The sequence below is a fragment of the Pan paniscus genome, chromosome 12 (genome assembly GCF_029289425.2).
Source record: "Pan paniscus chromosome 12, NHGRI_mPanPan1-v2.0_pri, whole genome shotgun sequence".
Taxonomy (NCBI): Eukaryota; Metazoa; Chordata; class Mammalia; order Primates; family Hominidae; genus Pan; species Pan paniscus.
This window is the reverse complement of record NC_073261.2, coordinates 76536360-76608448: the sequence shown is the minus strand read 5'-3', so window position 1 is coordinate 76608448 and position 72089 is coordinate 76536360.

The window sequence follows — 72089 nt, the reverse complement described above, 5'->3', positions numbered from 1 at the left end:
AGAAGCAGCTGATCAAAAAAGAAGAAAATATAAAAGAGGAGAATTAACATGCTAATATGTTTGAATGAGAGAGCAACTGATTTTAAAATAAATATATTTTAAATGATTTGCTGCTCTAAAGAAGGAGTCTAAATGTTAAGCCAAATTTGAAAATTAAAGGAAACTTGGAGAAATACATAAGGTTTAAAAGTCATTAAAGGAATTAAGCAGCAGATTAATAATAGAGTCCATTTTTGAACCAAAGCCAGATCAAAAAGAAAAACAAATTAGAACATATAAGATATAGAGATTTTAAAACATTTAAAGAAATATTAATAGATGTGGAAGTTGAGAGACATAGAAGATAGAATGAGGAGAGGTATCAGTCAAACAGGAATTCTGGAAGTAAAGAAAAACAGAAAATGGGAGAAAGGTACGATTTGACTAATTAAATGAAGTGATTTTGGCCAGGCCCGGTGGCTCACGCCTGTAATCCCAGCACTTTGGGAGGCCGAGGTGGCCAGATCACAATGTCAGGAAATTGAGACCATCCTGGCTAACATGGTGAAACCCCATCTCTACTAAAAAAAAAAATACAAAAAATTAGTTGGATGTGGTAGCACACGCCTATAGCCCCAGCTACTTGGGAGGCCGAGGCAGGAGAATCACTTGAACCCAGGAGGTGGAGGTAAGCCAAGGTCGCGCCACTGCACTCCAGCCTGGGCAACAGAGTGAGACTTAGTCTCAAAAAAAAAGAAAAAAAAAAGAATTTTAACAAGTGCTTCTTACTAGAAGTATTCAAAAAAAAATGCTAATTCCCTGCTCCTCTTTCCCGCTATTTCTTGCTTTCTAATTAAAAACTGAAATTAAAATTTAAGATTGTTTCGATACCTTCTCCTACAGGCTTGTTTCCTAGTTTATGCCCAGGACTTTACATATGCTATTTGTTCATTCTAGTAAGAATGCTACAGTATTGCTTTATTACTTCCATTCATCAGAAGAAGAAACTGAAATTCAGAGAGGATAATAACTTGCATCAAATCACAGTGCTGGGATTCAAACCTCATATATTTCACTCCAAAGCATTGTGTTTTACCTCTCTGTTATGATGCTTTCATCTGCAATTTTCTAATATTAATTATATTAAATAGCAAGAAGATTACTTCATCAAAAGATGCGCATGGGATAAAGACTTTTACGTAAAACAGAGCAAAGCTCTTTATTGAAAGTAGAAATATGGAATAGAAAGCATGGACATATACATCAAATGTTGAATTTATAAAATTTTTCAAAATTACTATACCATTAATTGGAAAAAATTCATTTCTTTTCCAGATAATATCTTATAAGAAACAATACAGCCTTAAGCAATTTTTCCCTCTTCTTTATGGAAGGTAAGCTGAGTTTCTAATGGATTTGCTGGCAGCCCTGTAAGCCACTCAGCAAATGCTAGAATAGACAATTTGTGTTCTGGCTTGCTATAATCACATCAAAATTTCTGTTGTGTTTGCTCAGTAAGGGGATGCTTGCTTTCCAGTTTAACTCAAAACAAAAGGCTTGCACACAATCTTATATATGCTTAGTCTCCCATTTCTTTTGTGATGTGTATCTGTGTACACATTCCATTTATTCATTTTTTTCAATATTGTGCAACTGCTATGTGCTAAGCATTGTGTTTATTCCTGAGGATTAATTACAGTGAATATAAAAGCTTTTGACCTCACGGAGCTTACCATCTAATGGAATGGCAAGAAACAATGAAGAAATTAAACAAAATAACTATAAATTTTGATTAAATGCTATGAAAGATACAAACTTAAGGTGTTGACCTATTTTTGATAAGATGATTAAAAGATGCCTTTCTAAGTAATGATTCTAAGTACGTGAGGACCATATTTTTTAAAAACTTTTTTACATCAATGGATATTGCTCTGCCAGCCCTGATAAGAATCGCTTAATAGCTGCATTATAGGAATGGGGCAGCTTCATCACATAGCCACTAAATGCCTCTAGGCAGGCTGGCATGTTAAATATGGGACAATCAGAATTGAGAATTCAACAATAGGCAACATATCCAGCTTTCATCTTCTCTCTCCTTCCTTGTCCCATTTACCTTACTCACCATATTTTACTCCCACCCCAAATATTATCTTTACTATGTTCTGCTCCTTCAACCACTGTCAGTCCTAGGACCCACCTCACCACCGTGTATACATGAATGGCAAGTGCTTCTTCCTATCTCCAAGTCTTTGCTCATGCTTCACCTTCTGAAGGCTCTTCTCCATTTAGCCCAGTTCAATTTTCCTTCAAAGGCAAATTTACTGTGCAGTTCACCCAACAAAACATGGAAGGCAAAACTTAAAATTTATTCATTCTTTCATTCCTTTATTCAACACACTCCTTTTAACACTAGGCAATGTGCTAGATTCTGAGAAAATATGAAGTGAAAAAATATATACCATGAACATCATTTGTAAGAGATATCATGAGAAACTCTGAAATAGGTGCTTAATGAATTCAAAGTATGAAGAACAAATTTTGCATATCTTAAACAACTTGTCACAGGAAAGAATTAGGATTATTTACAATCACTTGTGCAACCTTACACAGATTACAAGAAAATGATAACATTTTAATAAATCATTATAAAAATACACACATAGAAACTGCCATATTTACTTTTTCATGTACAGGAATATATTTATCTCCTTTTTAGTCACTGAATTAATACTCACTGGTGGGTTGTGAAATATATGTACTGGGTTGCAACCAACATTATTTAAAAAATAAAATGGAAAAAGATAGAAGGTATTTAATCATATTGTATGTGCTAAGTGTGAATTTTTCATGGATATTTTGTTCCAATAATATGCATGTGTGGTACCTGGTTGTGACAGAAATTTATTTTTTTTAGTGTGCATCACAGTCAGTACAACTTTAAAGCCTCATGATTAGGCTGCTTATGAAGTCCTCCTAACTGGAGGTTAAACTTTACGCAGCAATAACTGAAGGATCAGTCATTCAACACTTTTGTTCATCAACTTTTCAATCTATAAAAGAAAGACTGCAGATCCTATTCTCTGCCAAACAGTTACTATTAACACAAGATTCCCCCATTCAAATTAACCGAAATAAAAATGTTAGTTGGCTGGAAGTTTCACTTTAAGAATAGTTTTTTTGTTGGTGGTGGTGTGTTAAGGCTGATTCTACAAAATGACTGTCATCGATTGGCAACCTTCTGCTCACCACCTTATTGATTAGCTAAAGCAAATTTTAGTTTTTCCACAAGGACAGGGCCTTGTCTTTCTTCTAAAATAATAATGCCTACTGTAGTGCCTACCATTTATTAAGTAAATAATTGCTGAATGAAAAACTCATTCAATCGGTCCATTAATTATAAACAGTGCTTTTTACAATGCTAAAACAATTCTGAACTACTTATTTTCTTTATAATCTATTTTATATGTCATTTCTATTTCAGTTCAAAATTAGTATGGCAGAGTCTAAGCTAATAAGGTTGCAATGTACATGTTGTACATCAAACAAGCAGAGACAATGTGCAATACAAAAATTACATGGCTGCCTAATATAGAGCTCCCAGCTAACATATGGGACACGGCAAGCAACTGATCCATGCCTGTTGATTTGATTTTTGATTTGACAGGTGAGTTGGAGAGCAAAGGCACTTAAGCATTCCAATCTGATTTTTCTATTTACATCATTTCCACCAGGGAGAACATGTCTCTGGTCTCACTATGTATCTAAATTTGTGGGCTTATATATCTGTATATGGTTGAAATTTTTACCTGGTTTAATGAGCAAAGTTATGTGCAACTATACCTAATAACTATTACAAACATTACCTTAAAATTAAAAACAAAAACAGTATATCATCAAGATGCTCAACCTGGTTCCTAAATAAGCTCCTTGATCATGGTTATTTTGTTTAAGCCTGATAATTAACTCTCTCTAGCCACCCAGAGAAAATAAGTAGAAGTAGCAAATTCTACCTTCTGTGCTTTCCAGTGGGCAAGAAACTATTTTCTCTGCCACTTTATCTGAAGTTAAAAGCAGTGGTTCAAACCCTGACCCCTAACTGGAGACGAATATGACTGACCTAGTTTATGCAAAAGCTGCTTTACCGTGTGGCTTTAGTGCAGACTGGAAGAAACACAGTATTAAACAGTAATCATGAGCAATATTTGATGTTAAGGATAAAGGCGGGAGTTTTTTATTTGCTAACAGAAAAAATACATGCAAAAAGGCCATTTTCTGACATAAAATATATTCTTCAGGCAAAAATATACATGTTGCTCTCTAATTGTTGCTGGTATTCTTAAACGTTGAAAGAAGCAATTTTAAATAGTGCAGTTTTATGTGAATTTTTTAAATGACAGGAATTTGATAAAAGGAAATTAAAATGATTGAAAGGTACATGTTAAAGTTTCGAGAAACATAAGAGCTGGTCAATAGGACCACAGTTTACCTATACAGCTGTATATAAAATCTCACTTCTAAAGACTGAATGTTTATGTCCCCCTCAAAATTTGTATGTTAAAACCCTAAACCTCAATGTGATGCTATTAGAGATGGGGCCTTTGGCGGGGTGGCGGGGAGGGAGGGAAGGGATTAGATTATGAGAGTGGACCCCTCATAAATAGGATTTGTGCTCTTATAAAGAAGATCTCACAGAGCTGTCTTCCCCATTTTACCATGTGAAGACACAGGGAAAAGTCACCATATATGAACCAGGAAGCAGGCCCTCACAAGGCCTTCATCTTGGATTTCCCAGACATCAGAACTGTGAGAAATATATTTCTGTTTTTTATAAGCCACTTGGTCTCTCATATTCTGTTATAGCCACCAAAATAGACTAAGACACTCACCAACCCAAATGTTTGTATTGGGTTCATATACCAGACTTGTGCAGAAGATAATGACAAAGAAAGAAGTCATATAAAGACAGACGTCTCTCTCGAATCTTGTTCTATTTGGAAAAACATGTTCATATTGGGCTCTGCTCCCTATCCAAACCCCTGATATCCAGAAAAGGGAAATACTGAGAATTAAGTCAAGGAAAGACCAAATTCAATGACATTGTTAGAGTAAACATCACCATCACTATATTTAGGGTTTCTCTGTCTTTTAGACTTATACCTTTCTGGCTAACATGAGGAGGATAAGAAGGAAAGTGTTTGATCCTATTTAGAAGGATGGCCATAGAAAATCTTGGATCTTCTGGCTTCTGTGAGTTCCTTTCAGGGCTTAAGAAGCAGCAAGTTTCTTTCCTTCACATGGTTTTTCTTAGACCTGGTTTTGGGGCATGAAATAAATCTTAGCATCCTCAACCCAAGAAACTCACAGGGTTTGGGACATGAGCATATTGGCAATAAAGAGAAAAGGCTTTGTGTTGGTCTATCCTTTGGCTCTGCCTATTGCTCTAAGTAGCTTTCAGAGATGACTGTGAGAGGACAGGATGTGTGCACTTAGGCTCTGGGTTCTTGGCCATATATTATCTCCATCCCAGCAGAGAGCCAGCCATTCTCTCTGTACCTTTCCCACAATACTGCTAAATACTGCTAACAGTTTCAATAATCTCCCTTCCCCCTGAGACTACACTCTAAACTTTACGCCCAGCACGAAAACATTTACAGTATTGTCATGTGGGGGCTGGTAACTATATGTAAACTGCCTTAAATAATAGCATATGTTCTTTAAAGTGTGTGTCTGAATGAAACCAGTTGTTTTGAAATATAACTTCTTTTGTTACCTTTAAACCACTTATAAGTGGTAAAAGTGAAGAAATGTATTTGGGAAATATTTAATCTTAAAAACTTGCTTCAAATAATTTCATTGTTCCTTTAACATAAGTACCTTATGTTTGCAAGTTTTCTAAAACTTTCATCCTATAGTCCCCATGAAGGAGAAGAGTCATAGAAAGTATATTAAAATAGATGTTTCCTCAGTGACCAATGTACAAAAATATCTCTGAATAGTTATTTGTTTCTGTTTGTATGACTTGTCTACCCAGTCTGCTTAACTCTACACACACCCACGCACACAGTTTAAACGAATCAGATATATATGTGTGTGTGTATGTATATGAAATAAGCAAGCAAAGAGGAAGTTTAACATTCAGAATATTCTAGTTTATATTTTGATACATTAGAGGAAAACATTTTTGGAAAATCTAAAAATATTATATTGTTTTCTAAGGAAAAATTATTCTTACAGTAAGCTAGATTGTCTCTGATCCAATGTTTTGGTATAAAGAACACAATATAGATATCTGCTAATTATTAACATGTGAGACCTTTCTAAGTGTCAGCTAGTGTGCCAAATGGTTCATGTACATTGTTTTCTTTAAATCTTCCAACAGCTCCCTGAGGTAGGTAACATAATTATTTCCTTTTAGAGTTAAGGAAACGAGGCTTAGAAAAAATAACTTGCTCTAGGACACATCGGTAGTAAGTAGTGGGTCCAAGACGGGTGTAGAGTCCCTAAAACATGGATTTTAACCCAGAATGCTCTGCTTAGCATTCTTGAAGGTCAAGGACTTCTTGACCTTCAAGAAGTCACTGTTTTTACTGAATCACATATTTCTTTCTCAGAAAATATCATGAGATTCTATTAAGAGATATAGACAAGCACGGCAAATTTCTCAACTACATCGTTGGAAACTAAAATATCTGAGCTGTTTCTATTTCCACACTGTAATATCATGATCTCTTTTTCTGAATATTATTCTTTTTGAGTTTCTCATGGCTGCCTTTTCTAAAAATTCAAATTTATTGTATGCCTTCCAATGTCAGCAGACAAATTACATAGAGCAATAGGTTTTTGACTAGTGTACATGGCTGGCCTGTTTGTTTCCCATATGCAAGGACAGGATGGAGAGGGGAGGAAAGCATTTGGTAGTGGGGAACGGCTCTAGCTGTGCTATAGATACCCTCACCCGCTATACTCCAATACCATTTCCCCTCCACTTTCAATGATACCCATTTACACTGAATTAAGACTATTCTGGGATTCTACCAGGCAGGTAGATTCACTTATTCTGGAAATAACTTTATTTAATCTGGTAACAGACTGCATATTTTCTATCTGCAAATGGTATATTAAAATATATTTTCCTTTTGTAGTGCCTTCTCTATTATGTTTGTTCCTATAGAATTATTTATATGCTCTCATTGTATTGGGGTCTTATGAGGGAGGTGGGCTCTAGCCACAACTTGAAATAGAAGCTCCTTACTTATTTTTAGAAACAGGAATATATTGATTTTAGAATACAGAATATTGATAGGATCAACCAAATTTTGTGGCATACGAGTGTTCTGTTGCACGTGGTTTGGAAATACATTCCATCCTAGAGCTCTGTTTTTTTGTAAGCACATCATCTTGTCAACATGTAAAACCCTCAATGTCAGGTAACATGTCTTTTATTTTTCATTTGGCCCTCAAAAATGTATACGTTGAAAGATTTAAATCTTTTGGTTAAAAGGATGAAACTAAAAGAATAACAGACAAGTTTTGTAAATCATAGAGAAACTTAGCATCTTCCCATTGTACTTCTGCAAGTACCCATCATTTATTTCCTCAGCTGTGACCTTTTCTGTGATACAAAATAGAAAGGTTAAGAACTTTTAAATATTATGTAATTTGTTACCTTTAAGAAAGGATATTTGGGGTGTATGTCTACAGTAATTAACACCTGCTTGTGTTTTATAAACATTTCTAAGTATTGAAATATACATATTCTTCAATCCAACCGCAAAACAACCTCAAGAAGTAGGACAAGTATTTTTAACTGCAACTCATAAATGTAAAGGTTAGTGACTCTGCCAAGATTTTCAGTTGGTGGTAAATCTGAAATTGAAATGAAGTCTTTTGACTCCTGGGAGATAGGTTTTTACATTAATCTACATTTTTGTTCAACAATTAAACTTCATCTATCTCTCGTAGGTAATTTTTCTAGACTTTAGGACAGGTAAGAGTATGCATATGGAAATAGAAGGATGGCAAAAGTAAAGTATGGAAAAATATTCAAATGATAAATCATAGAGGAAGTTAGAGGAAAAACAATCCAGGTTAGTAGCTGCAGGGAAATTTCAGGCTCAGCTGGTCCTTTCATAATCAGGGAGAGGAAGTCATACTCATAAGAACTGTAAGATATACCACTGCCCAATTTCAGGCCAACACACAAAAGGATGAGACTTCTCTCTTCAACCTAAATGTGGCCCATGTGTTCAGGCCAGCTCCTCTGCCTAACGTGAATATCATCCTCCTCTGTTTTCTCATAGTAAGAACTCCGGGAAAAGCTATCAGATCAACCATGTGGTGAATCCCTACTTCTTTTTTCTTATGCCTATCCCAGCTGTTACGTGACAAATTAACTGAAAAAGAAAAAACACAGATGTCCCTGTCTCTGCAGCATGGAGTCAGACAGGCCTATAAGCTGAGCACTGATCAGCACAAAAACTATGATGCAATTGCTCAGACTTTTCTTTAATTATTATAGAATTATGAGATTTTGGAGTTGGCCTAAAGACAGGAAGGGCAGGAGAAAACAGAAAAGTATTTCAGTAGTTGAGGTATCTAAAGAGAGATGTTTTTAGAGAAAAGATCATCTTTCTCTTGCCCTTTACTGGTAAGACAGAAAGGAGGGGAAGAGAGAGAAAGCACAACTTTTATGTCTTTAAGAAGTTTTCTATATTTCAGTAGACAAGAAAACTGAAAATGATAAAGAAGACACTTTATGGTTTCTAGATTATATTAATTCAGGACCCAAAGAAAAGATACTTTCTATTATTTCAAGAACTGTAACAGAGAAGTGAGAAGGTGGACAAAGACTTTTAAAAAAAAACTTTTATACACATAAGGAGTCATGCCTCCGTATGTGATGTTGTTATATTCATTACATTCAGTAGAGATAAAGAATTATCCTCCTAGTAGTTAATAGAAAATACCAGAGGAGAAGTTTTCTGGGGGTGGTAGTGTTCTAGCCAGTACATTTATTTATATCACAGTTTAATAAAACATTTCAACTTTAACAAACCAATTTTAGAAATGAAATTATGAATCATATAATTTCTGTTAGTGAAATAACTTTTGCATTAGACATTATGGGCCTAGTAAGTTGTCAGATACATGGTAGGATTAGAGGATAAAAGGAGGAAACAAAATTATTGATACCTAATATGTATACATCTATATTATTAAACACTTTGTTACTGCCTTTAGAAGAGAAGAAATAAAGGTCTCTGTAGTCTTGGTGAGGAACCTAGAGACATTGCCAAATGAATATTGAACATATGAAGAAACATACACTTTCTAACTTAGGGTAGTCTTCTCGCGTTCTCCGTCTATATTTTATCCACGTTTTAAGATCAAACTCAAATTCTGTCTCCTTCGTAAAACGTCTCTTCTTATCCAGTCTCAACTGCTCTCTGCCCTTCATCATCCAAACGGGTCTGTCTAGTTAGTGTTTGTCTGGATCCTTCATTTGGCAATCATATCCTACATTACGACGTGACTTGCTTTTTCTTGAAAATGTTTTAAACCTCCCCTTTCCAGGGAGACCATAGCTTTTTAAGAGTAGAAATAATTTCTTCTATTTTTTTTTTTCAATAAACACTCATTGATTTTTTTATTTGGGAAAAAAACAGAAAATGAGATCTAGCATATCAACAATGTAGTCAATTATTCACTGACAGCTCAGAGAGGAGAAAAATTGGTATAGACAGAAGCATTTGGGAAATCTTCAAGTAACAGATAGAACTTGAACTGGGCCCTGAAAGGTAGAATAACTGGGCAGAAAGTGCATGTTAGCTGAGGCATTTGAAGTAAACTACCTACCATGCAATTTCAACGTAGCAGGGACTTATATACTACTGCCTAAACAAAGAGTCTGTCTCCCAAGATGAACCTATGAATTACTGTTAGATGGTTCAGTATGACTTTACAGATGAGATTTTGGGGCTGCAATGAGTTGCTAGTGAGGTCATGAATATTATCATGAGCACTAATTCTAAGATATAGAATTAATAAAATGTAATAAGTTCCACTTTCCCTTTTCCCCATCTTTTTTTTTTTTTTTTTTTTTTTTGGCCCTTCTGGATACTTGTAATTGTGGTTGAAACAAAACCACATTTTTTCCATAAAAAAAGAAATAAAAATATGAAGAGATAGAAACAGCAACAGTGAAGCTAAATTGAACCAAGATTGGTCAGAGTGCTAAACACCATCTTTTTTTTTTGGGTGGTGGGTGTGGGGGGAGGAGATGGAGTCTCACTCTGTCGCCAGGCTGGAGTGTGCAGTGATGCAGGGGTGCAATCTCGGCTCACTGCAGCCTCTGCCTCCTGGGTTCAAGTGATTATCCTGCCTCAGCCTCCCAAGTGGCTGGAACTACAGGCACGCCCCACCATGCCCAGATAACTTTTTTTGTATTTTTAGTAGAGGCATGGTTTCACCCTATTGGCCAGGATGGTCTCGATCTCTTGACCTCATATCCACCCACCTTGGCCTCCCAAAGTGCTGGGATAACCGGCATGAGCCACTGCACCCGGCCTAAATACCATCTTTAATTCACAGTGCAGGGTTGTACTACATTAAAGATTTGGGATTTTTGATTGAAAATATATGTATCTTTAAGCATAAGTGATTAATAATGAAATATGATTTTAAAAGAATCCTATGTTAAATTGTAGCAAGATCCTAGCAAGAAATGCATGGCACCCTCAGCTGGGATTTTTGAGACACTCTGAATACATTCCTTTTTCTATCATCTTTGCCCTAAAGTACACCTCCCTCCCTTTGTCCAATGCCTGATATTAGCAGGTAAAAAAGATACTGTAGTCTAACAGGCCTAGTCAATTCTCTAAACTGCCTAAGCTCAGGACCCATTTAGGCAAGAAAAGGCGTTTAGCTTTCTCAGGAGTTTGTAATACCCCCAGCACATCCCATTTATGAGAGAATTGAAATCTAGGCCTATACTATAAGAGTTCCCACAGGTTCTTTTTTCCTTTATTCAAGAAGTATTATCTGGGGGAATGGAAAAAAATTATATTGATATTATTTTTAATGACAAATTATAATAGGCTGTATTTTTCATGAAAGTACCATCCAGAGGTGAGACAAATGTTAATAGGTAGGATTAAGGGAATCAAAAAGCAACGTAGAAGATCTAGGGACTAGCAACTGTGGGAAGCTCTGCACCTCTATAAAGGGTCTAGCTTTCTAGGACAGTCTTTTCCCTTATTCAATCCCGATTTCATCCAGCCCCATCTTCCTCCACAGTGCCTGAAACTAAGGTCAGTGTAGAGCCGGTATTGAGATGCAGCCTTTTTCTCCCCATTTCTAACTCCTCCTCTCTTAGCTCTTAGTTGATGCATCTTTTTTCAAACTAGTTTGATTCCCCCAATAATAAGGTTTAACAGAATTTTCTACCTCTCATATTGCAAAATTACTGCATTATACTATTGACTGTTTTCACACCCAGATGGTAGTATTAATTAATCAATACTTATAATAGGAAGATGAGGTATACAGAAACCGCTCAAGGGCACCCAGCTAATATATAATAGAAAAGGTGTTCAGTGACTACCTTTTATCTATAAAGGAAAGCCCTAACTCTTTTCATTAAAAAAGTCTTCACAACCCATCCCATCCCCTATCATGTTTCCCCTTGACCTCTAGCCACTTTCTTTATAAATTGCTATAGACTGAATTGTGTTCCCCAAAATTCATATGTTGAAGCCCTAAGTCCCAATGTAATGGTATTTGGACATGGGGGCTTTGAGAGGTAATGAGGGTTAGATGAGGCCAAGAGGCTGGGGCCCTCATGATGGTGTCACAGGATCCTTGAGGTGTCACATTTCCAGCTGGAAACCTCTGTGGCCAGTGTGCCTTTGCCTGAGTTATGGTCAGCATGCTGGACTTGTTCTACCCACTTAGCCCAGCAGGCTGCACTCAGCTCACACTACTGGCTCAAATCCCACTCCTGCCAAGGGTGAGCCAGGCACAGAGCAGTGAGGGGTGTGTGAGCAAGTGCAGGGTCTGGCCACTGTGCACAGCCAGGTACGCCAGCTGCAGCAGGGTGGGCAGCTCCAGGCACCAACTCCATCCAAGGCTGTGGCTGGACCAGGGATGCTGCAAGCAGCTTCAGCTGCAGGCACTAGGGAACACGATGGTGCCCAGAAGCCTGGAAACACCAGGAAACACAGAGCCCCAAAGAGGGCATAACAGCCCTGGCTCAGGGAGCCCCTAAGTCTGGACTCCCCAAAGAGCAACAGCTCTCTCCTTCTTATAGCTCACAAGGTGGCAAGCAGGGGACATGTTTCAGCACTATTTGTGTTACAGCTCTTTCAGTATCACCATTCGGTGGGTTTGGGATCTTGTCCCACATCCAGGAAGAATGATGTACATGGACAACTGGAGGGTAGCAAGGTGGAGAGTTTTGTTGACCAACAGAACAGCTCTCAGGAGACCTAAAGTGGGTAGATCCTTTCCACAGGTACGTTGTCCCAGTGAGAATCCAGCACTCAGCAGAGAGGAGACCTGTGGTGGGTAGCTCCTTTCTGCTGGCAGGTCATCCCGATGAGTTGAGGAAACCCTATGTGGGTGGCTCCTTTCCATAGCTGGTAGCCCTGACATCTGTGTAAGTCTGGCTGAGTCCAGGGGTTTTTGTTTGTTTGTTTTGAGATGGAGTCTCACTCTGTCACCCAAGCTGGAGCACAGTGGTGCATTCTTGGCTCACTGCAACTTCTGCCTCCCGGGTTCAAGCAATTCTCCCTGCCTCAGTCTCCCAAGTAGCTGGGATCACAGGCACCCAGCACTGCACCTGGCTAATTTTTGTATTTTCAGTAGAGACAGGTTTTTGCCATTTGGCCAGGCTAATCTGAAACTCCAGACCTCAGGTGATCTGCCCACCTTGGCCTCCCAAAGTACTGAGATTACAGGCATGAGCCACCACACAGGCCTGAGTCCAGGGATTTTATGGGCTCAGAAGGGAAGAAGTGCATGCTGATTGGTTCATGGGCAGCCATGGGCAGGCCTGGAAAAAGCATCATCCGATAGGCTGAATGGTCATCAAGGAAGTCCTCGCTGAATGAGAGGGTCAACCAGAAGTGGCACCCAGGTCCCCAGGCTTCAGGCCATTTCTGACCAAAGTGGAGTTTCAACAGGGACCGTACCTTCCCGTCCTGTCTGCCTCCCACCATAGAGGGTTGCCTGCAGGCCCATGCCAAGCCTCCCTCAGTGCCTCCCCACCAACACAACAACCCGCCTCCCAAAGTCTGGCCAAAGTCCAGAGAGGACCAAGGCGGCAGGGGACTGGCGTGTCAGTGCCATCCTGAGTGCATGCACACCCAGCTGGGTTTCGACAGCATCCAGGGTCAGCTGCAAGTTTGCTCTGCACCAGAGAGGACACAGGGTGTTGGGAGGAGGCCTGGGAGCAGGAGCAAGCACTTCCGAGCCTGAGGGAGGAAGGGGGTGCTTCCCACCCAGATAGCATGCAGAGATGCCTGGGTCTGGAGCCTCAGTTGGGCAGCTGCAGCTGTGCCCACAAGTACAGGCCTCCTGCCCCACCAACTCCCTAGGGGGCATGGCTCCCACCTGTGCCGAACCCTGCAAACTCCAGGGAGCCTGCTGCCCCAGCAGGACCTCGCCTGCTGAAGCTGGCATCCCTGCAGGCTGCTCCAGATGGGCTGCTGCAACCATCATTGGGATTAATGGCTTTACAAAAGGAAGAAAAGAGAGATTGCTAGCTCCAGCATGCAAGGACATTGCAAAAGGTGCCACCTGCAAGCCAGGAAGACCCTCACTAAAAGGGGAATCAGCTGGCACATGGATCTTTGACTTCCTAGCCTCCATAAAATAAATTTTTGTTGCTCATGTTCTCAGCATATGGTGTTTCGTTATAACAATGTGACCTAAGACCAATGTGGTATGCCTTGCTACAAAAAAAAACTATCGACCTTTCTCTGAATGTGAAAGTGATTAAAACATCATACCTTTGCTTAGTTTTCCTCTGCTTTCAGTGTTCTTTAACCACCTGCGCTTCTTCCGTGCAACCTCCCCACATTCGCCCTGAACAAGCAGGCACACCTTTTATGCCTGGTAATACTCTAAATTGCTTTTCAAAATTCAGCTCTCTACTCCCTATAAGCCCTTCCTCAAATATTTTAGGTAGAAGAAATCCTTTCCTTAGCACTATTCAAGGAGCTTTATTAGGGAGATAGATACTCTATTTCTCCAGGGATTTAGACTGATTCATCTTGGCTTATCAGCATCTAGCATGTTTTTTGCAATCTAGAAAGTTTCCAACATTTATTACATTAATGAGATAATGAATGAAAGAAGGAAAGAATGTAAATGTTTAAGTCAACCAGAAACTGAACAAAGAAACTTGTATTTCTGGAGTATATTATTTGAAATAGTCAATATTTGATGAATAAATTTCTGTTTAAGACTGAAATTGGACCTTATATTCCATTTGTGTTAGCCTGCTACTATTTAATGGCACTGTGTATATAAGATATCAGATTTTAAAAACAATGAAATATTTCAAAATATTTCCCAATTTTTACTTTTGTGTGCATTACAATGTGTTTATTTTTCTAAGAATGCTTTCAGAAATGTGATATCTCAAATAACCATGAAACTCTTCTGCAATAACATGTCCACAAAATCAAGAATTTCGCTATGTCACACCTAATCAGTGCTTCACAAATGAGGACTTTCTACATTAGAATCTCTTGTGATTAGTAATAAAATTTAGATAACTGGAATTCACCCCAGACCCCCTACATCAGATCTTTGGGGAATGAGCCCAGAAATTTTCACTTTAATATGTTCATTAGTGAATTTCCAAAAACACTTATGTTTTCTTGGATGTCAGCATAGATTGCTTTCTTATCTCCTTTAGGTTTTTATTGACAGCAAATACGTCTCAAAGATATCTTCTCTGATCACTCTGTTTGAAACTGTAACCTCCCTATCTCAATATTTTATGTTCTTTATCCCCCTTCATTACCTTATTTTTGTCCCTAAAATTGATCACTCTCTGAAACTCTCTGTATATTGCTCATTTATTGCTTTGTCTGCCCTCTTCCAACCCACTTCTTGGCAACTAGAATATAAACTATGAGAACAGGTATTTTTAAAGACTATGTTTTGCTCACTGTTGTATGTCCATTACCTAGTAAAGTCCTTGACCATTATAGTGTTCCATAAATATTGTTAAATAAATGAATCACTCCATCAAGTGTTTTTGAGTTCACATACTACAATATTAACATTCGTTTACCTCCTTTCTCCCATCAGACAGAGATCTCAACTCTACCTCTCCCAGAAAAAGAAAAAAAAGCAGTGTATAATTTGGATCTGTAGATGAATGTTTCTTTGAAATATGTCTTGTGTTCTTCACACTACAACCTAGCAGAAAGCTTTTACTCTCTCTCTTCATCATCACCATCTTTGTGTATTTCTTTGATGTCAAACTCTAAGGTCAAAGATGAGGTGAGGATGAAATTAAAAGAGAAAAATCAAGAAGTGTCAACCTTAATGGTAGCAATAAATAATGTTTGAAAAGCTTCCTAAGAATAGATGACACAGTCTGTGTAGGAGTATGTAAATGATATGCAAATCAGAAACTAATTTTAATGCAAATGCATATGTGGTCCTCCTAACTATTTCATGCACCTGGATAGAACCCCTAGGAAAACTCTAGTTGAGAGAAATATGCTCTCAGCAATGTTTTAATGACTGGGTGGATTGGAGAGCAGAGAGTACCACACCTGGCATGCATTAGAGGACCTCCTAGTTAGCTGCTAAAAACAAGCTTTTATATATGTAATATTGCTTTGCAGCTTGGGTGAGCTACTAATTTGAATTGCACACACCTTAGCATACCTGTGCTACAAATGGGTATAACATTGCTTTGCCTCAACCTAGTAGACAGTGTTTATCAGCTAACACATTGTTTAAAGCAGACATGTAGAGACATTTTTGGAGCAAAGGTACTGCTAAATATAAATTATCCCAACTCAGTGCTATGGTCATATTTCATTATGAAATATTTCACTATGTCTCACTGGGTAATTTGCATCCTATGAGTAATATGAATTTTATAAAATGGAGAAAAACTGTTGTAAAAATAACATTTAAGGTAAAATAAGTTTGCCACTGTTGTTTTGAGAGCTTAAATATCATCAAAATTGACAGGAGAAGAAAAAAAGGCCAAAAGGAAATGTCTCAGTTCAAAGACCATATATGGGAAACAGAGAGACCAAGTACTATTTTGTCTTATGACAGCACTGCATAATTTGTCTGTTCATTATGGAGAATGAAAGAGAATTGTATTAGGTCACAGTTGGTTTGTTTTTTTTTTTTTGAGACAAAGTTTCACTCTTTCTCCTCTGCCCTCTGGGTTCAAGTGATTCTCCTGCCTCAGCCTTCCAAGTAGCTGGGGACTACAGGCTTCCACCACCTCACCTGGCTCATTTTTGTATTTTTAGTAGAGACGGGGTTTCACCATGTTGACCAGGCTGGTCTCGAAATCCTGGCCTCAGGTAATCCACCTGCCTCAGCCTCCCAAAGTGTTAGGATTACAGGCGTGAGGCACTGCACTCAGCCATATTAGACCATTCTTAAATTACTGTAAAGAAATACCTGAGACTGGGTGATTTATTTATTTTTTAAAGAGTGTTAACTGGCTCACAGTTCTACAGATCGTACAAGAAACATAGTGGCCTCCACAGAAGCAGAGGCCTCAGGAAGCTTCTAATCATGGTGGAAGTCAAAAGGGAAGCAGGCTCATCACATGGTGAAAGCAGGAGCAAGGAGGGGGTCGGGGAAGTGCTGCACACTTTTAAACAACCAGTCTTGAGAAAACTCACTATAGTGAGGACAGCATCAAGGGGATGGTGCTAAATCATTCATGAAGGATCAACCCTCATGCTTCAATCACCTCTCACCAGGTTCCACCTCCAACAGTGAGAATTACATTTTAACATGAGATTTGGGTGGGGCAAATATCCAAACTATATCAATAATCATGAAAAATTATCACCGTACATTTCGACAGCCTTTTATTATTATCAGTGCTCTTCAGACTATTGTCTCCACTGACTGTTGTGACAACAACTAGATATGGCTCCATTATGACCCCTATTTTATTTTTTAAAGTATTTTTAAAAGTAGACCAAACTTTTGTTTCTGGCACCATGACTGACAGTGTGCTCTAAAGGGCCTTCCTGCATCAATACACCATGTATTGTATGGAATACATGTTTTATGGTATCACTGTTCTAACAGAAGTAACTCTTAACGTCTCTTATTTTCATATGGGAGATGCAGGATTTTTCTGACAGCCAACTACAGTACCATTGGTGTGATCAGGATAATGAGCTTTGAGCTAATTGTGTGGTAGGGCAGTTACCTGTACTGTTTCAGGTCAAGGGAGATGGTTAATTGGACCCAGTTTCTAGGTAGAATCTTCTGGCTTCCAGCAGACACCGAAGCTGAAGCAAATATAACTTCATGCTACTCCAAGTGTGGTCTGAGGACCAAGAGCATAGGCATCATCTGTGAGCAGGTTAGAAACCCAGACTCTTAGGTCCCAACCCAGATCTATTGAATTATAATCTATATTTCAGTAAATTATTCAGGTGGTTCTGATGGATATTATAGTTGGAAAAGAATTGTTGTAAACAGAAATATTTCTTAATATAGGCCCAAAAGACAGCAAATGTAAAGCAATGAGCTCAGAGTTACAAACTACAGAGCACTCAAAATAAGAAATATATGGTAATTCTATTTTTTATTTATGAACCTCCATGCTGTTTGCCATAATGGCAGCACCAATCTACATTCCCATCAACGCTGTGTACGTTCCTTTTCTCCATACCCTCACCAATATTTGTCATCTCTTGACTCTTTGATAAAAGCCATCTTAATGAGTGTAAGTTATATCTTAAAGTCATTTTGATTTGCACTTCCTTAGTGATTAATGATGCTGAGCATCTTTTCATAAAACTGTTGACTATTTTTATTTCTTCTTTGGAGAAACGCCTATCCAGGTCCTTTACCCATTTTTAAATCATGTTATTTGCTTTTCTACTATTGAGTTGTATAAGTTCTTTGTGTATTTTGGATATAAATCCCTTATCAGTTACATGGTTTGCAAATTTTTTTTGCCAATCTGTAAGCTGCCATTTCTTTTTGATAATTGTTTCTTTAGCTGTGCAGAAGCATTTTTAGTTTGAGGTAGTCTCATTTGTCTTTGCTTTTGTAGTCTGAGCTTTTCTTATGATATCCAAAAATCATTACCAAGGCCAATGCCAAGAGGCTTTCCCCCTGTGTTTTCTCCTAGGGGTTTTTGTGTCCTATGAATCCCTCTTCTGGGCATAAACTTATTGGAAATAAGATTACCATCCCATAAAGATATCTTCACTTCCACATTCACTGTATCACTATTCACAGCTGCCAAGACATGGAAACAATCAAAGTGTCCATCAACAGATGAATGGGTATGTGTGTATACACACATACACACACACACACACACACACACATATAGGAATATTATTCAGCCATAAAAAGGGAGAGCCTGCCATTTGCCGCAACTTGATAAACCTAGAAAACATTATACTATGTGAGATAAACCAGACACAAAGGAAAATATTTCATGATCTCGCTTATATATGTGCTCTGAAAGAAAAAAAGAGTCAAATACACAGAAACAGAGAAAACAGTGGTTACCAGGAGTGGGGTGGGGAGATGTAACTTAGAGGTTATAAAGCAGCAGATATATAGGCCGAATAAGTCTAGAGATCTAACGTACAACATGAAGACTGTAGTTGACAAACTTATACTGTATTTGGGATTCCTGCTAAAAAAGTAGATTTTAGCTGCTTGCTTAAAAAGAAAAATCAAAATGACTATGCGATATCATAGATATGTTAATTTGCTTCACTATGGTAACCATTTTACTATCTATATGCAGTAACATCATACTGTATACTTTAAATATACACAATAAAGTTTCTCTTCAAAATAAAAATATAATTGTTGAAAGAAAAAGAAAAATCACAGCAGATTAGACATAGCTAAAGATAAAATAAATGAGCTGGAATACATATGTGAATAAATTATCCAGAATGTAGCACTAAGGAAAAGACGATAAATTCAAAAATGAGCCTAAGAGCTATATAAGACAGATTGAACCTATTAGCTCATATACTTGGAATGCTGGAAGGACATATTAGAAGTAATATTTTTAAACAGTAATGACTTAAGTTATACAGCACCAATCAAAAGTAATAAATTCACTTGTCTTCATAAAACCTGCCTATATATTGAAATCAAATGTCAGAAGGCCCTAAAGATAAAAATATCTTTTAAAAAGTCAGAGAAAAAAAGAGATCACCTAAGAAAGAAAAACAAATAGAATGACAGCAGAGTTCCCAACAGTAAAAGTGAAAGAAAAGTAATTTAATAATATTGGCCAACTTAGATTGTGAAGCCAGCAAAACTACTTTCAAAATAAAGGAGAAAATTTAAATGTTTACAGAAAAAATTAACCTTAGAGTGTTCAGTGGACTGGAAAACAAACTGTCACTATGCTTCTACAGATTCAATGTGTGCTTTCATCTCTAACCCATGTTCCTTGTTTTGTGTTATTTTTTAACTTTTATTGTAAGTTCACAGGTACATGTGCAGGTTTGTCACATAGGTAAACGTGTGTCATGGGGGTTTGTGGTACAGATTATTTCATCACCCAGGTAGGTATTAAGCTTAGTATTCATTAGTTATTTTTGGCTTGCATACCTAAACTTAATTTCTTTGTAGAAGGGTGAGAGGGTCATTTCCTGTCAATCATATTTCTTATCAATCTTATTCCTCATTATAGGAAGCTTATTCCTAAGAGTCAGTGCATATTTTCAAGATCCAGTCACCTGCCCTAATCACATGATTTTTGTGTTACCCAAACCACTGACTGCTTACATCCAAATATGCCTAATTCCCAATGCGTATTTGACTGAAGAACTTCCATCCTATGGCCCCAGTAACATGTGCACATGGTTTTTTTTCTATAGGAATTGAGAGCTGGCTATATTTTGGGCATTTCATAGCCCTTCCATTTACTTTCTCATTTAATGAATACCGTGGTATGCTGAACAGAATACCAGGATGTCATTGCCAGACGAGTCTGTTCTAGCTTTCATTTCAAATTTCTAGGCAAGGGATCTAAATAATTTAGTCTCTAATTCTCAAATGCTTTTGCTTCCCACCCTCATCTTGACTCTGCTCCCACCTGAATTCTGATAGACCAGTTTTTTTTTTTTTTGCCTCATTCTTATTTTAATCTGCATTGCTTCTGCTGTGTCCCATCAATGAACATTAGTCACCTTTAAAGCACTATCCGGGGCCAGGTGCAGTGGTTCACAGCTATAATCCCAGCACTTTGGGAGGTTGAGGCAGATGGATCACTTGAGGCCAGGAGTTCGAGACCAGCCTGGCCCACATAGTGAAATCCCTTCTCTATTAAAAATACAAAATTAGCTGGTGTGGTACACACCTGTAATCCCAGCTACTTGGGAGGCTGAGGTAGGAGAATCCCTTGAGCCCAGCAGGTGGAGGCTGCAGTGAGCCAAGATCGCACCCCTGTACTTCAGCCTGGCGACAGAGTGAGACTGTGTCTCAAAAAAAAAAAAAAAAAAACCACACACACACACACTATATATATATGCGTATATATGTATATATACACATATGTATATATACACATAGATATATGTATATATACACATATGTATATATACACATAGATATGTCTAAAGATATATATGTATAGATATATGTCTAAAGATATATATGTATAGATATATATCTACGTAGATATATATGTATAGATATATATATCTATGTAGATATATATGTATAGATATATATATCTATGTAGATATATATGTATAGATATATATATCTACGTAGATATATATGTATAGATATATATATCTACGTAGATATATATGTATAGATATATATATCTACGTAGATATATATGTATAGATATATATATCTATGTAGATATATATGTACATAGATATATATGTACGTAGATATATATGTATATATGTACATAGATATATATGTATATAGAAATATATATATGTGTATATATAATCACAATCCAAATACCAAGGTTTTGAGGCCAGACCAATTATTCAGAAGTCTGAAATGTTCTAGCAATCTCATTCCCAAATATTTCTCTCTCAGAGTCTATGGTTGCCAGAAATGATTGGGATTTTCAAACCTGTCATAAGCAGCCCCACAGCAATTCTGCTCTGATATCCACCGCTCTCATCACTTGGGATTTTGTTTCTAATAGGTTTCTGTTTATTTCACTGCCAGGGCTTTTGACCCTCTGCTGTTAATTTTTAGTTCTCTTCTCCCCTGTAGAGGGCAAACACCTTGCACTACCTATCACCAGTTCTGTCAGGGGAGCTCAGAAAGTGAGCATTGGTACCTGAATGCAGAGACATTTCCCTGAGATGGAAACCCACCCCTTTCAAACAAGTATGGCACTCTGCAGGTAGGAAAGGAGGAGTTGGTCTGATGTGTTTCACACCATATTTGGGACCATTGTTTTGACAGCTAGTCACTGCTGCCAAAATGCTGGCCCATTTCTCCAGATTCCTTAACTCACAGTAATTTTTCTTTTAAGAGGCTTCAGTTTTTCTTCAGTTCCATCTCCTTAGGGAAAACCAAGTTTTCCAATTGGATTTGTACATGTTTAAATGCCATATGAGGGATGAATTCAAGTTATTTCCCACTGCGCTCTGTGTTTCATGAATATTAAGTTATGAGGACTGAACCTCTGTTTCAAACTCCTAGAATGGTCCACAGTAAGTAAGACGCTCTTGGATGCTTGACCACTGGAGGCTGGTTTGCTAAAAGCACAGAGAACTGTACCAGGTAATGAACAGCTCCCTGATTTTGACTTGAATTCTCTCATTATCGTTTGTCCCCCGTGATTTCCAGCTCCTTCTGAAAGACAGGGAGAGTCCCTGATAATTGAAACATTCCATTTGCCCCTCCCTATGTAGGCTATGAATCATTTTCTATTTTTTCAGTGGGCAATTTGCTAGGTCATGTGATTACAATACATTCGATCCAGTTTAGCTCTGTAGTAAATTTTCTAAGAGTTTTTTCTCTTTATTCCTTGGTAAAATAATGTTCTCTCTTCTTATTATAATAGGGCATATGGTTTACAAGAATAAGAATACATTTCTCAGAGCCATTTATTTTTGCTGCGTATGGTCATATGACTATGTTCTGGCCAGTGGGAGGTGAGCAGAACTGCTTTGTGACATTTTCACAGACTCTTTCTTAAAAATTATTGTATGTTCCCCTTGTCTTCATGTTTTCCACCGCTGGAAACACAGATGACATAATACCAAGTAGGACACAAAGAGAAGAATCTTTGGCCCCAAACACTACACTATTTATGCCTTGATGTGCCAACCCAGACTCTTATGTGAAACAGAAATATACTTCTAACCTGTTTCGGCCACTGTTATTTGGGAGGTTTCTTTCCCTCACACACAACCAAATCCTAATCTCTGATAAGTTGTGTAGAAATGTCCTACTTGATGCTTGAAGCCCAATTTGCCTGATCTTACCAGTTCCACTCCTCGCTTGTCTTCCCATTTTCTCAAACTTTTATGCATGGAGAGCTTTGCTAGGATATAGATGACTCCCTGATTTTGACTTCAGTTCTCTCACTCAAGTCAAATTATCTCATTTAAAATGGTAAACTTTAAAAAGAGAGAGAGACTCTGAGAATCGTTCATTTATGTTCTTGCTTATTCCCTTCAGTGTGAGAGGTGAGCCAGTTTCCCCAGGCCTCTGATTTCATGCAATGCTCTGCTATAGCTTTCAATTTTTTTTCTCCTCAGCTCATTGATTGCACAAATACTTCTCTAGATACTATCTGACCCCACTCAGTTCTGGGTCTTCTGGAGCCGTAACACACCCTCTGGGGGCACAATTGGACACACCAGGCTATTCAAGACAAAGGGTTTGTATTCTCCAGCTTGTCCCTTAGTTTTCCCTGTAGAAAGCTTTGTAAAACTCACTTCACTTCACCATTTTACCTAGGACAGATGAAGGAACACAGAAAGAAAACTAATTTCTATGGAAAGAATATATTGAAAGCACTTGAATAATATAGGAAAGGGGCAAACTTTTTATCTGTCAAAACATCTTCTCCAACTCACAGGCCAGCCAAATGCTTTTGAGTGGTCGGATGTTATTTCTTTTACCATGCTGAATTGACCTTCTCCAACCACCTTCCCTGAGATGCTCCTAATTTCCCCCATATGAATGTCTCTTATTTTCAGCGGCATGAATAGAAAATAAAAAGGTACACCCTTCCCTCAGTCCTAGAATAGAATGTCCATTATCATTAATGATGATCATAACCTGAGAAAGCAGTCAATTGGCCTCTTAGCATATGCCTGCATGCTACATAATCAGACTTCCTGGAGATTTGGTCTGCATTTGATAGGACAGGATTAATTCAGCATAAAAACATTCTCTGGCCTATTTGAACTTTGAGTAGAGTACAAAATGACCTACTGTGACAATATATTTAACTTTTCTCACAGTTACTATTTTTTCCAACTCCTTGTTCATTGTCTGGCCAAAGTGTTTATGTGAAAAGATTCTTAAACTCTTACAGCTACACCTATACTGGAATGTTAATACTTTTTTTTTTTTTTTTACCACCACCATATAGTCAAGAAAAGCCATGGCAGGAAGTAAGCAGGAAATTAGTATTAGCAAGGGATGAAAAGTGAATCTGAAATGAAGACTTGGAGAAGTAAATCTTCAGAAACTCCATTTGGCAGGGATTTCTGATCTGATAGTATGCCAGTACACTTAATGAAGAAAAAGGTGGTCCAAGGAGAAAAAAAAATACATAAAATGGATTCAAAAAGATTCAAAATTGATTCAAAAAGAATCAACTTAAACTTTCATAAAAGAAGCGTAGTTACTTTGTTAGGTAATCTAAAATAAAAATTCCAGCAATTGTGTTTACTTCTGAAGACTCCAAATCAGAAATATTTTAAACAATCTATGAAAAGAAAAACATAAAACACTGATAATTGTACTGGGATTGCTATGATTCAATTTTGGTAAGTCATCATCACGTGCTTAAACAGTCTTTCACCTCAAAGATGATTGATCCTATGAAAACCCAAAACTGGTCATTGGTTCATGTACCTTTATTTTCTGTTTTTAACAAAATTATCGACCTTGAAGGAGAAGTTATCTGTATTTCTCTTGTACTGCATATTAAACATAGAGCAGCGCTAGACCCATATTTGGTCCTCAATGAATTGTGAATTGGTTTAAATATTTAGGATTATATGGCATAGTAATTTTTTTAATATGAGGGTCTAGGTATTGAACTAATATCACAGATCAATCACAAACAGAGGTCTTATCTGTACAACATTAAAATAAGTGTATTAAGGGGAAGTTATTACAACTAATTATTTAGCACTAGTAACAAAATTAACAATGGGTTGAAGGTTGAATTTTTAAACAATTTTTAAAAGTTTTAAGTGTAAGACTGTGTTTATTCACAACTCTTGATGTCACTACTCCTTCAAAAACTTCTTTTTGGACAAAATGACAAGAAAAATTACAATACCAACCAACAACCGAAGATGCACAGAAACTCTGAAAAGCATAATTTAGATAATTACAAGGTAAATTAACTTTAGATATTTTCAGTGACACAAAGTTGAAAGCCTGTGCCTTAAGTGAAAGCTATTATGATGTAAGCAAACTGGCTTTCATTCACTTACTTTGGCAAGAGAGAACATAAGGAATCAACTCTAAATTGGCATCCCATTACAGGAAGTGCATATACAATTTTTATTTCTTATGGATTAAACAGAAAGGTAATAGATTGGGATAAAAGGAGAGCAAATCTTTGAACTGGTTGATTTTTTAAAGACTTATGCAACTAGGTGAGATTCTGAGCAAAGATGAAAGTGTTATGAAATTCATAAGATATTTTATGGTTCTAATCACACAAGTGACAACAGGAGGTGGTCTTTCTAGTTCTGGTCTCAACAGCTTTTGGCCATCTTTTCGCCAGGCCAAAGGGTTGGCCACAAAAGCAGTATCATTCCAGATTTACAGCACTGTCATGAGCCCTGATATTATCATCTTTTTTTTTTAAGGTTTAGAGTGTCTAAACTTAAATCAGTGTCTATTATTTTGCGTATTTTGTTAAGGGATGAGTTTTTGGATCATCTGATGTGACAGTGGCTGCACAGAAGCAAGGAAGATTGAAGATGCACACAAAGTAGAAGAGTGAAGACTGAACTTTGCAGAATGCCTCCAAGCCATATACAGAAATTACTGAACCCAGGACAAGAAAATATGTCTAGAATCTAGGAGGATATTTCTTGGAGAGTCAAGTGGCTGACCCCCTCAGTTTAGAAGAGCATTGTACTTGTCTAATAGTATTTATTCAAGTGTAACACAGATTGCCAGTAATGGCACAGATACCATCATGACTGGCTAGTAGAAAGTCTAAAGCTACCAGATTTTCTATTTCATGTGAGTCAAATAGTTGAGACTCATCATTCAGCTTTGAGAGCTGTGAAAGTGTTCTTTAAAACTTCGGACAAGGTTAACAATAAATTTCTGGTCACCTATTCCAATTATATAACCCTCATTGTAGAAACCATTACCCAGATGTTGTGCATAAAAAGTGAATCAATATTTCCTCTGGGTAATTGTCCTGAATAGCCTATCATGGCTTCATCTTACATGTTCCTAGGGACATGCCTCAATGAGACACTGTCCAAAAAGGGACCCAGGATCTTGGATTTCTGAAGTCTCTGACAATTACCCTGCAGGCACAAGGTAAGTTAAAGTGAGGGAAACAGGTGAAGGCTTGACTTCCCTTGTAAAAATAACACATCACTGCAGTGTAGGTGCCATTTAAGAGTAGTGTGCCAATTATCTCTTCCTTGAGAAAAGCAAATGGCCTGGGTGTAGCCAAATAACTCCTAAAGCTCTTGTGCTGAACCCCTATTAACCTCAATAGGGAAGTTACCAGGTTCAAGAGGACAAAGAAGAGATTTGGAGCCAGCAAATGAGACATGTGGTTTTATAAGGGGCTTACATAGAGGCGAGGGAGTCCAGTGGCAGTAGGCTACATAGAAAAATCACCTTATATACAGTCCAGTGGTGCAGGCTGGACAAGATAACAGCCAGTCCAGTGAGCACGCCAGTGAACAGTCCAGTGACAGTGGCCACCTTACATAGTCCAGTAGCAACAGGCTGGACAGGATATCTGCCTTACCTATAGTCCAGTGGCAGTGGGCTGGGCAAAATAACCACCTCACCTACAGTCCAGTGGTGGCAGACTGGACAAGATATCTATCTTACACACACACCAGTGGTGGTGGGCTGGATGAGCTAACCACCTTACTTATAGTCCAGTGGCAGCAGACTACAGTCCAGTGGTGGCAGGCTGTAGTGAAGGGCTGGACAAGATATCCATCTTACATGTAGTCCGTTGGTGGTGAACTGGGCAAGATAATTGCATGGCCCAGCGGTGGTGGGCTGGTCAGGAAAGCCACAATGGCTTACAAACAGCATTTTCATTTATCACCCTCTACTTATGAACCTCTTCATCATAGCCATCTTTTAACCCAAACTCAGGGCCTCAATCCCCTGCACAGCTCGTGTTCCACTGGGTGGGCCAGGTTCTTAGATGTTCCTCATACATAAGGAACGAAATTTTAGGTTGGTCATTCCTGGCTTCCCTACCTTGGAACACACATTCAGGTGTGTCTGCCATACTCTTATTCTAAGGGTTTATGTAACTTATTACTCTCAGGTGCGTTTATCATATAGCTCTTAACAAAAGATTTTAGAGTCATTCTCTTGATTTTATCTCATGTTTTCCTGTCAGCATCCTGGATTTAATTTTTGTCTCACCATATATTTCTTTTCTCTCTCTCTTTTTTTTTCTGGAGACAGACTCTCGCTCTGTTGCCCAGGCTGGAGTGCAGTGGCATGATCTCAGCTCACTGCAACCTCTGCTGTCCGGGTTCAAATGATTCTCCTGCCTCAGCCTCCTGAGTAGCTGGGATTACAGGCATGAGCCGCCACGCCTGGCTAATTTTTGTAGAGAAAGAGTTTTGCCATGTTGGCCAGGCTGGTCTCAAACTGTTGACCTCAGGTGATCTGTCCACCTTGGCCACCCAAAGTGCTGGGATTACAGGCACAAGCCATTATGCCCAGCCTCATCATATATTCTTAATTTTAACATCTACCATCTGGAATAAGCTGAGAATAAAAAATAAAAATATATAAATAAATAAATAAACACCACAAGTCCTGGCTGTCTTTAACTAGCTGGAGACACCAATTCCTTGCCACCTAGGCCTCTCAATAGGGCAGCTCATAACATGAGCTTTAACATTCTTTCCCTCAATTTTTCTATCTCTCTTCCCTTTTTATTAGAAACAGCACGAAGAAACCAGGCAGTGCCTTCAACACTTCGCTTGGAAGTCTAGCTAGATCACCCAGTTTATAAGTCACATTTTCTACATTCCATGTTACTGCAGGCAGTAAACAGCATTGCCAAGATCCCTACTGCTATATAATAAGGAACACCCTCCCCTCAACCTTTCTCTAGTTTTCAATACCTCACTTCTTTTTTGAGACCTGATGTATCTTCAATGTCCATGTTTTTAACAGCGAATTCAAAGCATTTTATGTTTTCACAAACACTCTCTTCAAAGCCCAGTATCCAGCCCCAACACCATCCCAACATTTTAGATTTTTATATAGCAGCACTCCACTTTCAGGTACTGAAATGTGTATTTCAGTACCTGAATACAAGACCTCCGCTTTTAGGTCATATTTCAGGTACTGAAATTTGTATTATTTACCTATTTATATTAACAAATTAACCCCCCAAATCAGCAACTTAAAACAATAAACAGTACCTTCCAGATTTTGTGGGTGAGAAATCCGAATGCGGCTTAGCGGATCGCCTGTGACTCAGGTTGCAACGGCATTGTCCCCTGAAGCTGCAGCCTCCTCGAAGCTCAAGTGGGGAAGCATCCACTTCCAGGCTCACTCATGTGGCTCTTGGCAGGCCCCAGTCCCTCACTGATTTGCTAGCTGGGGAAACCAATTCCTGGCCACCTGGGCCTCTCAATAGGGCAGCTCATAACATGGCAGCTGTCTTCACTTAAAGTTGAGTGAGAAAGAACCCTGTCTCTCTCAAGAAATGTCATAATCTTTTTCTAACCTAACCTGGGAAGTGATATCTTATCACTTTGCTTTATTCTATTAATTAGAGTCAAGCCACCCTGTCCAGCCCACATTCAATGGGACAGGACTGCACAAGGGCATGAAGATCAGGAGAAGGGATCATTTAGGACAATTTCAGACCAGCCTATCTCAAAGGCAAGTCTGTTTAAAGTAACAAAGACTGTAATGGGTGAAATCAAATTTTCCCAGAATAACATATACTCTGATGTGGAACATAACAAAATCCGAGCTCAGACAGAACATGCGACTCACCTCTCCACTGAATTCCAGAAAACTTGAGGTGAACAGGTGAAACTGTCCTTGAAAGATATGTGCACAAGCGTGAGGGTCTCAGCTGAGTCTTGTTGAATCTTCAAATTGTGGAAAGCTCCCTCCATAAGTAAAGAAACTTGTTACTGTATCAGTAGAGTAAGTTTTATTGACTTACTTCAGCAAGGAAAAATCGCTACAAAGACAATTCTGAAATTGAGTCATAGTAGCGGAAGTAAATGCATGGTTTTTGTTGCTTATAGCTTAGAGGTCATTAGGAGGGGACTATTTGAAGTAGGATGGAGTCTTTGGATTGATTGACGTGAGGCAAGGCTTTGAGCAAGTGAGTATTGGGCAAGTCATAAAACATTCTGCAATTGCTATTGTATAAGTATGAGGGTGGTTGTTCCCGTTTTTAGTGGCCACCACTTAATTTAAGACACATTAATCATATCATTGCCTAATGTAATATACAGGCATACTTTGGAGATATTGTAGGTTGAGTTCCAGACCACTGAAATAAAGTAAATATGACAATAAAGTGAGCCACACACATTTTTTTGGTTTCTCAATGCATATAAAAGTTATAGTTACACTATAGTGTAGTCTATTAAGTGTGCAATAATATTCTAAAAGAACAATGTACTTTAAATAAAAAAATACTTTGTAGCTAAAAATGCTAGCAGTAGCTACTTTTTAATTTATTATTTTATTTTATTTAGTTAGTTATTTATTTTGAGAAAGGGCTTGCTCTGTTACCCAGACTGGAGTGCAGTGGCACAATCATGGCTCACTGCAGCCTCAACTTCCTGGGCTCAAGCAATCCTCCCACCTCAGCCTCCCAAAGTGTTGGGAATACAGGCATGAGCCACTGCCCAGATTCCTTACCTCTCTCAGCTTTCATAGAACTGAAGAAAGCCTTGCTCTGGCTTAGGCTTTGGCTTAAGGAAATGTTGTGGCTGGTTTGATAGTCTACTCAGATCAATAAAAATTTTGCTGTGTCAGCACTAAAATTGTTCTACTTTCTTACTATTTGTGTATTCACTGAAGTAGCTCTTTTAATTTCCTTCAAGAACTTTTTGTTTGCATTCACAATTTGGGTAACTGTTTGGTGCAAGATGCCTGGCTTTTGGCCTGTTTTGAGTTTCAGCATGCCTTTCTCACAAGTTTAATCACTTTCTAGCTTCTGATTTGAAGAAAAAGAAGTGCATGCTTTCTTTCAGTTGAACACTTAGAGGCCATTGCAGGGTTATTAATTGGCCTAACTTCAATAATGTTGTGTCTTGGAGAACAGGGAGGCCTGAGAAGAGGGAGACGGAGACGGAACGGCAGTGGGAGCACGCACCTTACATGGGTGCAGTTTGTGGTGCTCCAAAACAATCACCATTGTAACCTCAAAAATCACTATCAGCCGGGCGTGGTGACTCACGCCTGTAATCCCAGCACTTTGGGAGGCCGACGCAGGTGGATTACGAGGTCAGGAGATTGAGACCATCCTGGCTAATATGGTGAAACCCAGTCTCTACCAAAAATACAAAAAATTAGCCAGGCGTGGTGGCGGGTGCCTGTGGTCCCAGCTACTCAGGAGGCTGAGGCAGGAGAATGGCGTGAACCTGGGATGCAGAGCTTGCAGTGAGCCGAGATTGTGCCACTGCACTCCAGCCTGGGCGACACAGCCAGACTCCATCTCAAAAAACAAACAAAACAAAACAAAAAATCACTGATCACAGACCACTGTAAGAGATATAATAATAATAATAATAATAATAATAACAACATTTGAAATGGTGTGAGAATTACAAAAATGTGAAACAGAGGCATGAAGTGAATGCATGTTCTGGAAAAAAAATGGTGCTGATAGGTGCCCAACGCAGAGTTACTGCAAACCTTCAAATTCAAAAAAAAAACAGAAACAAGCGAACAAAAAAATGCAGTATCTGCAAAATGCAATAGAGCAAAGCACAATAAGACAAGCTATGCTTGTATTGCATATTTGGTCCAAATATGTTATCTTTATCCTGTGAAATAAATATGGAAATGTGACCAGAGAGCTCATTGCCTAATATATAAATTCAAATATCGAAATGGCCAGTAGTATATTTTAAGATTTTTTAGACTATGGAGCCAGAAGCCAGTGTTTAAATCTAGCACTGTCACTCCCGAAATATGTGAAATTGATTCAGTTGCTTTAACCTCTCTATGCCTCAGTCGTGTATTTTAAATCAGAGATAAAAATAGCAAATATACCATAGAGTGGTTTGAGGATTAAATGAGTTAATACATATAAATCACTCAGAAGAGTGCCCAGCACGTAGTTAACACCTAAATAAATGGAAGCTATCATGATTCTTATAGTAATGATAATGTCTTATTGTTCATGTCAAAAAGTCCTTTTCAACTCACTCCCACATATGGTCTAAATCAACCAAACTAACAACAAAATATATACTAACAGAAAATAACATCTTTGCACTTATTATCCATAGGTTGTTGGATGGGGAATTTCACTCTAGCATTGGGTATGCCTGGTATAGGATAAATTCATCTTTGGCTTGCCTGGGTTGCTAGTCCTTGCTTTTCTTGGTTGAAGTTTCCCAGCATTCAGGGTTAAAATCTATAATACAGCACACCCAATAGCTGTGTCTGCCTCTTTAAGGTTTCATCTTTCTCTTATCTCGGGAGCTCGGGGGCTTTAGTGTGTTTTCGAAAGTCTTTACTTATTAACAGATGACTTCTATTAATTTGTGGAGAAAATTAGATATTATGACAGCTAATGCCCAAACCTTATAAGCTATACCTCCAGAAACCTGATAAAAAATCTCACTTCTTTGCCTGTCCTTTCCAATTTTTCATCCTGTAATGCTGTTTCTAGTGTGATATCACAGTCAGTAAATTTTTCACTTCAGGTCGTGGTGAGAAGCCAGGTGGTTTTAAAGTCACTTGCTCAGGCAAAAGAAGAATGGTACATTTGGAGTTGAAGTATCCTGGAGGGCATTGTTGCAATTAGATAGATGTATGACCATTGGTTTTAATTAGAACACTAGGTATACACTCCATATCATTATTCTAAGAAACTGCACTCACAGAGTGAGGTAGCGTAATACTACTGAGTCAATATCCCACAGATCTGTAAGCACAATTTCTAGGTAGGAGCCATCTTAATTCTATTTATTTATACCTTTATTATTTTTAATAGACAAAATCACTCTTGATTAACCCTATAGTACAGTTCTATAATCAAATCAATTTAAAGTCAGTCACAGGAAGGAAAAGAATGAGCTTTATAAAGATCAATATTAATGTTTCTTTTTTATGTCCTACACCTAGTAATAATGCTATTACCCTGTTCTTCCTAACATAGAACCTATGCTCTTACAAAAAAAGGAAACTGTAACAGCTTTCTGTAGACTTCCTTCACATTACATGTTTATAAAGTTAAGACAAATATGTTATTTCTCCTTTTTATTTAAAGATTTTAAACCAAACCTTGAAGCAGTTAAGTTAATAACTATAAAGACTTATGGGTAAAATGTAATTATAACAAATAAACTTAACATAAAATTTCTGCATAATAAAACAACTCCTATGTCTTCATTCATTCATTCATATCAATTTTTCTTGATAATCAACAGCTACCTTTATACTGAATGCCTAGATGGCACTACAAAAGATTCTAAAAATATAAAGGGATATGCAATATGATCTTTATATTTAATAGGTAACTTTTAGAGAAAGAAAATATGGACATTTAAAGGATTAATAACAATACAGTAAAGCAAATTTCATCCATCAAACTGGGCTTCTTGGAGAAGTAATGAAGGAATGTTCCTCATTATGTTCTGTCCCTGTATTTAAAAAGGTTTGCTCGGTCGGGCATGGTGGCTTACGTCTGTAATCCCAACACTTTGGGAGGCCGAGGCAGGTGGATCACTTGAGGTCAGGAGTTCAAGAGTAGCCTGGCCAACATGGTGAAAGCTCTGTCTCTACAAAAAATACAAATATTAGCCAGGGGTGGTGGCACACACTTGTAGTCCCAGCTATTTGGAAGGCTGAGACAGGAGAATTGCTTGAGCCCGGAAGGCAGAGAGGTTGCAGTGAGCCAAGATCACGCCACTGCACTCCAGCCTGGGTGAAAGAGCTAGAATCCATCTCAAAAAAAAAAAAAAAAAAAAAAAACCGCTTTGCTCAATGCACTGCCACTCTGACTTTCTGAAGAAGAGCTACAGAGATTCACCATCAGCACATCTGTTGGGCATCTGAGGCAGAATTTATAGAGATTCTTGTTGAATATGTATTATCCTAATTTTAAAAGCCAGGGTCCTTCAAAACCCCACTAGAAAAATCATCTGGGATCTTCTGCCAATTTTGACCCCAAACAAATTTAAACACCCATTCCTCTTCCATAACCTCAACCACTTCCATCTCCTTGCTGTAAGAAATATTCTGAAGTTTGGTTAAACCCTGAAAACATTGCTTTCCTTTGCAATTATTTGGAATGAAAACCACTGCTTATTAATAATAATAGTGGTCATTTATTGAAAACCTTTTTTAAAAGCCTTGCTGTCTTAGGCAATACAGGCTGCTATAACAAAATACTACACAGGCTTGCTGACTTATAAACAACAGAAATGTGTTTCTCACCATTCTGGAGGCTGGTAAGTCCAAGATTAATCCACCAGCAGATTGAGCATCTGGTAGGAGCCAGCTCCCTCATAGATAGCTGTCTTCTCACTGTAACCTCGCATGGTAGAAAGGACAATGGGGGGTTTTCTGGGGGTCTTTTTTATAAGGGCACTCTAGGGAAAAGCTAACTGTTTTCTCCTACTGTCAACTCTAGTACTCACACTCAATACACTTCTGATCAGAAAAGAAGAATTTCTCCCCCACTGATCAGTTCTCCAGCTGGGCATCCTATAATTCAATTAAATTCTGACACTAACTAGAGTTGGAACAGAACATACAGATTAAGGACTCAGTTCCACAAGACTGCCTCCAATTTCAGATACTAGGCTACCTGTGCTTCTGACCAAGGGGCTATTTGTTGGAGGTTCCTACAACCTTCTTCTCAGCTTCAATCATTTGCTAGAGCAGTTTTCACATAACTCAGAAAGGCACTTATCTTACGTTTGCTAGTTTATCATAATGGATATTACAAAAGACACAAATGAACAGGTAGATAGAAGACGTGCATAGGGCAAGGTACGTAGGTATTGTGTAAGCAGGATTGATTAAATCATTGGCCATTGATAACCAACTTTACCTTCAGCCACTCCTCCCCTCTTCAAAGGTCAGGGAGTAGAATTAAAAGCTTCAATCCTCTAATCATATATGTAGTTACTCTAGGGCTAGTTACTCTAGCCTTCTCTGTCATCAGTAATCTCATTAGCATAAAAAAAGACATTTATCACTTCCAGACTCCAAGGATTTTAGGAATTGTGTGCCAGAAAATAGGGCAGTGATGAAATATATATTTCTTATTTATGTCACAAGTACTAATGTCATTCATGAGGGCTCTATCCTCATGACAAAAATCCTCCCGAAGGCCCATCATCCTTTCCGAGCTAAGAGTTACTATCACCTTGGGGGTTAGTTTTTAAACATATGAATTTGAGGATGATGCTTGCCAAGCAAGGTAAAATACGAATATTATATCTTTTTACTTTATTTAATCCTCACAATAACCTATACGGTAGACACTATTATTTCAAATCATAGCTAAATGAAAATAAAACAAGAGGTTAAATAGTTTGCATCAAATCATAAAGCTACAAAGTGGCAGAGCTAGGATTCAGTCAAGATTGCCTACAAAACCTTCCTCTTTAACTTTTTAAAATAATTTCAGAATTACATAAAAATTGGCAAAATTACGTAATTAATTTTTAGATACCCTTCACCCAAATTGCCCACATGTTAATGTTACTGAAATGCTAGGGGTTCAGTCTAGGTCCTATAGCTCACTGCACAAAAAGCCAATCACTGAAACAATGAGTATTGCCAGGGAAGAAGGCTTGAATCAGGTGCTGCAGTCGAGGAGAAAGGGAGATCAGTCTCACATCCGTGTCCCTGATTAACTAAAATTGGAGGATTTATATAGCAGGGAGGAAACATAAAACAGAAGTTAGGGAGGGGTAAAGAAGCAATCATAATGAATGAGGGGTCTCATTGTCTGGATACCGTAATCTGTTAAGGTTTAATTCCTTTCCTGAAGGTTAGTTTCCTCAGGAAGGAACTCAGGTAAGACCAATGTAATTTTCAAGTTTTTGTTGTTGTTATTTTTTGGTTTTTGTTTGTTTGTTTGTTTGTTTTGAGATGGAGTCTTGCTCTGTCACCTAGGCTGGAGTGCAGTTACGTAATCTTGGCTCACTGCAACCTCTGCCTCTCAGGTTCAAGTGATTCTCCTGCCTCAGCCTCCCAACTAGCTGGGATTACAAGTGCGCACCACCACGCCCAGCTAATTTTTTGTATTTTTAGTTGAGGTGAGGTTAAATCATGTTGGCCAGGCTGGTCTTGAACTCCTGATCTCCAGTGATCCACCTGCCTTGGCCTCCCAAAGTGCTGGGATTACAGGAGTGAGCCACCACATCCAGACTTAAGCTTCAAGTTTTAAGTCTAGGAAAACTTGTTTATTAAAAAAAAAAAAGAAAACCTATAAACATTATTTCTATAGGATATTTGGGTCATTTTCATTAACATTTTATTACAATTGCTTTATCATTTTTTCTCTCTCCTTCTCCATCTCCCTCTCTCATTTGAATTATTTGAGAGTAAGTTTCAGGTATGATGGGCTTTTAATCTTACATACATTCTTGTTTATTTCCTTAAAATAAAGACTATTCTTTTTCATCCACAACAATATCCTTTATAATAGGAGGAAAGTCAGAATCATGTGTTGCATTCAATGTCTTGTTTATTTTCCTTAATCTGGAATTATTTCCGAGTCTTTTTTTGTATTTCATGATATTAACGTTTTCAATATCATTGAAACATTCCCTGAAGATTCCAAGGAAGTTTTTTGTTTAATTTTTTTTTTTTTTTTTTTTTTGAGGGAGAGAGTCTTGCTCTGTTGGCCAGGCTGGAGTGCCATGGCACGATCTTGACTCACTGCAACTTCCATCTCTCGGGCTCAAGCAATTCTCCTGCCTCAGCCTCCCAAGTAGCTGGGATTACAGGCATGTGCCACCACACTGGGCTAATTTTTGTATTTTTAGTAGAGATGGGGTTTCACCATGTTGGCCAGGCAGGTCTTGAACTCCTGACCTCAGGTAATCCACCTGCCTCAGCTTTTCAAAGTGCTGGGATTACAGGCGTGAGCCACTGCATCTGGCCTAATTGTTTAGAATGTACCTCCATTTGGGTTTCTTTTATAGAAAACCTTACTCCTAACTACAACATCTGCTATACGCTCACTCCATCATCTTACATAATACAGCTGTTTTCCCAAAGGCTAACGGTGACACATTAGTGGAATAAGTATTCACTTTTTGCATTCATTTTTTAAAGAGGGTTCCAAAAGTATATTAGCTGCAGTTTCCACAAACTTATATCTGTCCCTGCTCCAAATATTTCATGTTCACATGTTCAGTTGGAATATACTAACTTTCCTTATCACAAAAGATAAGTCAATCTTGCCAACATTCACTGCCACCCTAGGTGTCTCTCGTATACAGTTGGTAACTAAATCTTATCCATATTACTTATAAGAGTTTCTAGAATGTCTAACTTGCTTTGTCTCTAATATTGCCATAGTCTCCCAGTCTCTCATTCCTGACCTTTAGCAAGTCTACCTTGTCTCTCACCTTCCAATTTTGTCACCTCCATCATCCATTTTCCTTCCTCTCTTCTTTTTCCATTACAGTGACTTGTATTGCATAACTAGATTGCTTAAAATGAGTCAGTTGCCTGAAATATACCCATTAGGATAAAGACTACACTTTTTTTTTTTTTTTGAGACAAAGTCTCACTGTTGTTGCCCAGGCTGGAGTGCAATGGCACAATCTCAGCTCACTGCAACCTCCACCTCCTGGGTTCAAGAGATTCTCTTGCCTCGGCCTCCTGAGTAGCTGGGATTACAGGCACACGCCACCATGCCCGGCTAACTTTTGTACTTTTAGTAGAAACAGGTTTTCACCACATTGGCCAGGCTGGTCTCGAACTCCTGACCTCAGGTGATCTGCCCGCCTCGGCCTCCCAACGTGCTGGGATTATAGGTGTGAGCCACTGCACCTGGCCAAGACTACACTTTCCTACACACAAAGCCTCTGTGATCTAGTTTAGTAACAACCTCTCCATAGTCATTTCCTACTCCTTCAACATTGTTTACCCCATCTAATGTTCTCTGCCTGTATCTTAGTAATTCAAAACCATCAATATTCCAAATATCCTATCATTCCAAAATACTCATGAAATGTACCAGGCAATGTTATAACCCTGAGTCTCTGCATATGCCGTTTGTTTTCTTGGGCTAGAAAGCTTTATCCCACTATCTCCATCTGACGAATTTCTATCCATCCTTTGAAAATCTCAGGTTAGCTCTTTTATGAGGCATTCACCAGAATCTCTTTGTGGAATGGTTAATTCCCAACTTTATTTTTCTACAACTTTACGTATTTTTACCTTGATTTTCAGACATTTTTATGTTTTTGGAACTTACATATTTACCTTTGTAAATATTACCTCTGTCACCCCCCACTGGAGTGTGAACAATTTGAGAGCACGGACTGTGTCTTAATTAGTTAATATTACTGTTGGTTGAACAGTAGCATGTAGCAAATGAGTCACAGACTTCTGCTGAATTAATATATTAATAAATCTTTTTCTATGGATCTCAGATCTTTCCCCATTATAATGGAATCAGCTTTGACTAATAGGAAGGATTTGAAAGATGTCAGTCCAGGTCCACAGCAGGAAAAAAAGAAAAATAACCACAATGGTTTAGGGGAGAGAACTTATCAAAGGAACCACCCACAGAGGTGTGGAGAGGGTTCAGGGGACCAATAACAGATGTTATATCACTCAGTCTCTAGCAACAAAAGGAGGAAATAATGTTACCAGAACCCAAAAAGAGCTGGAGGCATAGAGAAGGGACTAGAAGCAAAGCAACAGATAGGAAGAGACCAACCCACTGACAGAAGCTCATCAGGAAAGCAGACAGAGCAGGAACCTAATACCCTGCCTTCTTTTCTTTCATGTTCCTATCTCCTGCTGGAATCTTTCAGTGGCTGAACCCACTGAAAAGCCAGCCATCACTGGAGTCTGGATGATACCTTCTCTGGAGTCAGCCTTCTGGGGCAAGGAGCAGGGCATTAGAAAAGCTAAAATGTCAAGCAGGATGTGGTTAGAAACTAAGAATAAGAAATAGGCTGGGTGTGGTGACTCAAACCTGTAATCCCAGCACTTTGGAAGTCTAAGGCAGGAAGATCGCTTGAGCCCAGGAATTTAAGGCTGCAATGAGCCATGATCATGCCACTGCACTTCTGCCTGAGCAACAGACGGAGACCCTATCTCAAATAAATAAAATTAGAAAACTACAATATTTTTATAAAAGCCAACAAAAAAATTAAAGAAAAAAATTTTAAGGCTGAAATAGACCTGAGTAGGGTAATAAAGAATAACCCACAGGACAGATAAGAAAAACCCATGCAGAAGCGAGAGTTAATATTTGTTGTGCTCTATATTATCCAGACACCAAACTAAGCACTTTATATCATCCCTTTTAATCCTCCTCACAATCCTATATTGTAGGCCTATTATTATTTACCCCTCCCAAAATAAAAAGAAACTTAGAGAAACTAAAATAAGTGATCTCAGATCACGCGCAGCTGATAATGCACCTACTAGGCCCACCATTGGCTCCCTGTCAGAATTCAAGTTACATTTTATGCATGGGCTAGATTACTTTCTCCAAAGCCCTCCCTCTGGATACGAATTCTAAAGTGGGTCTCAAATAGAGAAGGGTAGGTGATGTATAACCACACTGCCTTATGATTTCCTTACAATGAATTTTAGCCTAATTCTTAAGTTCGTTGTAGTCATTGCCTCGTAAATAGAAAAATGAAGAAGAGTTGGTATAGTTAGGGTTTCCATGGCTCACCATTACCATGGCTACTTCTCTTTACTTCCAAATCCTCCACACCAGAACAAAGCAATCTCCCAATATCTTCTATATTTTGTAAAGAAACGCCCATATTAGATTTTAAGCACTCCTTTTCAATGGCTAATGCTTAATTATTTGAGCTGCAAGCCATTCCACCTCAATTTCTGGGGTCTAAAAATATAATTAATAGAATATTCATTTCAGTAAAATCTTTCCCAAAACAATACAAAGACTCAGAGAGTTTGTTTATAAAGAATTTTACATGTGTGTACCTAAGGCTTTTTACATAATTACTGAAGATTTTTACTTAATAATTTAAAAGAAAGACTACTACAGTTCAGATAAGAGGCACAAGTACAGCTAAGAGATAGTAAATTAAGACCCAGGGGGAAAGTTTGAAGGAATTGCCATTATGTAGCCTATAAAAGAAAAGTAGCCAAATAAAGTTGAAATAAAGGTTTCTAAGAATGTGAAATACAGCTAAAGATAGGTGATAAATTCAGCTTAGCCCATCCACCTGTTTGTACAACCCAGTTCTGGGCACTCTGGAAGATACAAAAGTGGACCAGCTATCACCCCTGCTTAATTAAGATTGGGTGATATCTTCATAGACAAATACCCAAAAATACAAGGTTTAATAGATGCTTTGTGTGAAGGACGTTGATTCCACCATGGAGTTAGTTCATCACTATCTCTTTCCTAGATAACTGTGATAACCTTCCACTCTTGTCCCCTCACTAGATAGCATACACAGCAGCTAGAATGATCCTTTAGGACCTAAGTCAGCTCATGTCACTCCTCTGCTCAAAATTCTCCAGTGGGCCCCAGCACAACTTCTTACCATAGTTTACAAGGCCCTCAGTGATTTGGTCCTTCATTACTTTTCCTGCACTACCTCCTTCATTCTCTTCCTCACTTGCTGCATTCCAGCCTCCCTTGTCTTCATGCATTTCCTCCTGTTCACCATGTACACTCGGCCTCATGGCATCTGTAGTCGCTATGTTTATTCACTAAATGAATTCTTGGTTTTCATTGTAAGGGAATGGGCATTATTTGTTGTTTAAACTATTTTTCAAAGGCAGAACTGTTTAAAATATGCCTTAGAAAATCAGTAAGATTGTTGATAGAAAGAAATGAGAGGAAAATGAGAAAAAGTATCTCAGTATTAAATAGTATTGGTTGAAGGAAAGTATGACTTTAAGAATAATGAAAAATTGAGATTGAAAGGAGCACAGGATGTCTAAAGAACAGCAGTGGAGATAAAATTAGGACAGCAAGGTGTAATGGGATTATGGATGACTTTAAATGTCACATTGGGACACTATTTATCAGTAAAAACTGACTGAATAGTAGCTATTTTTTAGAAAATTTAATTTTTCCAACAGCATGCAGAAAAATGTTGGAGAAAGGGAGATGAAATAGACAGCCATGGCAGTAGTTTAGACAAAAGAAAGTAAAGTTCCAAAAAAGGGAGTTGTAGTAAGAACAAAATGAGATTAGGGATTAAAGGAGGATTACAAGGCAAGGGGTAAGAAAGATAATGCTTTACCCAAAGGATTTGAATGAAAGATCTGATGGGATAATCCAACAAAAATAAACAGCAAATCCTTTTCTGAAGTGGTAGCTCAAGTCTATAGATTTAATTGAAAATTTTCAAGAAAAAATCTAGACAATCTAGAGGGTTCAAGAACAATCTAGACACAGACCAATAACTGAAAATTCAGAAAAGCCCATATTGCTCGAACATATTGGAGAAAATAGGGCAGAGCATGAGATTGGTAACATACAGTCAGAGGGGAAGCAAATGGAGAGTATCCATGGCTGTAGAACCTAAGAGAGGAGGCTTTCAGCATAAAACAATCAATAGAGGTCAGGCGCGGTGGCTGACACCTGTAATCCCAGCACTTTGGGAGACCGAGGTGGGTGGATCACCTGGGGTCAGGAGTTTGAGACCAGCCTGGCCAATGTGGTGAAACCCTGTCTCTACTAAAAATACAAAAATTAGCCAGGTGTGGTGGCAGATGCCTGTAGTCCGAGCTACTAGGAAGAGTGAGGCAGGAGAATCACTTGAACCCAGAGAGGGTGGAGGTTGCAGTGAGCTGAGATCGTGCCATTGCACTCCAGCCTGGGCAATAAGAGTGAAACTTTGTCTCAAAAAAATAAAAATAAAAATAATCAATAGAGTCAAATGATATAGAAGAGTCATTGGAATGATACTGAGAAGCCCCAGGATTTGGCAAGTAAGTTTTCACTGATAAACATTCATGGAGTAGTTTATGTAAAGCGGTGAGGTAATGGTAAAAAGAGCCAGCATTGGAGAAGGTATGAGATGGAAGTTCACATCAAAGAAATTGCAAAATAAGAGACAAGAACGTTTTAAATAATAGAACACAGTATCTGACACATAATAAGTAGATGTTCAATAAATATTCGTTGAATAAATACTTATTTAATAGAGAGACACTGAAGGTAAAATAGAATCATTTGTAAAATTTAGTAGGATGAAAATACAGCAATATTTTGCTTAGAATAAATCCAAATTCTTTAATGGCCTATCAAGACCCTTTACAACTTGCCTTGTCTCTCCATCCACACTCTATCTTTCTCCTCCACTCTCTCCCTGCTCCAGCCTTGCTAGCTTTCTTTCAGTTCTTCAAACACACAAACTCTTTCCCAATTTTCATTTTCCCTAGCTTTTTCCTCTACCTCCAATGATCACTTCCAGAACTTCCTAATGGCCAGCAATTTCCCACAATTTAGATCTCAGTTCAAATGTAACACTCTTGGAAGAGCTTCCTCCAACCTTCTCATGTGAGGGAGTCTCCACCTGGGTCACTCTTCATCACATCTTATGTTTCTGTGTGTGTGTGTCTGTTTTTCTTTTTTTTAGACATTGTCTCGCTCTGTCGCCTAGGCTGGAGGGCAGTGGCACGATCTCAGCTCACTGCAACCTCCGCCTCCCGGGTTCAAGCGATTCTCCTGCCTCAGCCTCCTGCGTAGCTGGGATTACAGGCATGCGCCACCACGCCCGGCTAATTTTTTTTGTATTTTAGTGGAGATGGGGTTTCACCATGTTGGTCAGGCTGGTCTCGAACTCCTGACCTCGTGATCCGCACGCCTCAGCCTCCCAATGTGCTGGGATTACAGGCGTGAGCCACCACGCGTGACCTTCTGTTTTAACTTTTATGGGGCACAAGACACACTTTGAATCATCTTTCTCAGTATTTATTTATTGTTTGCCTCCTCCATTCTCCATGAGAACAGCTTCGTCATCTTACTCATTTACTGATTATTCTCCAGACACCTAGAATCATCTCTAGCACATTAAAAATAAATAAATACCTGAAAACAAATGAATAAATCTTGATGTAGAAAGGATAAAATGCAGGAGAGTACACATGGATAACTTTAGGTATTACTGTACATTAAGTTATGAATGAGTTAATTTCATTGATTGCACCCTTGCTTCCACCTTGCTCAGGCCCCCGGCAATTCTGACTCAACCCACTGCAATGACCCTGCCCTGGATCTTGTCCCACTCCAATGTATTTTTCCTACTGAAGCCAAAGTGACCTTCCTAAAGGACGTATTCAATTATTTCACTATCCCACCTAAAATACAGATAAACACATAAGATAGTTTAAGCAGAAATAACTTTATTAAAAATAATTAAACAACAACAGACAATATATTAGGACAGAAGGCTAGAGAATCAGGCTCAGAGACTGTATCAACAGGAGGAAAATAAATTTCTGAATTTACCACCCAACTGCTCTTGCAGAGACTCTGTCTCTGCTATTGCTAGTCACAGCAAAGATCACCAGCCCTGGACACTACAAGCTGCCATGCTAGCCCCTCAGTTTTCTGTCACTGTTTTTTGTTGTTGTTGTTTTTTCCCTCCCCGAGATGGAGTCTTGCTCTGTCACTCAGGCTGGAGTGGAATGGTGCAATCTCAGCCCATTGCAGCTTCCGCCTCCCGGGTTCAAGCAATTCCAATGCTGGCTGCTTCTTTCCCACCCTTGCCTGGTTAAATTCCATTCAGCTTTTTTTTTTTTTTTTTTTTTTTTTAGACAGAGTCTTGCTCTGCTGTTGCCAGGCTGGAGTACAGTGGCATGATCTCAGCTCACTGCAACCTCCTCCTCCCGGTTTCAAGTGGTTCTCCTGCCTCAGCCTCCCGAGTACCTGGGACTACAGGCGCCCGCCACCACACCTAGCTAATTTTTCTTTTTTTTTGTTTGTTTTTGTATTTTTAGTAGAGACGGGGTTTCACCATGTTAGCCAGATGGTCTCCACCTCCTGACCTCGTGACCCACCCACCTCGGCCTCCCAGAATGTTGGGATTACAGGTGTGAGCCACCACGCCTTGCCTCAAACTAGTCTCTTCTGAATTGATATGTTGGTAGATCTGCCTGGTGAACCTTGCACAGGCATAAACTCTGGACTGCTGGGAGGCAAGGAAAGCACTTTTCTAGCTTAACTTGAAAAATCAATGCTTGAGATGAGATGAAATGTAATGAAGGTCTACCACATACTTGTATGCTATTACTGCCATAATCACAATGTATCTTAGTTGCTTGATTTTTGGTCTGTCCTATTCATTAACTCCATGAAGTCAGGGTCCATGCCTGTGTCATTCACTATTTATTTCCTAACAGCTAGCAGAGCACCTGGTGTATAGTAAATGCTAAAAATATTATTTATTGAATGAATGAATGGCTTGTAATTGGGGCTTGAAGATAGTTTCAAACAGCTGTTACAATTATAATGTGGGAATTATAATTGGGAGTCAATTAGAGAAGACTAAAAGAATTGCTGAGTTGCATTTTATATCCTGCCAAGTTAGGGAGAATGCTTTTGTGCTGGAACTAATCACCACTGTTTAGTGAGTTTCTCAAGCAAGGCTAAAAAGCTTGGAAGGAAAAACTTAGGAATCTAAGCCAGTTTGTGGTTAGAAAAGGATTTGTGAGTAGAAGGCTAAAGACAGTCTGAGCTCACACCAAATGAAATATGCATACATAAAATGACTGACTGTAGAATTTAAGTTGTTTAAGAAATAAACCAGAAAAGGGATGGACAGTCAGTGAAAATGTGGAAAGATGAAATGAGTGAAGATGATAATAAAGGCAAAGATACAGTTTAGCATAACAGACTGGGAAGATATTTTACTCCACCTACCACCAAATTGTTACAGCGTAGTCTGTTGTACCTCCCATTCTCAATCCTACTCACTTTTATGCACCAACCTTGGCTAAAGTATTCATGGGCCACAAGCCCCAAAGTACCTTCTCCCCGATCCAGAGTTGCTGAGAATTAAATTGTCCATTCTGAGCCACTAGACACAATCTGGCCCTGGCCCCCTTTGTGTTTTTTTCTCTTTGCCAATCAGAAGCCAATGTTGACAGAATTAGTTATAGTTACCTGTTTGCTTTCCGGTTTTTGCCTTATCTTTCTCTGCCAAGACCAGCTGGGTTGCAGAGACCCTAACCCAGCAGCGCTAGAGGAATTAAAGACACACACACAGAAATATAGAGGTGTAAAATGGGAAATCGGGGTCTCACAGCCTTCAGAGCTGAGAGCCCCGAACAGAGATTTACCCACATATTTATTAACAGCAAACCAGTCATTAGCACTGTTTCTATAGATATTAAATTCACTGAAAGTTTCCCTTATGGGAAACGAAGGGATGGGCCGAATTAAAGGAATAGGTTGGGCTAGTTAACTGCAGCAGGAACATGCCCTTAAGGCATAAATCGCTCATGCTTTTGTTTGTGGCTTAAGAATGCCTTTAAGCGGTTTTCCGCCCTGGGTGGGCCAGGTGTTCCTTGCCCTCATTGCAGTAAACCCACAACTTTTCAGCTTGGGCATTAGGTCCATTATGGACATGTTACAGTGCTGCAGAGATTTTATTTATGGCCAGTTTTGGGGCCAGTTTATGGCCAGATTTTGGGGGGCTTGCTCCCATTACTCCACATTTGTTTGCAAATGCTTGTCTCCCACTGCCACACCTCATGGGTTCAATCTTTAGAACTGCTTGTCTGTATTATGCCCTGTCTCTTATTTCTAAACAGATAGTCCCTGAAGTGCTGGAATGTGCTCAGAATGCTGCCACATATTGCAAGATCGGCTATCTTGCTCTGGATATGCCTCTCTTCAGACCAGAACCTTGTCCCAGTTATTAGACTGGCAGTGGAATCCTGTACTGATCCCATACATGACAAGTGCCCATCCTCCTGTCTCTTTAATCTTGGCCACCCTCTGGATGGCCTCACATTGGGATGTCACCAGAACTCATGTTGATTGTGCCTGAGTTGAGACTGAGCTGCATTTGCCTCTTGGACTCTGCACCTTGCTCACTTGTTTGCTCCTTTAGCAGGAAGTCAGTCTCCACTGCAAGGTCATCTACAACATATAATCCTGAAAAAGTATTAATATTGAGATTTATGCTCATTACTTAGACTATGACTAAATACAAAGTTAAGAGTGTACTAAATGAAAGGATGGTCTAGGTTAAGCTGTAGTAGCAAATGTCTCTGAAATCTCAGTGACTTACAGCAGAGTCAGAAACTTCTTCTGCAAAAGGCTAGTAGGTAAATATTTTAAGCTTTGTGAGTCACTTGACGTCTGTTGCAACTACTCATCACAGTGTGAATGCAGCCAGCAAGTGAATACATAAGCAAAGGAGCGTGGCTGTGTTTCAATAAAACTTTACTTACAAAAACAAATAGGGTTTTAGTTTACTGTCCACTGATTCATTTCATGCTCACAGCTTACTACAGGTTAGGTGCATGATACGTTCCACATTGTCACGACTGGCACTCTGGAACCCAAGCTAATGAAAGAGCCACAATTTGGAACATTACTTTTAATTGTAGCAAAGAGAAAAGTTGCAAGATACTCACTAGTTCTTAAAGCTTTTGTCCAGAAGTGGCATATGTCATTTTAACTCATATTTCATCAACCAATGCATATCGTGTGTTCTTGCTGAGTTTAACAGAGCAAAGAAGCATTAATCTCCTACAGATGAAGGGAACTAAGAAATGGTGAGCAGTAATATAGTGTACAACAAGGATTTGTGGTAAGAAAAGGAATTCCAAGCTTAAAAGCCTTCATGATGCAGCTTTAGATAATAAAGAAGTTCAAAGTAGTGTGCTTTAAGATAGCTGAAGAAAAATGGCACGGAATATGATTGGAGTTGAGAGAGTTGAGTAACTATGAACCCTGCATATGTCAAAGTTCATTAGTATTCACATGGAAGTGAACACTAGCTGTCCTTTATATCTGTCAAAAAAAAAAAAGAACAAGAAAAATAACAACATAATATCTTAGATAATGTGCCAGATCTGTGTAGCTCTGAAATTCCCTGAATATTCTAGCCAGTAAGAGACAGGCAAAAGATCATGTAAAAAAAAAATGTAAACACCACAATTTATTCCTAGTACACACCAAAATACATTAGAAGTCTCAACTGTTGAACCTAATTATTTATTTTATAATTCCCTCTCTCTCCATACATATATATCCTAAATATAAAATTTATATTCAAAATATGAAAATATCTTGAAATAACCACCTATGCAGTAAATCAATTAAATATTGTCATATATATTTGAAAAAATGAGAAACCAATGGTGTACATTTGATGGCTGTTTTAGCATTTTACTGTTGCATTGGAAAAGAGGATTAGCTACTTTTTTCGGCATGGTGGAGCAAGATAGAAAAGATGAAGAAAGGGAAGGGGTAAGCATACATTATCACAGTTTCTTTCACCATTTCTTCTCCATAATGCGCAGGAAAAATAAAATTCTAATAATCAAAATTCCTGAACCAGTAGCTGTTATTTCACTCCTCTGCATGCATAAAATCACAAAGAAATATAAGAGGTGGATAGAAAAAGTATTTAGTGATAACTCTGAACCCACTCTACTCTTAAGCGTTTTAAACAAAACATAGACAGTGTTTGCTTTTGTTTGCTTTGTTAACTGGTATTGGTAATAAGCTACTTGCAACAACTCTGAGAAGTGACGGGGGCATGGCAATGTCATTAGACCCAGACACAGAACAGCTGAATTAGAATATGTTACCGGAGCACTCAAACTAGAACAGTCATGATCCTGCTAATTATTGTACTTATCATTTGATCCGCAGTCTAACTAGTAGATCGAATGCTGAGTGTAATAGTTTATTGGTTTAATCAGTTAAGGGCAACTCTCAGGAGAGGTTTGCCTTGGCCTCTGTTTCAAATGTGTAACTTTGCATGTGTTTTTGCCGCCTGTATTTCTTTTGAGAGAAAGGAAATTTCTGTTCATGCCCTTTGTCAGTTTTTAATGGGGTTGTTTGGTTTTTGCTGTTGTTGTTGTTGTTGAGTTGATTGAGTCCCTTGTAGATTCTAGTTATTAGTCCTTTGTTAGAGGCATAACTTGCAAATATTTTCTCCCATTCAGTAGGTTGTCTCTTGATTATTTATTTTTCTTTGCAGAAGCTTTTTAGTTTAAGTTATTTTTTTTTTTTTTTTTTTTTTTTTGCTTTTGTTGTATTTACTTTTGGGATATTTATCATAAACTCTTTGCTTAATCCTATGTCCAGAAAAGTTTTTCCTAGGTTTTCTTCTTGGATTTCTATAGTTTGAGATTTCACATTTAAGTCTTTAATTAACTTTGAGTTCATTTCTGTACATGGTGAGAGATAGGAATACAGTTTCATTTTTCTTCATATGGGTAGTCAATTTTCCCAGAACCCTTTATTGAAGAGGGTGTCCTTTCCTCATTCCTTATTTTTGTCGACTTTGCAAAGATCAGTTGGTTGTAAGTATGTAGCTTTATTTCTGGGCTCTTTATTCTACTCTTTTGATCTTGAAAAATGCTCAACATCAGTAATCATCAGGGAAATGCAAATTAAAACCACATTGAGATATTGTCTTACATCAGTCAGAATGGCTAACATTAAAAAGCCAAAAACCAACAGATGTTGGTGTGGATTGTAGAAAAGGAAATCATATACACTGCTGGTGAGAATGTAAATTAGTTCAACCTGTATGGAAAGCAGTATGGAGATATCTCAAGGAACTAAAAATAGAACTCCCATTCGACCTCACAATCTCACTTCTAGAAATCTACCCAAAGGAAAAAAAAAATCTTTTTATAAAAAAGACACCTGCATGCTATGTTTATTGCAGCACTATTCACAATAGCAAAGTCAGGAAACCAACCTGTGTCCATCAATGATTGACTGAATAAAGAAAAGGTGAAATGTATCTATATATCTATATACACCATGTACACACACACACACACACACACGCACACCATGGAATCCTATGCTACCATAAAAAAGAATGAAATCAGCCTCTTTGCAGCAACATGGATACAGTTGGAGGCCATTATCCTAAGTGAACTAATGCAGAAACAGAAAATCAAGTACTACGTGTTTTCACTTATACGCGGGAATGAAACATTGGGTACGTATGGACATAAAGATAGAAATAATAGACACTGGGGACTACAAAAGCAGGGAGAGGTGGAGAGGGGTGAGAGTTGAAAAATTACCTATTGGGCACAATGCTTACTATTTGGGTGATGGGTACACTAGAAGTTCAGTCCTCACCATTACACAATATACCCATGTAACAAACAAGTGCATGTAGCCTCTGAATCTAAAATAAAAATTTTAAAAATGTGTAACTTTGTGTGTAGACATCAGCTTGTGGATCTGGAGTAAAAAAAAAACATAGTGTCAGTCCTTCATTCAAAGGAGCTTTTATGTTGTAAATTTTTATATGTTTTGTTGACTTATTTTTCTTTTTATTTATTTGTGAGAAAATACATACAGGATGAGGGATTAGGTATTATATTTTATTATATCATGATACAATAAAAAATTTTGAGAAACAAAAATAATCCCCAGAGAAAAATATAATCTTCAATTTTCCGGCATTATACTTATCTTGCATTGGAAAAAAGACAATAGAGGAGATCATGGAAAGTTTATCATCTCTGTTTACCATTTGACTGCATTTCCATTTCGAATTTTGAGGTATATTACCTCTAATCTAATTGCAAATACTAATTTGTTCCATGATTTAAAATAAATATTGTTACCGTACTTGTAGAATGCTTCTGCATGTTCCTTACTACCTTTGCATCTTATTGATTGCATTGCTGGTTTCTATGGCAACAGAGTGGAGAAGTTAATTAAGATCAGGAGGTTAGAACTGAAGAAGAATAGAATTTTCAACACAGTTCATTTATCACGTACATTTAAATTAGTTACTTTAATAAAATATCTATTGGAGTAGAATTGTGATGGCTGAATCGCCTTGATAAAAACAAATGATACATGTTAAAAGTTTAACTTCACTTATTTGTACTCAATTCATCCCATTAAGAAGCATTTTGGCTTTGGTAATCAAATTAACAGAAGTCATTAATAAAGGTTTCTGCATCTCAATACTGTTATTCTGAGACTTTTAGTATTGATTAGTATGTATTATGCATTATTCTTATTATTTATTAAGAATAAGCCTGAGGTTTCTATTAAGTTATTATCTTCTATTTTCAAATGTACCCTTTCATTTCTGGCTTCATGATCCTCTGGCTGTGACTATGTAAACTATTTCTCATTTTCCAGTTGCTTTCTAGATTCTATCTGTAGGGGGTAACAGGGAAAGTTTAGAAGGCAGGAGGGTGGAAGAAAAGACTTCTTTTCTGTTGACTTACTGTTTCTATCAGGATCTATTCAACAATGACCATTCACCCAGAAGAACTAATGGGTTCCAGCCTCCGACACTCAAACTGTGACTAATTTGTTATATAATTTTCCATCTTTACATTACATTTTACATTAGAAATACCTAATGTATTTCTGCTTTTCTAGCTGATACAAGGCCACGATTGGTTTCACACGTAAAAGGTAGAGTGTTAGGTACCTTAAAAGAGAAAAAGGCCTATTTTTCCATTATAAAAAGATCAAGATATAAAGAAATGTAAGAAAAAAGATTATTCCTCAGACCCAGCATCCACATACTGCTTATGCTAACACTTTGCTTCTTTTCTCTACAGTATTTTTTGTACATAGGTACACACTTTTTTTTCAGAAACATGCACTATCATATTCTGCATCTGCTTTTATCTCCTTTACTTTTTTTTGCCTTAAATCAGTACGATGTTTTGTGTTTACATACTCCTCATAAACATCATTTGCATAGCTATGTAACATTCTGTAGGCTATTTTACTACTACTCGATATTTAGATATTTGGGTTGCTTTCAAATGGTTTGTAATTGTAAATGCTGTCATAAACACCTTTGCGCTGCAAGGTATTTTTTAAATATATTCAGACTTTTTTTTTCCCTTAGGATTTAAACCTTTGTTTTTATATTGTGCCAGTCTCTTAATGCAAAACCACAGCCCTCTTCAAAGTCTGCACACCCACAGATCTTTCTGGAATTTCTCAGAGGTTGTCTTTCACAGAACTCACGAAGCATTCTTCCATTTTCCTGTGCTTCTTTGTGTGTTTCTGTGTGTCTCCATATGTGTATTTTTCCTTATTCATTGTCCCTATATTAATATTATAGTTGACAGTATATATATATATATATATATATATATATACTATTTTAGACTGTGTTAGGACAGTTATCACACCACTCCTGCTTTGCTAAAATAAAATTCATATTTAATATATACTTAGCATTTAATTACACATATTAGTATATATATTAATACTGCTATTATACAAAGTATTACTCTGCTGTGCAGTAGGAGAAATAAAAAGCAATCATAATATTATTTTTTTAATTATAAGACTATTTGGGTTATAAACTGAATAGTGATATTGAAATGGTCAATATGAACCAATCAGATGTTCAATATAAACCAGAATAAATCAATTAATGTCTTAGTTTTCATTTTTTTCACATGTATAATGGTATTATACTTGTAACCACACTTACTTCAAAAGATGTTAGAAAAGTCAAATTGTATCTCTACGTCAATGTCCGTCTATGTCCATATTTATGTCTATACGTAAGTACACTGTATACCATGAAGCAAATGAAAATATAAAGCAGTCATTGCTATTTTTCTAAGCAATATAAAAGTTAAAACCCATAACCCTGTGTTTAAGAGAAACAGAAACTTAATCCAATATGCTCAAAGAAGGTCTGGAGCAATCAGTTTTGGATTTCTATAAACATCTCATGTGCTGCATTTGTCTCAACTTAAGAGCCAAAGTTGTCTTCTGTTCCCATTTTCCCATTCTTCTTCTCTCAATTTCTTGGCACTTCAGATGGACTCTTTTACCTTTAAACAAATTCTAGCTAGTTTATAACGTGATGTATTAACCTCCAGTCTAAAGAGCTGCTCTTGGTTATTATTTACAGTTTTCCAAAGGCCACAATATATTTGTTCAACTCTAATAATAGAACTAGCAGGAGGGAAGAACTTATTATTTGAAACAAGAACATTTTATTTTTGAAAGACAACTTCTAAAGTCATATGAGTAGCCTAATGCCCTTTGTAATTCAATTTCCTTCCAATAAAAACATAATAATTCAGCACTTGCAATATGCTCGGCACTGTGTTTTGAGCTAAGTGTGATCTCATTTGCACCACACAACAACAATGTAAGGTATTTATTAATCTTGTTTTACAAAAGAGGAAACTGGGGATCAGAAAAGTTACAGAGCATTTCCAAGTTCATGCAAGGTGACAGAATCTGGATTTAAATGTCAGTTAGCCTGACCCAATAACCCATTTTCTTTCATGGGGATAATTATTATATTTTAAATAGCAGTAAGTAAGGATAAAGGCTCTTTTATGTGCCTGTCACTGCTGAGGCACTGAGTTTCAACGCAATAATTCTTGTAGAGCATATTTTAGAAATTTGCTCAAAATATAATTATAATTAAGTTGGACAATTTGATTACAAGCATGCACTTGCCATAACTATGATTTTTTTTATGCTAAAGAATTTCTTGGTTCTTAATACTCTAAAGAAAAAATAACCTAGCTCCCAGCCTCCTAAAACCAGAATTCCTCAATTCTTACATTCTTGTCCTTTATCATCTTTATCAGGCCAATCAATATTGAAGGGTTATACCTTGAAAAAAGCTTCTGATACATTGTAGAGGAAACTTCATGTGTTGGAAATATATGAAAATATATTAAATTTGTATATACTATATCCCTATGTTTATGCAGATTATTTGTCTAAATATATATACACACACACTATATATATAATATTAAAAAACTATATATATAAAATATATAAAAACTTTGTGTATATATATATATATATATATACATATATATACCGTTTTTCATTAAACACAGTGGCCAAATATTTTGGGTTCAGTTGTTTCCAGTGATACTTCAAATCTTCAAATGTTGGTCAGTGTTCCTCAGCTCCTCTACTATTAAATACATCTGCCCTTTCATCATGAAAGTACCTTAAATATTTAAATAATAGCAAACATAGAAGTTGACAAGAATATATAAATTAAGAAAAGCTAAAGTGTAAATACATGTGATACAATTTAACTATTGGGGTGCATCTTCTTATTCATTTACACTGACTGACTTAGTAATACATGTTCCATCAAGAGTTTTGGAAGAACCTTTAGGTTCTTAGGCTGTTAAGTAGCCCTCCATATTCATCTTTTTTTTTTTTTTGAGACGTAGTTTCACTCTTTGGCCCAGGCTGGAGTGGACTAGCGCAATCTCAGCTCACTGAAACCTCTGTCCCACCGGGTTCAAGCGATTCTCCTGCCTCAGCCTCCCAAGTAGCTGGGATTAGAGGCATGAACCACCATGCCCGGCTAATTTTTGTACTTTTAGTAGAGATGGGGTTTCACCATGTTGGCCAGGCTGGTCTCAAACTCCTGACCTCAGATGATTCACCCACCTCGGCCTCCCAAAGTGCTGGGATTACAGGCATGAGCCACCGCGCCCAGCCCATACTCATCTTTTTAGAAAAGTCGGAATTGGATTGGATTTGATATCTTTTCTAAATAATAAATTTTGTGCATCCAATTTTGGGCTCAATTTAGCCAATCATGCAGCTGATAATTGTCTACAAATAACATGACTATATTTGTCACTGAGCTGACCAAGTATTATGAACATAATGCTGACAGGTCTGAAAATGTTTCACTTGACTAATGTGGAACTAGGGTGAATTATTAAAAATATTCTCACTTAGAATTGACAGTGTATAACCACCTATTAAATCTGAATATGTAGCACATTTGTATATGAAACAATCAGATTTAATTAAATGGTTACATATCATGAAACAATAGCCTGCCAACCAGGATTAAAGCTATAAACTACCTGGAAAATGAAAAGCACAGTTTATCCCACCAATTCCAGAGTGGAAATCAGAAAACATAAAATATCAGGAGAAAGCTTGTAAATTTCTTATATTCTGTTGCTTTATAACTACAAGAAAATCTGGACTGTTCACTCACTAAAAATGAATTATGTATTGGGTCACATTCTGGGGTCATTAGAATTATACAAGTTAGAATTAAGGTCTCATGTGATACTGAATGTTCATGCTTTTAACCTGAGAGTGACATGTTCTAAGGTTTATTTGGTGATATTATGGGCACATGTATGTTTACCAAACTTGATTCTAGTACCTTTCAAAAGAATTCCCTTGAAAATAACTTGCTAGGAGCCTATGTTAGCTTTCAATTTTTGTGGATCTTAAGATACATGCCACCTAATACAAAAGTTACTATAAAACTCACAGTCTCCCTAAAACTTTTATTCTACTTCTTTCTTCTATTAAGAGCAAGGGATTATAGCAGGTATGTAAAAAAACTTGGAGTGAGTAGGCTTGAGAGACAAATAATGGTAATTGCGTGTAAATGGTAGAGGAGGGTAGGAAATGTAGAAAAACTAGCACTTTCTTTAGCTGGCTTCCTCTTTAAATATTGCTGCATATATGTGCATTTCAGGAGCATGCATTGAGAAAGCACACTAAAGTTTTGATCATTCTTGCAGTGAAAGCCTTTACCTTGGCTAATTTTATGTTAACATTTTTATTAGAGAATTTTGCACCTTCAATTAATCGGTGGTTTTTTGTTTTGCCTGTATTTTTTTTCTTTTCCTGCAGTTCCTTTCAAAACCAAAGAGCAAGGATTCTCCCAGATGTACCCCCAGTCTTGACCTTCTTATGTGCTATAGGAATTTCCTTTTTGAGTGACTGAGGCTTGGCAGTAATATAACAATGGCTCTGCTGGCCCTGTCAGACCTCTGCAAGGATATCAGCCTTTTATATTTATTCTAGTCTGGGAGATGATTTCCTGTATTGGGTAGAGGGCACTGGTATTACTTTAAATAGAATTTCCTATCTGCTTTTTTTCCCCACCACCTCATCACTCTTAAAATGACTGCCAAAATTGTTCCTGCTCTATTTTCAGTCAACACCATTTGACCCTTTGCTTTACTGGAAGTGCTTTCTAACTCCTAAGCTGTAAGGATTGTACTGTTTGCTGTTTGCCTATTTTAAACTTTCTGGTAGTGTAGTCTGTTTGGGTAAACTCTGAAATCCTGGTCATTTTCCTGACAACGTTTTAATTGCCTCAGTGCATTCTCATCCCAAATATTGTATCAAGCACTAAAATATTTATCAATAATTGAATGGAATTGCAGTTTGAATTCCTTAGAAACTCTGAACAGAGTAAATCTTAACCTGTTTGAGGGGATGGAGACAGTTTTCATACAAACTTTTCTGGATAACATTTCTTAATTAACTCATTTCTGCTCAACTCTTCTCCCTTGGGGAAAATGCGTTTTTACGTAGAGGAGGCAAGTTGTGTCAAGCACATCAGTGGCTGCTACAGTGCTTGATTTCTCCCCACAACTAGGAATCACTAGAAGCTTTCTATGTTTGCACCTCCAGACCCAAACTTTTTGTCCCCAGAAACCATTAGATCCAAGGGTAGACCCAAGACTATCTCCCACAAATTCCACAGTTGGCATGGAAAATTTTAAAAAGTGTGGGTTTGAGTTATGCTATGAGCAAGTTTCACAAACTCTACTGCTGGGGCTCTTAAACTTCCCTGATTTCTGCCCTGCCCAATCAAATTTTACTTTGATTTTCTTATGTACCCTGGAATCTTCCCACTGCATTCCTCTTTTCATTTATTTGTTTAAGTGCTCAAACCAGCCAGAGTCAGTTTCTTTTGCTTGAAACTAAATGAACTAACACAGAAGGATTGAGAGAGAAAAAATACTGAATCAAAAGATAAGGAGGACAAAGAGAATTAGAAAATTTTGCCACTTTTGTTGGAGATGATAATTGGAGTAGGGTAGAAATAATTATAGTCCTCTATAAAGGAATCTGAGATGCTGAAGGAACTCCTCAAGATAGGTGAAAAGAGATAGAAGGATGGTCCTCAGAAAGCATGCTTATTATAAATAAATGGTAAATGGAAGATTTTGGACAAGAAGTTGGGATAGGTGGACTCTGGCCATGAGCTAAAATGAATTTTGAACTGTCCTCTGAAATATGTACATGTCTTTCCCACACCTACCTAAAGGGCCTAGCTAAATAGAAAAAAAAAGTCTGAAAATGAAGGAAATTGAATTTGCCCCTAAAGATGTCTCTGAAAATGTTTATCTCTTGGTCTGGGTGGTAATTTATCAAGTTACATAAGTGTATAAAAATTGAGTGAGTATAATATAAGATTTACGCTCTTTACCTATATTAAAGAAGGAGGAGGATAAAGAGGGGGAGAAGAAGGAGGAGAAGAAAGAAAAGCAGAAGAGAGGGAGGATCTTATTTGCTCCTAACCTGGCCTGCTGTGAACTTTCCAGAAGTACAGAGGATAACTAGAATGCCCCCCACCTCCACCCCACCTATTTAGTAACCTAAATAACAGTACAAGGGAAAGTAGACATCAACACAACACAGATGTCATGTAGGTAAGGATGGTTTAGGGCAGCTAAAACCATGCTGAAAGCTGCCCACCATCATTCAACAAAGATCACATTTGATGTGCTCAGTTTCTATCTTCTTTGTAGAATTATGCCTCCTATTTTATATATGGAAAATGCATTAATTTTTAAGACACATAATTATTTTATATACCACTTAGAAAAACAACACTGTCAATTATCAATTTACCACAGATTTTTAAAATAATTACTTGAAAGAGTCTTTTAGATTTATTTTGAAATCTTTTCCAATGCATCACTCACTTTTATGCATATCTAGAAAAGAAAAAAATGTTATACTTATTATAATTTATCATGAATATATAAGAAATGGTTACGGTGTTATAAAAATGTGGAATAAGATGTGACAGGTAATCCTTTTACATATACAAAATGTAACATAACTTCTTGTACTTATATAAGTCTTCTTTGAGTAGTCTTAGCACTTACATTGTGTTCCATGGGCTGACAGCATGGACAACATTTGGAAGCTTGTGAGAAATCTATAATCTCAGGACCCAACCCAGACTTAGTGAATCAGAGTCTGCATTTTAAGGAAGTTCCCAGGTGATGCGTAAGTGAGCTAAATTTGGAAAAGCATTGTTGCAAAGCATTTGATTGTTGCTTTGCAAAAACAAATATATATAGAATAACGGTCATTCCTCTAATAAAAAGGAATTTGTTTGCTTAGTATAAAATTTACAAAACATCATTTTCTTTATGTGTATACCTGTGAACATAGTCAATTTTTTTTAATGCCAACTCACAGAACAAGAATTTTGGAAGATATTTTAAAGAACGACTAAACTAAATATATATAGTAGAAACAATGAAGCAAATTCCATTGTAATAATGACAACCTGAAGAAAATGTCCAAATTTACAAATGCATAGACCATGGCAGTTAATGTCATTTGCCCACAGTAATTGTAGTGTACTATCTATTGCATAATGCACACTAATGTTAGGAATGCCCAGATTTTTTTTAATTCATGCCTTAGAATGAAATTTAGATATTTTTAACAGTCCCAAGTGTGAAAAAGCATCCTGTTAGCAAGAAGAATCTGGTGACCTTGGCTTCAGTCCTGTGAGATTTTCCTTTGTTAGAAAGTGGTGATAAAGTAAGGAAACAGTTGCAGTTCCTTTGTTCAAATTACATCAGTTTTTCCGGGAAAACTAGAAGAAACAGTGAGGAAGAGATATTTTTTAAAAATATTAGAATAGAGATGGAAACAAATGGAGCATCATCTACATTTAACTGTACCAATGTTATTCAGAGTGTGATACACATTCCACATGCTTCAGTCATCATCTTGAGGCCTCTTTTCAAAATGAGTATTCCTGGGTTATACCCTATAACTAGAACAAAATTTCTGGGATGGTGTCTAGTCACCTGCACTTGTACCAAATGCCTCAGATGACTCACATGCACACTAAAATGTATTATGCGGAAGATCAGTCTTGATTTTGCATTTTCATTATTTCTCTGCACATAGAATGGAAGGTCATTAACAAATGGTATATATCAACCGAAAGAGCCATCAGATCAAAGTTTGCTCTATAAATATATATATATCTTTTCTATTTACAGAACAGTTTCTTCTTGGAAAATAACCAGGGACTTTTTGTTTTTGTTTTTCTTTTGAGCCAGGGTCTGGCTCTGTCACCCAGGCTGGAGTGCAGTGGTATGATCTTGAAACCTCCGCTTCCCAGGCTCAAGCAATCCTTCCACCTCAGCCTCCCGAGTAGCTGAGATTACAGGTGTGCACTACCACACCCAGCTAATTTTTGTATGTTTTTGAGGAGATGGGGTTTTGCCATGTTGCCCAGGCTGGTCTCGAACTCCTGGACTTGAGCAATCTGCCCACCTTAGCCTCCCAAAATTCTAGGATTACAGGCGTCAACCACTGTGCCTGGCCTGGAACTTCTGTTAATAGAACTCGTTTGTTATGAAAAACAACAACAGCAACTTCAAATTGCATTAAAGTTTACCAAAGTACTATCCTTCCTTAAGTGCTTCCCTCATTTCCATGAACAGTGAGGTGGTTTGCCTTTATGAAGCCCCGGACCTTATTTGAGTCCCCAGAATATTGCTTGGTCTGCAACAATTTCAAGGTTATGTGTTTGAATTTGAATATTTTGATGCAGTTCACAGCATTCCCAAACATAACTTAGGCTTAATTTGTTTATGCTTGTTCTTTTATCACAACTAATTGTGAATAAGTATACTAATTAGCAGATTTTTACATTTTATTTGATACATTTTAATGAATATGTTGGCAGTGTGATGGTTAATTTTATGTCTCCACTTGGCTAGGCCATGGTACCCATGTTACCCAGTTTTTGGTCAAACATCAGTCTAAATGTCACTGTAAAGATATTTTTAGATGTGATTAACATTTGAGTCAGTAGAATTTAGGTAAAGCAGATAATCTCCCATAATGTTGGTGAGTTTCATCCAATTAGCTGAAGGCCTTAACAGGAAACAGACTGAGGTCCCCTAAGAAAAAAAATTCTGTCCCCAGACTATCTTTAGATTCCAGCTGCAACATCAACTCTTCCTTGGGTCTCCAGCCTGCCTACCTTCCCTGCAAAATGTGGACTTGCTAGTCTTCAATTATGAGAGACAGTTTCTTAAAATCAATATCTTTCCCTCTGTGTATGTCTCCAGACACTAATTCATCCAACTAAAGTAAACAGAATAATGTGACTTCACTCTGAAAGAATTACGCCTTATGGAAACATTGAAATAATCCTTTACTTCTATCATTATTTTATCCAGGAATAAAGCCAAATTTAAAATTAAAATTATTTTCTTATCAGATCTTATGGCAGTCCATTTTTGTATCGTTATTGAAGGAATGCGTGAGGCTGGGTAATTTATACACAGAAAAAGCCTTCATTTTGGCTCACAGCTAAGAGGCTGTACAGGAAGCATGATGTTGGCATTTGATTCGGTGAAGGCCTCAGGAAGCTTCCAATCATGGTGGAAGGCAAAAGAAGAGCAGGCATGTCACATGGCAAGAGTGGGAGCAAGAGAGAGAAGGAGGAGTTCACTTATCTGATCATAAGTTGTTAGAAGCAGTCAGGCTACATCCTGAATGCTTTGCTGCCTAGAAATTTCTTCTTCCATATACCCCAAATCATCACTCTTAAGTTCAAACTTCCATAGATCCCTAGGGAATGACCACAATGCAGCAAAATTCTTTGTTAAGGCGGAACATGGGTGACTTTTACTCCAGTTCTCAGTAAATTCCTCATTTCCTCTGAGACCTCATTAGCCTGGCCTTCGCTGTCCATATTTCTGTCAACATTTTGGTCACAATCATTTAACCAGTCTCTAAGAAGTTACAAACTTTCCCTTATCTTCCTGTCTTATTCTGAGCCCTCAAAACTCATCCAACCTCTGCCTATTACCCAGTTTCAACAGGTGCTTCCACATTTTCAGGTATCTTTCTAGAGATGCCCCACTTCTCAGTTCCAATTTTCTGTATTATTCCATTTGCATTACTCTACCTGATTTTATATATATATATATATCTGAGGTTTTATATATTATATATTTATATATAATATATAATATATAATATATATTATGTATAAATATATATTATATATTATATAATATATATTATATAATATATAATATATAATTTATTATATATTATATATTATATATAATATATAATATAAATATATATTGTATTATATATAATATAATATATATAGTATTATATATAATATAATATATATTGTATTATATATAATATAATATATATTGTATTATATATAATATAATATATATTGTATTATATATAATATAATATATATTGTATTATATATAATATAATATATAGTATTATATATAATATAATATATAGTATTATATATAATATAATATATAAATATATATTGTATTATATATAATATAATATATATTGTATTATATATAATATAATATATAGTATTATATATAATACAATATATAAATATATATTGTATTATATATAATATAATATATAAATATATATTATATATAATTATATATAATTATATAATATATATTTATATATTATATATAAAAATATGTATTATATATAATTTATTATATATAATATATTATATATATTATATATAATATATAATATAAATATATATTGTATTATATATCATATATAATATAAATATATATTGTATTATATATTATATATTATATAATATATATTATATAATATATAATATATATTATATAATATATAATATATTATATATATTATATATTATATATTATATATAACACATTATATATAATATATAATCAATATAATATATATGATTTTTATATATTTATATATAATATATATATTTTATATTATATAAAATATATATATAAATATATATGATTTTATACATATTTATATTATATATATATATATCTGAGGCTGGGTAATTTATAAAGAAAAGAGGTTTTATTTTGGCTCATGGTTATGCAGGCTGTACAGGAAGTGTAGTGCCAACATCTGCTTCTGGTGAGGGCTTCAAGAAAATTCGAATCATGGTGGAAGGTGAAGGGGGAGCAGGCACATGATATCACCAGAGTGGGAGCAAAAGAGAGAAGGGGTTGGGGGTCCCAGACTCTTTTAAGTAAGCAGATATCACGTGAACTAAGTGAGAACTAACTTATTATCATGGGAATGGCACTAAACCATTCACGAGGGATCTGCCCCCATGATGTAATCACCTCTCACCAAGCCCCACCTTCAACACTGGAAATCACATTTCAACATGAGATTTGGAGGAGACAAACATCCAAACCATATCATTTGGCTTACTGAGTCCATGACTACTTAACCTGTAAATGTATATATCATTTAATAACTTACTATTCACTCTTCATTTGACTCTTCACTCTTCACTCTTTATCTTCTTACTACTCACTCTTTACTCTTCATTTGTCATAGCAAATCTGTCCTTCAGCTCTTTAGAACTAGTATAGTACATGTTTTCAAATGACTTAATTTTAGAAGGCGTTCCTCTTTTGCTTCAGATTGCTGAATTATTTTCTCTATCAATCAATTCTATGAAATCACTATTGTAAATTTACAGTAATATTCCCTCTAAAATCTTTCCATTATAATTTAGGAAAATGATTCTAAATATGAGTGCAAGACAATCTACTTTTCAAAGCCTATAAATTTGTCATCACTTTTTTAGCCATGGTATTATAGAAATTGAACACATATATGACTGAGCTTTTTTCAATTTTCTATAAGAAACGTATATTTTTCTTTCTCTAAAACTTGAGGGTAGCTGTGTTCTCAGTATAAGAATTTGCAAATTACACATTGAACAATTTGATAAATGAATATGCTTAGCCTACGTAAGAATTTAGTGGGCAAAAGTAGTGGTTAAATGGTACAACTCAAGAAATAGTAGGTCAAGAATTAATGTGTGAACTTTGGAAAAATCATAAATGTATCTACTTCATGTAGCTTTTATGAGTATTAAATGAGATAATCCACGCAAACTGCTAAGCATGGTTTCTGTCTCATTATTAATACTTACAAGTGTTTTTATTACATATACACATATAACAACATGCAAAGGAAAATGCCTTGACTAATGCGGTTATCTTTGAATGTGAGACTATGGTTGACTTCGGTTTGCTTTTTCATGCCTTATACTTTATGTGTCTTCAGTGTGTTTCTTCAAATGTTGTGCAATCTAATGGGTAACTATCATAGTCAGAACAAAAGCTATTTTTAAGAATAATAAAATGTTTTCTATCCACACACCAGGGCCTGTTGTGGGGTGGGGGGAGCGGGGAGGGATAGCACTGGAAGATATACCTAATGTAAATGATGAGTTAATGGGTGCAGCACACCAACATGGCACATGTATACATATGTAACTAACCTGCACATTGTGCATGTGTACCCTAGAACTTAAAGTATAATTTTTAAAAAATGAACAATAAAAGGAAAAGCATTGATGATGGAATAAGCACAACTTATATTGGTGGAGATAAGGTTTGGGGAAGGTGGAACGGCAAGGGAGGAAAAACAAACTGAGAAGACACAGCAACCTGGACAATGGATATGTACAGGATAGATAAAAGCAGGCAATAAAGAGTAATAAGAGGATTGTAAAGCTGAGGAGTGAAGTCAAAGTGCTGATATGAGCAGATTAGCTTGGAAGTTGTATTTGGGATGAATAGAGCAAATAGAGCATTAGAGACTGTAAAATCAGCTAGGCAACAGTTGTAATAATATAGTTAGGAGATGAAGACAGCATAGGTATATAAGTACAGGCAAAATCAAATATTTAAGAAGATAAAGAAGTGGTTAATCTGGGAGGCGCTTAGAAGAAAAAGAAGCAGTCAGACTTTGCAATAATTGATAGTAAAAGAAGACTCAAAAATGACTGCAAAAAAAAAAAACAGAACAAATCACCGAATTAAAAAATGAGCAAAAAACCTAAATACACATTTCTTACAAGAAGACATACAAATGACCAACAGGTATATGAAAAAATGGTCAATATCACTAATCATCAGGGAAATGCAAATCAAAACCATAATGAGATATCACTTCACTCCTGTTAAAATGGCTACTAAAAATATAACAAAACAAAACAAGTGTTGTCAAGGATGTGGGGAAAAAGGAACCATACACAGTGTTGGTGACAGTGTAAATTAGTACAGCCATTATAAAAAGCAGTATGGTGGATCCTAAAAATAATTAAAAGTAGAACTACCATTATATCTAGCAATCTCACTATATATCTAAGGAAATATATATATCTCAAGGAAATAAAATCAGTATGTCAAAGAGATATCTGCACTCCCATATTATGGCAGCATTCTTCACAATATCCAAAATATGAAATCAACTTAAATGTCCATCAACAAATAAATGGCAAAAGACATGTGGTATATATACATGCTGGACTACTATTCAGTCATAAAAAAAGCAAATTCTGTCATTTGTGACATGAATAAACCTTGATGACACTACATTAAGTGAAAAAACCTGGCACAGAAAGACAAATACCACATGACTACATTCATATGTGGAATCTAAAAAAGTTGATTTCATAGAAGAAGACAGAAGAATGGTGCTTACCAGGAGCTGATGAGGTTAGGAGAGGGGATGTTTAGGGATATGTTGGTCAAAGGATACAAAATTTTTGTTACATAGGGGGAGTAGGTTCAAGAGACTTATTGTACAACATGATGACAATAGTTAACAATTGTGTTGTGTACAACTTCAATCATGTTGTGTACAACTTCGCTCATGTTGTATACAACTTCAAAACATCATGTTGTACACAACAAATATACACAATTGTATGTCACTTAAAAAAGAAAGAAAAAAATGACTGCAAATTTTTAATTTTGGAAAGCTGGAAGCCTACAACAAAAATTGCGGAGTTTTAAAGAGGCAGTTTTAAGGGGAAGGTATACATGTTTGGGGAAAGGACAGTTTGAAATGGCAGTAAAATAGCTAGGTGGGATTAAATTTAGACAGTTAGAAAATATTATCAATAAAACATATCAGAACTGAGAGAAACCTTGCAGATGACTTAATTCACATGCCTCAAAAGCGATATACTTTTGTGTTACAGCCAGTTGACTGCAAGACCATGGCAAGATCCTACTAACACCCAAACTAGGGGCTGTTCCTCCTTCTCTGCCAAACAAACTTGAACAAAATCCTAACTTCAAAGATGCGTAAAATCTTTATTTTTTTTTTTGGATTGATGAATGCAATATTTTAAGAAGGCATAATATTTTTAAAATCTAAGAGCATGTAACATGATACATATTATACAGTATAACCAATTCTAAGGCTATAAGTGACAGAATTCATATCACAGCAAAGATGAATTTTTTTGAGACAAGGTCTGGCTCTATCACCCAGGCTGGAGTTCAGTGTCACAATCTTGGCTTACTGCAACCTCTGCCTCCTGGTCTTAAGTCATCCTCCCACCGCAGCATCTTGAGTAGCTGGGAGTACAGGAGCACGCCACCACACCTGGCTAATTTTTGTATTTTTTTTAGAGACAGGGTTTCTCCATGTTACCCAGGTTGGCTGGTCTTGAACTTGTGAGCTCAAGCTATCCACCCACCTCAGCCTCCCAAAGTGCTAGGATTATAGGCATGAGCCACCGTGCCCCGCCGAATTTTATAATTTTAGGGGAAACATTTCATTATAGGGACATTAGGTCATTTTCACTGTTTTTATTTAAATGTCAAGATAGCCTATTTTTATACATGTGCCATTGCTTCTTTCTTTTTATTTCTTCTTTTTTTTTTTTTTTTTGTCATGTCTTCCTTTTGGGGCGCTACATTTGTCTGTATCACTTGGAGATGGAGGTGTTCTTTCACAATTTCTCTTAAGAAGAAAATAATAGATGTTTCCTAAAATTTTTTTTGTCACTTTAGCCACAAAGTCTTTTCATTTTTTTGGATATTAAACAGAAAGACAATTTGGACACAAAGAAGCTTTTGTTAATTAGGAGTACTGAAAATATTCAACCAGTGGGTCAATCTGATCAGGGCTAATATTAACTTAAAACTTAGATTTTATTTTTGAAACCAAGTTGTCTTTTTTAGCTTAGACTGTTCTCTACCAAGGCCATGTCACTGTCAACTACTGAACATTTCCAAAATTAGAACATTTTAAAACCTCCCAGCAGCAGAAACATTTTCCCAAGTATCCATTAATTCACATTTAAACTCCTAAGTGACGTTTCTTTCTTTTCTAGAAAAAAAAAAATTCAATATATATTAATTCATTCAAAAATTGCCAAGCATAGTGGCTCATGCCTGTTATTCCAGTGCCTTGGGAGGCCAAGGTGGGAGGACTGTTTGAGGCCATGGGTTTGAGACCAGCCGTGGCAACATAGTGGGACTGCATCTCTACAAAATATGAGATAAGAAATTAGCCCGGTGTGGTTCTTCTAACTACTCTGGAGGCTAAGGCAGGAGGATCTCTTAAGACCAGGAGTTTGAGGTTAGAGTGAGCTGTGATAACACCTTCAGCCTGAGTGATAGAGCAAGAACTTGTCTCTGAGATCTATATATATATAGATCTATATTTCCTTTTCATAATATAAACCAGGTATTGTGATGTATACAGAGTGTTATTAATGAATAAAACAAAGCCAAGTAAAACAAAAATGCTACCTTCAGGGTAAGAGATGAAGTCAAGGAGGTGGTAGGTGTTAGGTAAGGCTTGTAGGCTATAGTAAGAATTTAGAATTCTGCTCTGAGACATGAAATCATTGTAAAGTTTTGAACTATGTGATATTACATCTCTTCCCTTTAAAATATTCTATTTTTTAAATTGTTTGGACTCTAGATGTAAAATAAAGGTGGCATTTACAGGATTTATTAATAGCTTCAATGCAGGTTCTGAGACAAAGAACATCTCAAAGTGCCAAGAATAATACCAAGGTCTCAGCTTAAGTATCAGCAACAATGGAGTTACCATTTGCTGAGGTTGGTAAGACTAGGGAAATAGCTGGTGTAGGGAGAAAGATCAGGAAACCATTTTTGTTCCTACTAAATGTTTTTAAATATACAAATGTAGGTATTAAGTAGGCGTTTGTTCAACAAGTTTGGATTTCAAGAGATAGGTAAGGCCTAGAGATGTAAGTTTGGAATTTTTAGCATGAGATCATATTTATTTACTTATTTATTTATTTGAGATGGAGTCTCGCTCTGTCGCCCAGGCTGGAGTGCAGTGGCGCGATCTCGGCTCACTGCAAGCTCCGCCTCCCGGGTTCACGCCATTCTCCTGCCTCAGCCTCCCAAGTAGCTGGGATTACAGGCGCCCGCCACTACGCCCGGCTAACTTTTTGTATTTTTAGTAGAGACAGGGGTTCACTATGTTAGCCAGGATGGTCTCGATCTCCTGACCTCATGATCCGCCCGCCTCGGCCTCCCAAAGTGCTGCTATTCCAGGCGTGAGCCACGGCGCCCGGCCTGAGATCATATTTAAAGAACTGTGATTGGAGGATATACCCACTAGGCACTGAGTACAGATAGGACTGAAAAGCTTCTGGGAATATTTAGTATTCTGGAAAATGAGGAGAAACCAGCAAAATAGACCAAGAGGGAGAGTGCTACGAAGTAGGGGAGAACAAAGCAACAGTGGGTTTCTGAATTTCAAAGGGAATAAAGCAGGCTTCAGAAATAACACAAGGCATTGTCTACTGATACCCAACACCATCCCATCCCCCTAATCTTTTCCCTATAATAAAACTGAAAACCTGGAAGGAGCATTTTGCAGAATCCTTTACCAGCAGAGATCTATTTTACTTTACATCTCTGAAAAACATTCACTCATTCATCAAAGATGAAATACAAAGAATAGCTATTAGATTCCAAGAGCAGTGGCCACTTGGATGTACAAAAGTGGTCCCCAACCTTTTTGGCCCCAGGGACCAGTTTAGTTGAAGACAATTTTTCCATGGATGAAGGTGGTGGGGGAATGGATTAGATTCTCATAAGGAGCGGACGACCAACCTGGATCCCTTGCAGGTTCAGTTCACACTAGGGTTCATGCTCCCGTGAGAATCTAATGCCACTGCTGATCTGACAGGAGGTGGAGCTCAGGCGGTAATACTCGCTGGCCAGCCGCTCACCTCCTGCTGTGTGGTTTGGTTCCTAAGAGCCCACAGACCAGTATGTGTGTGTAGGGGGGCGGGACTGGGGTCACGGTTGGGGAAACCTGGTGTACAAGAATGAGCTTTGCAGTGATTTCAATGTGAAGTCCTATTAATTATTTCTTGTTTCTAAAATTATTACAAAGCTGAGAGGAAGCTGAGTTAATTGTTTGAGGTTTCAGGCAATTCTGGACTTTTCTGATTTCTTTGAGGCCAACTATAGTTCCCTCAACCCTACCAATGGTTTCGTAGACATAAATTTAATTCTGTAAAATCTCTTCCTGCTGAAAAACTGACAATAGTTTCTGTTTTCCTGCTTAAACCCGAAATGATATAAAGGCAGAATAATCAACTCTTGTCAATTGCCGCTACTAAATCGGTAAGATAAAGACTGAGTATACACCATCAGATTTACAATGTTGATGCCATTGATGATCTCGTTGTGACCATTTTCATTGGAATACTATGGAGAAAACATTCTTTGCATGACTTCTATGGAAATGGGAGGATAAAAACCAATTTTGATGAGTTTTTTATAAAGCAGGGGTCTCCAAGCTGGGGGCAATGAACTGGTACTGGTCTGTGGCCTGTTAGGAACCGGGCTGCACAGCAGGAGATGAGTGGCTGGTGAGTGAGCATTACCACCTGAACTCTGCCTCCTGTCAGATCAGTAGTGGCATTAGATTCTCATAGAAGCTCAAACCCTATTGTGAACTGTGTATGCAAGGGACCTAGGTTACACGCTTCTTATGAGACTCTGACTAATGTCTGATGATCTAAGGTGGAACAGTTTCCTCTCAAAACCATCCCCCCAACCACCCTCCCCCTTGTCCATGGAAAAATTGTCGTCCACGAAACAGTCCCTGGTGCCAAAAACATTGGGGACTGCTGCTGTACCGGGAAGAATATAATTGCTAATTGGAAGATAATGTGGAGTTAGAAGAACATTTTTTGTAGTGGTTATTGTTATTTAAAAGAAACATTAGAACATGTAGGTAATAAGCCAATGTATATAATCCAATAGAGAGGAGAAACGTACTGATGTCAGAAGGAGAGGGACAGTTGTAAGAAAATACTTTAACAGGAGGGAGATGAGATTGTATGAACAAATGAAGAAGACAGTTCATGGACAAATGAAGACTGAGGTCCAAGAACAGTGCATTCAACTTACAGGAAGACAGGTATAGTACATGAGCATCAACACAGCGGGTTTGGTAGATTTGGTAGTGGGGGCATGTTGAAACTCTTCTGATTGTTTCTGTTGTGTTAATGAAATGAGATGTAACTTCATCAGCTGAAGATGAGGAGAAAAAAAGGTGTTTAAGGCTTGAGAAAGAAGGAGGACGTGTAAAATAGTCATCTTGGGGAATGGTAGAGTGAATGGACGTAAGAAATGTATCTGGATTGAAGAGTGATACTAAGGCAGTGTTCTGGATAGGAGTCATGAATTAAAGAGAAACATGTTGATGTGTTTGTGTGTTTTTCTCCCAAAATTTCAGCTGCTCTGATATAGAGTTAAAATAGACAGATAAATGAACTTAACTAGGGATAGCTTTAGCACCTGAGTTTAAGAAAGGAAAAAAAGGGGCAAGGGATTAATGTGTTGGAAAACAAGTGGTGATAGTAATGGTTTATGGAACATAAGCTACATAACAAAGGGATTGAGGATATCAGGGGAGGAAGGGTCTAGTGAAAGAAGGCAAGGTCAACTCACGGAAATTCGTGATATGGCAAAAGAATTACTGGAGTTGGGATAATGGCAGAAAATACAGGGACTGTTGACTAGAGATGTACTGCTAAATACGGAGGCTGTGAAAAAGTGACAGTTATTGGAAATAGCAAGAGCATTGTTACGGTAGTGGGTATCTATGGTGATGAGTACTACACAGTTATTGAAGACATGTATGTTATGAGTTGATAAGCCAGAATATTGGATAGATCACTTTTGTGAATATAGAAATCACTAAGGATCAGTGGTGATGTTAGTAGTATGAAGTGCAAGAGAATGATCTGGCACTGAAATGTTCAATAAATCAGATAACGATTATGAGGAAAGCAGATGATTGCCATTTGGAAATATAGTGTGACATTAGTGTGATAATTGTGTTTCAACATAATTGGAATTTCAGGGAGGCTAAAGGAGATAGCGCTTGGAAAAAACTATGAGGATCAAAAAGGAGATCAACCCTACCTCTAGGACTAGTTGTACCTGGAATGGTAAGAGAGAGAAAAAAAAATCATCCATTTGAGGGGGTTACAGAAGTATCAGGGTTCTCAGGAGAGAGCCTAGTTCAGAAGCACAGTTGAGGCTAGTGTGGGATTATAATGGATGGGAGGTTGAAACAGAACAGGACATATACAAAAGAGCTCAGATAATGAGAGATAATATGAGAATATTGGGTGTGATAAACAGTAACAGAAGATACACACCTCACATAACAGCTGATGGCCCCAAGACAGATGATAATCATGGGGAGGCCAAGGGGTTGTGAATGTTGGGGGAAGAAAATGGGGATGGTGGTGGACTCTTGATATAAGACCTGAAACCCTGTGAGTTCCTTCTTAAATCACAGTAATGGGGTTGTAAGTCCTGGCAGAGAAGAGGTGTCACCAAGAAACTTAGGAAGGTCTTTGGCTGTTCTGCTAGTAGAGATATTTAGGCCAGAGAACTGGTGTTTCTTGGCTGTCTCATCTTCAAGGTATTAATAGTATTTCTATCTATTCCATTGGCTAGAATCATGCAATGCAAGGGGTAATCATTGAGTTAATACCTAATTGTTGGAAATCTCTGTCAGTTTAATTTTGGCAAAACTCACAGAATGGAAGCAAATTACAGTAAAAGAAATGTTATAATTGCTAAAATGAAAAATAGAAATATCCATTGTTTTTGGAGTTCAATATTTCATAATGTTTATATGACATGATTTTTTAAGTCAAAAGAAAACAATAAGTTCAATCGTTTGAGTTAAAGTGCTACATAAACTTTGTATATGTCCATCTCAGCTACAGATAACTATATTCTAGTTCCAGAAAAATACACAAATTTGTTTACTTGTTGCAAATCACTAAATGTTTGTTATGCCAGGAACTGTGCTAAATTTTACAGACAAAATGATAAAAATATAGAGCCTCTGACTTCAATAAGTTTATAATTTAGCAGAGTCATATAGGCAAATGCTAAATTACAATTCAATATGATACTTATTATGATAGAGTTATAACAGCAGAAGAGATAAAGAAGCCTTTTATTTGGGGGGAAGTCTTGAGAAATTAACAAAGATTTTTGCCTGAATATTTGTTCAAATTTTTATAGTATAGACTGGAAAGCATAGAACCTCAAGTTTCCCTTTACATTTCCTTTTTAAAGATGGGATATTTTGCAAGTCTCTACTTCCTATTCCCTCCACTTTCTTAGCTCTTCAGTCAATAGTTGAGTAAGTATTTTTAGCTGCAAAATGCAACTTTCCAAGCCTCACCACCATATCATCTCTCAGAAGGAAAGAAGAAAAAATGATTCTTTACCTTTTTCTTTTCCATCTTCCAAAATACTACCCGACCTCCACTCCATTTGGGTTGGAAGAGGTGTTTGTTTGTTTGTTTTCAGATATTTGCATTGTGCTGACTATATTAGTCCATCTTCACACTGCTGATAAAGACACACACAAGACTGGGTAATTTTTAAAGAAAAAGAGGTTTAATGGACTCAGTTCCACATGGCTGGGGAGGCCTCACAATCATGGTGGAAGGAGAAAGGCACATCTTACATCTTACATGGCAGCAGACAAGAAAGAATGAGAGCCAAGAGAAAGGGGAAACCCCTTATAAAACCATCAGATCTTGTGAGACTTATTCACTACCATGAGAACAGTATGAGGGAAACCGCCCCCATCATTCAATTATTTCCCACTGGGTCCCTCCCACAACATGTGGGAATTATTGGAGCTACAATTCAAGATGTATGGGTGGGGACACAGCCAAAGCAGATCAGTGACCTTGATGTGTTCCCTGTGCAAGAAGTTGCCTTAGCCATAATTTTCTAAAAACTAGCACTCAGAGCAAAGCCCATATACTAATGCTTTTTTGGGAAAACAAATTCCAAGACAAGAGTGAAGTAAAGGGGACATGACACAAGAAAGGAGCACAAGCAACACTACATGTTGCATTAATGAGCTGCTACAATTTATAAGGAAACCCGCATTATTACTCATGTTAGAGGCCATATAATGCCACTGCTTCTTGGTAGCATCTATCCAAGGAGAGAAAGAGAAAACATTTTCAATTGCTAGCTTCTTTACGTATTCTGTTTTTCATTGGTCAAGGGTCAGCCTATAAGCCCTTAATTTTTCTGTACTTCTGGGAATTCTATGTGGCCCCTCCAGGTAACTGCTGGGAAATGATAATCAGTAGATCCAGTCAGGCTAAAATTGGGCACTTGAGATGCTAAATGCTATATGGCTCCAACTAAAGCTAACTCATGAAGCCATATCCAGGCTCAGCTCCTGCCTCAGGGACAAACTGAATCAACCGGTAGTATTTCAAGATGAGGCAACAACAGTAAAGGCCAGGGTATTAAGACTATAAGAGCATGTTGAGCACCCTCCATCTGAGAAACATGACAAATGTCTAAGGGTTACAGGACAAATAATATTGATTGTATCTGGGGAGATGCATAGTTTGGATCTGGCAGAGTTCATGTCTTGCACTACCCAGATCTGCTTACAACCTCTCTTGTATAAGCATACAAGGCATTCACTTCCATCCTGAGAGAAGAGATACAAGTCCAGTTCTTCAAAGCATAACTGATTGCAGTATTCCAAAAAGACTTGAAAAATGTAAGAAAAAAACACTATATCCCCTGTCATTGCTGCTGGTTCCAGAACAATAATTGATATTTATCATCTCCCTATTCTATTGCCAACTTGAGATTTTTCTTGACCAAGACTTTAACTAGTCTTGGTTGCTTGCCTAATGGGGTCCCCCAGCCTTTCATCCACAAGGAGTCTAAGATCTCAGTTGCCCTACCATTTAGGTGATGGTGGCTGCTACAATTGTCCAATCACAGTTATCACTGGATGATGTAATACCAAGAGACCCCCTAGAAAGTCCCTGGTGGGAGATATATTCCTCTTGCCTCAATTGTATGATATCACTCTCAGCTCATTAAAGAAATTATGTATTAATCCACTGAGAAAACTAGCTTCTTTCATTTCTGACTGGCTTGCTGATGGTGGCCAGATGGTAATAACAGCTTCTGGAAAAACATTTTCCATTTTGGGAACCAGTTAACTAACTTGGCATTTGGGGAACCAAGTTAACTAACTTGGCAGAGACTAATTTTGCAGAGCTAGGAAACAAAACTTCTGCAAGAGGGTCACCAAGAGTGATGGTAAGAAGGCTCCAGTCTTTTTTTTTTTCTTGGACTTCTAGTTACTGAGAACACAGCTCCATGTATCAGTCATTTGTTCAATGAATATACTAGATTCTGTAGAACAGCTTTCCAACTCACAAAATGTTGTCCCTGAGCTAACGAGCCTTCAGATGCCTTTCCACCAATGACAACTTCTAGATGATGCAAAGCCAATGAACTCCATATTTGTACCTCAATTTTCAAAGCCGTTTGCAATAAAATAGGTTCCTATGAGACAATATTATATTGTCTGGCTACCATCAGCAAGCCAGTCAGAAATGAAAGAAGCTAGTTTTCTCAGTGGATTAATACATAATTTATTTAATGAGCTGAGAGTGATATCATACAATTGAGGCAAG